Source organism: Fundulus heteroclitus, chromosome 22 (genome assembly GCF_011125445.2).
Source record: "Fundulus heteroclitus isolate FHET01 chromosome 22, MU-UCD_Fhet_4.1, whole genome shotgun sequence".
Taxonomy (NCBI): Eukaryota; Metazoa; Chordata; class Actinopteri; order Cyprinodontiformes; family Fundulidae; genus Fundulus; species Fundulus heteroclitus.
This window is the reverse complement of record NC_046382.1, coordinates 34,120,550-34,186,057: the sequence shown is the minus strand read 5'-3', so window position 1 is coordinate 34,186,057 and position 65,508 is coordinate 34,120,550. Positions and strand designations below refer to the sequence as shown.

Genomic DNA, 65,508 nt, shown 5'->3' with positions numbered 1-65,508 from the left:
CAGAAAATGACAATATTTTTGTGCAGAAAGAGCACCACATGGACTTCATTTATAAGTAGAGGTAAGACAGCGATAATTATTCATGTTTTGTTTTTGTAATGAAATGTGCGTAATGTGTGTTATATTTTTTCAATGTGTTACAAATGCAGAAATCTATCATAACTTATAAACTGTTACCAATCAAATGACAAATAATTTAGTTGTATTTATTTTCATCAAAGAATCAATATTTTTCCATGTATCTTGGTGAATTGATTTGGCTCAATCGGTCTCCTTTAGCACTTTACAATGAGTCTACTCTGTAGAGTGTATATATCTGTAAATCTGACTCTGATGACGTCAGTGCCTCACCAGCTATGAACCCTACCGCATGTTACTGGGCAAGAGTGTGTCATTTTATGCACATTTTGGCCAAAAACAATTTATTCTAGGATAGTATTAAAGGCTACATTAAGGTTATCACATTCAGTGATAACATGAATATTAAAATCCCCCACTATAATAACCTTGTCAGTGTTTAACACTAACCTGATCTAAAAACTGAGAGTAAGGGCCTGGTGGACGATACAAAACAAACAAACAGTTTTTTATTGCTTTGCAGTATGGATGAAGGAAACTGGGGGTTAAATGTTCAAAAGAATTGTAGTAATTAATTGGCTGGGACTAATTAATAAATCAGACTGAAAGATGGTTGCTGCACCTCCTCCTCTTCCCGCAGTTCTGGGAATGTGGAAATTTAAATAATTGGAGGGAGTTGACTCATTTATACTAACGTAGTCCTCTTGCAGCCAGGTTTCTTTGAGACAAAGTAAATCAATCTGATTATCAGAAATCAACTCATTAACAGAGTGTTTGGAGGGAGAGACCATATATTTATTAAACCACATTTAGTTGTTTTATTTTTTGGTTCAAGTTGAGTCTTATTGATTTTTATGATTTGCTCCATTCAGATCAGGTTTTAATCTATTTAGTTTTGGTCGTGGGAAAGACACTGTCTCAATAGGGTAGTGGGTGGGTAACAGTACAGAAGCTGCAGAGAGGTGTGTTAAACTACGGCTCTGCTTCCTGGTCTGGACCCTGGGTTGTCAGCATTTAGGAGAACTAATAAATCCGGCCAGATTCCTAGAAAGAAGAGCTGCACCATCCAAAGTGGGATGGATGCCATCTCTCCAGATCAGACCAGGTTTGTCCCAGAAAGTTTGTTAGTTATCAAATTAGTCCACGTCATTTTTAGGACACCACCTAGACAACCAGTGGTTGATTGATGACATGTGGCTAAACATGTCATCACTGGTCAGATAAGGCAGGGGACCAGAGAAAATGATGGAGTCTGACATTGTTCTAGCAAACTTACACCCTGAAGCAACTCTAACTTTAGTGACCTCCGACTGAAGTAACCGTGTGTCATTACCACCAGCGTGAATAACAGTTACTGGATCTTTGTCAGCATATATCATTGTAAGACATTTATTTAATATCATGTCTTTAGTAAAGGGCCATAACAGGGGCCAGAACCAGTTCTACAGGGGCACTGGCCTCTGCTGGCCCTTGGCTAGAACCGCCCCTGGGTGAAACTCTGCCCGCAACTGTGTGTAATGTTTTGCACTGACGTCTGCAGGGTTTAGCCTTGTTGGGAGGGTTGCAGAGAAGATCGGCTTTACAAACAATGCTTCCGGCCAGCATGTGTTTGTATTTGCAGGAGGCCAGTGGCGAGTGAGGGGCGCTTGGTGCGGACCATAGCAAGGACGCAGGACTATGGAGCCAATCGCGAGACGGCTGCAGGGTGGAAATTAACTTTCTTTCTGGACTCTGCTGGTGTGATTCCAGCCTCTTACGCGTCCTGTAATTTTAAATCAAGGACACAATTATCCTGGACTGGATGCATGCTTTTTTTTTTGTCATTTTATTGTGTTTTAGCTTTTAAAGAAAACATCTATTTTTTAACAAGACTTTATTTGTATTGTGCTCCCAGTGGAAGTAAAATTCTTCATTCAAACCTGAACTTGTCTCTGTTCCCTGGGTTCTGACTCACTGGCTCCCTCTTGTTGCTAAAAAACTTATTGGTGGAGCAATAAAACACACCAGCTTGGTGCTTACACACACACACACACACACACACACACACACACACACACACACACACACACACACACTATATATGTGTATGTATATGTGTGTGTGTGTGTATATATATATATATATATATATATATATATATATATATATATATATATATATACACACACACAAACAATTTTGTGTTTTCCATGAAAATTCACACTTATTCACCACCATACGTTGTGAAATGAATAGAAAATAGAGTCAAGACATTTACAAGGTTAGAAATAATAATTTGTATTTGAAATAAGATTTTTTTTTACATCAAACTTTGCATTCATCAAAGAATCCTCCATTTTCAGCAATTACAGCATTGCAGACCTTTGGCATTCTAGCTGTTAATTTGTTGAGGTAATCTGGAGAAATTGAACCCCACGCTTCCGAAGCAGCTCCCACAAGTTGGATTGGTTGGATGGGCACTTCTTGCGTACCATACGGTCAAGCTGCTCCCACAACAGCTCAATGGGGTTCAGATCTGGTGACTGCGCTGGCCACTCCATTACCGATAGAATACCAGCTGCCTGCTTCTGCTCTAAATAGTTCTTGCACAATTTGGAGGTGTGTTTAGGGTCATTGTCCTGTTGTAGGATGAAATTGGCTCCAATCAAGCGCTGGGTATGGCATGGCGTTGCAAAATGGAGTGATAGCCTTCCTTTTTCAGAATCCCTTTTACCCTGTACAAATCTCCCACCTTACAGCACCAAAGCAACCCCAGACCATCACATTACCTCCACCATGCTTAACAGATGGCGTCAGGCATTCTTCCAGCATCTTTTCATTTGTTCTGCGTCTCACAAGCGTTCTTCTTTGTGATCCAAACACCTCAAACTTGGATTCATCCGTCCACAACACTTTTTTTCCAGTCCCAGAAGCCCAGAATCCTGCAGCCGCCTCTTCACTGTAGATGTTGACACTGGTGTTTTGCGGGTACTATTTAATGAAGATGCTAGTTGGGGACCTGTGAGGCGTCTGTTTCTCAAACTAGAGACTCTAATGTACTTATCTTCTTGCTCAGTTGTGCAACGCGGCCTCCCACTTCTTTTTCTACTCTGGTTAGAACCTATTTGTGCTGTCCTCTGAAGGGAGTAGTACACACTGTTGTAGGAAATCTTCAATTTCTTAGCAATTTCTCGCATGGAATAGCCTTCATTTCTAAGAACAAGAATAGACTGTCAAGTTTTAGATGAAAGTTCTCTTTTTCTGGCCATTTTGAGTGTTTAATTGACCCCACAAATGTGATGCTTCAGAAACTCAATCTGCTCAAAGGAAGGTCAGTTTTGTAGCTTCTGTAACAAGCTAAACTGTTTTCAGATGTGTGAACATGATTGCACAAGGGTTTTCTGATCATCAATTAGCCTTCTGAGCCAATGAGCAAACACATTGTACCATTAGAACACTGGAGTGATAGTTGCTGGAAATGGGCCTCTATACACCTATGTAGATATTGCACCAAAAACCAGACATTTGCAGCTAGAATAGTAATTTACCACATTAGCAATGTATAGAGTGCATTTCTTTAGAGTTAAGACTAGTTTAAAGTTATCTTCATTAAAAAGTACAGTGCTTTTCCTTCAAAAATAAGGTAATTTCAATGTGACCCCAAACTTTTGAACGGTAGTATATATATATATAATATATATATATATATATATATATATATATACACATACACATATGTGCTGATATTACACATATATATGCTGATATTATATATATATATATATATATATATATATATATATATATATAATATATTATATATATATATATATATATATATATATATAATATATATATATATATATGTATATGTGTATATATATATATACATATGGCTCTGCATGCCACCACGTTAGTTTTGAAATGAAGCAACTAAAATATAATTGAAGTGCAGACTTTAAAGTTTAATACAATGAGTTGAACAAAAATATATGATTAAACATGTAGGAATTGTGGCTATTTTTATACTAGCCCTCCTCCTTTCAGGGGCTCCAAAGTAATTGGACAAATAAACATCACCCAAAGTAAAATGTTACATTTCAATATTTTGTTGAGAATCCTTTGCAGCCAATGACTGCCTGAAGTCTAGAACCCATGGACATCACCAAATGCTGGGTTTCCTTGTTTGTCATGCTTTAACAGGCCTTTACTGCAGCTGTCTTCAGTTGGTGCTTGTTTGCGGGTCTTTCTGCCTTAAGTTTTATCTTGAGCAAATGAAATGCATTCTCGAGTGGTTTGAGGTATGGTCATTGACTCGGCCATTGCTATTCCACTTCTTTGCTTAAACAAACTCTTGGGTTGCTTTTGCAGTATGTTTTGGATCATTGTCCATCTGTACCGTGAAGCTCAGAGAAACCCAGAGGTGAACTGCTCCTCTTCATGGCCTTTCCTCGTCTCATTTAGCCTCAAGCCTGTCAGCCTCTGACAGTTAGAGCAGCGGAGCAATTCTAACTGTAGACTTTAAAAAATGGCTGAGAGTCGCAAGAAGCAAACTGCAAACAAGTTTATCAGAAGAGAAAAGCCTCTGGAAAAAAAAATAAGACCAAAGTGGATTTGGGAGATTTTTTAAATGTGACCCCCCTGAGGAGCGGAGAAGCAAGTTAGACGGTGTTGCGCATGTGCAGTTATTCAGAAAGGGACTTTACATCTCTTGTATTTCCAGAAAAATTGCTGACTACCTTTACAGTGGGCTAAATACCCATGCATGCCACACCTTTCAGATTTTTGTTTCTAACATGACATTTTAATGTGACATTATTGAAAACGTGAAGAAAAACGTTTTTAACTCTTAAATTCCAAAAGAAAAAACGATTTTTTTCTTTGTGATTGTCCTCCTTTATCATGCTGGGATTGTTGTTCGACCTTTGCATCTTGACTGGAGGGTGCAGGTTATCTAACGCTCCCTTTGATAGCAAGTCTCTGTCGTAGCTATAACAAAAGGCATGTCCTCGCTGGGTGAAATACAAGTTATTGTCTTTTTATTGGATGCTGTCTCGGGGTTACTTCGGTTCAAATTTTTTGACTGCTCTCGGAGTGCATGGCAGCTTTGAGCAGCACATCACGCGACTGCGGGGAATGAGGCTGACAGCGGACAGCGAGGCTTATAAATAAAGCGCCCACAGCTGTCCGCGGACTAGTGGTAAAAGGCTTCGCTTTTTAATCAAGCGGGGAGTTGCTGCGACGGACGGGACGAAGCCATTCCTATATCTACGTCCGCATTTTAGTCACTGTATTTTGTGTGTGCGCGCGCGCGTCTTTTATTCACACAATACAGAAAACCGGTCGGGGGAGGCGGACGGGTTCGGGCCTCGGCTGGAGAAGAAGCTGTGGTTACGTAGCAGTCCAGCCACACACATTCTTATATGCGTACACGAATACACACACACCGACTACTGCTGCGCTTGCCAGGATCTCAATGAGGGGGAATGACCGCGAGTGACCTCAAAGGACACGCTATGTTGTAGCGAGTGTTCCCACTTTTAAACTCGGACGGCTTTGCGGTAAAACAAACAATGAAGGTAAACATCTTGTTTGGTGTTTTAGCCTAAGAACGGTGTTCGCTGCTCGCGCGGCGGTCTCAGCAGCCTGCCAGCGGGGCTTGTGTTAGCCGGCTAAGCTAAACTAGCTAAAGCCTATACCCTCTGTTGCCTGCAGATGCTAAGCTAAGCTAGGCTAGCGCTGCCATGGATACAGCTAAGTCATTGGTGGACAAGAAGGGAGCGTCGGGACCTTTTCATGTCAACAACGGCCAAAGTCCGAGGGGGTTGAATGGCCTCGTCGTCGTGGCCGCTAACGGCAGCTGCTCCGGCAGCAATGCATTCGGCTCGAGCACGGCACCCAGCAGCAGCAGCGGCGCGCTCGAAATGCATCACCTGCAGCGGGGGGAGGAGAAGGAGTGCAACGGGTCCCCGGCAAAGAGATGCCGCCTGCGGAGGAGGTCGGAGTCGGTGAAACGTAACAGACCCCGTAAGTTACAGAAAATGGAGTCCGTGTCTCAGTCAGTCATTGACAGCCGTTGGCTGTCATTGCTCTGACATAATAGTAAATGTACTGATTGTGTCACACAAGCCGGGTGCAGTGGTCTTTCATCACTGTCTCGTTTTGCAGTCAACGAAGCAACATCTGATCATCTTTGTGTGCTGTTATTACGCTGTTGTTAATCGTGTGATTTTTTTTTTATTATTTTAGAGGATCCATGTTGTACGCTGCCGCTGTGCAGCGCCGTACTGCAGGCAGCCGTCGTCAGGGAGACCTCCTTTTGTGTTTATTAACCCTCAGGTTGCATTTGGAGTATTGCTATTGGTCGGTTTCAGGTGGTGGAAAAAGCTCCTGATAAGTGGGCCTGGCTTGTCTTAGCCAATCAGCGCTCGACTCTTGTCTACAAGGGCAAGACTGAGTGGCTGGGATCCGCCCCTATGATCACCAAGTGTTTCGGAAGATGTGAGGACCGTCCTAGTAAAGTTCACCGGTCTAGCAGAAAATGCCCAGAGCAGTTGTTTTCTTCGCTCTGTGAAGTCTTCACAATCATTTAGAACAGACGGTTGCGTTTAAGTTCTTCCTTTAATAAGATCCCTTTACATAGTATTCAGAAAGTCTTTTGTGTGCCTCCTAGGGCATTTATTTTGCCTAACAATGAAGCTTTTAACTGGGAAGAAACCTGGTAAGTGTGAGTTAGATTCTGCTTCATTATAGTGAAAAAGCTATTGACTGGTTTTCAGTGAAGTTAAGCTTTCGCATAACTTGTTTTTGATGTGTTGCACATTTTACACATGTTAAAATGTTTTTAAATATCTGCTGTTAAATAGCTGAAAGCATTGTTTGATATGATCAAGATTTTTTTGTTTTGTTACTGCATTTTGCTGTACATTATAGTTGTCTGATCAGGTTTTGTTCCGGTTAAAAGTGGTTCTCCAGGTTAAACTTAATCTTAATCTGTGGAGAGACACTTGCATACTGCAACAATACAGAGATCCTGCTGTAATAGTGTCTTAGTCAGCCACGCTGCATTCCTTACATGTGTAAGTTATTGTGTTGGTCAGGGTTGGAGATAGAAATGCATTGTGCAGTTTTCTGCTTTCAAAGAAATGTTTGTCTCTTTAGAGCAGCCTGTTTCTTGTGAGAATTTTAGCTGTTTTCTCTTGTGATAATGTGTTGTTGCCATACTTATCAAAAGTCAGATTATCAACTTACTTTTTCACCAAGTCTTTCATTATTTTCTGTCGCAAACACACATATATATATATATTCAAGATTGGCTTAAGAAGACGAGTTTTCTGAGAGACGGTTATTTCAAATTTTAAAGTTAGCAAACTGTTAAGCTTTTGGATGATAACTTGTCCTATACATTGTTTTTTTTCCCAGCACGATACCATAACATTTCAGTGATAATTTTATCTATTTTTTTTTAGCTTGATGGACTGTCAGTAAGCAGCAAACTTGTTGTAGAGGTAACACAAAAACAAAAGTGTGAAAGAAAGGAGGGAGCCGCACCTATCAGGGCTTTCCTGGTTATATTTTTACAATGCCATTTCACATAAAAGCAAAAACGAGTACGTCACAAGTTTATTTCATCAAAGCGTATGTCCATACGTTTTATCAGATTTTTATTAAACTCAAAATTACATTAATGGGACGTGCTATTGGTTGATACGTTCACAGAATGGTAATGGGGGGACTTTTCAGTTTTGTTGCATTTATTGAATAACAAAAAAACGTTTTTTTTAAGTATTTGACAGACTGAATATTTCTACAGGGAAAACTGGTAGTTTCTCATCTCTGGACAATTGATTTGTGCATTTCTAAAATAATATATAAAAAAAAAATCTTTACAGACTGAATTCACCACTGTTAATTTACAGGAGTTAATCTGGGACTGAACCTAGATATTTGAATTAAGTGTAACTCACCTCCATGTAAAAGCAGAATCCCATCCCCAGACAAATGTGACAGAATTCCACCAAAGTGGGCGGGGATAAGCGGGAAAGTAGAGCGGGGCTGTGTTGAGGATGGGAGAAAGCCGTAGACATTATATTTTGTCTATGGGTAGGAATATGTGTACGCAGCGGGGCGGAGTGATATTTCAGCCGGTTCTCGGTGTCTTTAGCGCAGCAGCGTGAGCTTGTCTCTTAATAACTCATGTTTAGCGTTACTTACTTTAGAGCCCAAATAAGTGACTTCACTTTTAGAAACGAGCCCAAAAAATTGCAAACCGCAATTCATAGTATTTGCTACTGAACAGGCCCAAGGCCCAAGGCCGCTTATAATGAACCGGCTTAGCAACAGTGTTTTCAGGAAGGCGCAACAGCTGTCCGCCTGCGAGACAGCGCTGAGGGAAGAAGGAAGGGCTCAGGGCAGGACTCGCTGCTGCCTCAAGACGGTAACCCTAACCCTAACAGCAGAGCAGTCTGTGCTTTTATTTAAATTCTCCAATAACACATAAAAGGACACTAGATTTGTTGCTAGTCACTTTAGATGAAAGAAAGTTGCTAGATTGGCCTGAAAAGTGCAGCAGTAGCTGCTACAGTGGTATAAGACTGAGCTGCTTTTTTTTAAAAGATGGTGCTGCTCTTAAATATCCCACAGTGGCAGAGCTCCTGACGTCAGTTTCTCAAAAACGTTTGAACCAATAGTTATACGGATTCGAAATTCAATGCAAGACCACCGTTTAACCCAGGAGTTCGCCACTCAGACGATTTTAGACGCAAAAGCAGGATTTCAACACATGCACTAATTTGTCAAAATAATGACCAGAATATGCAGACAGTACTATAAGACCACCATGTTAACAGTTTATTGGCAAAAAAGTTGATTTGGGGGTGAGTTACCCTTTAAATGAGTATGAAGAAGTCCCAGAACATAGCGAAAAATGCTGCTGAAATTGCTGTATACAAAGCGTTTTTGTTTCTTTTTCTATTTCTGAACCATTTAAGATGGGGGCAGCAGCATAAGACCAGTTGAGTTTCTGATCCACAAGTCATCAGTAGTGCTTGCCATTGTAATGACCTAGACCCCATCTCCTTACAACTTGTTTTTCATTCCTTTTGCAAGGCACGTCTGTTCATTGTTGTGAAAATAACTTGCATCGTTGCATTATATTAATAATATCTTTCAAAAAAAAAAGATTACTATAGAAGCACCTTCTGAAGCGCTTAAATGTGCTTGTTGTGTTTTATTATAATTGATGGGCTAATCAATGGAAATTTGCAATGTTAGGATGTTCTGGTAGAAAATACCGGCATGTTGCTAAGTAGCTAGAGATTATAAAGACTTTACGCAGGGTTATGCCTGATGACGTAAATAAAGTCACATCTCAACTGTAACCATTGAAAGGTCCAGTCAGAGATTCTCTGCTTTATGGCTGACTTATACTTGGAGAGAATCCAGTCATACTGATAAACCCGGATGAAATGTCTAAGCTTTTCCCAACAGAGTGCTGACCCCGGAATGTGTTTCCCTCGGGGATCGGATTTTTCACTTTTGTTTCCTTCTGTATGGCTCAGTTGGTTTAACGCCCGTAACCCACTCTGACGGATCTCTTGTTTGGACCAGGAGCAACTTTACTGCTGTTTGCATTCTGGGATGACAGATCAGGAACGTCCTGGGATTTTAGCACACTGTTTTTATTAAACACTTTTCAACGTCGTTGATGTGAAATGTGTGAATATAAAGTGATTATGAAGTTGTGTTAGAACGTAATGTAACAATCGCAGCTTCTTGCATCTAGGCAGCACATTAATGTTAAATATCAGTTGTTGCTAACACTGGCATATACCTTTCAATGATAAACCTCACCTTTTTCTTTATACTTCAATTAAAAAATGACTTTATTAATCCCACTGGGACATGGACTTGTTGTAGATACTGATGGCTGCAGGCAGGAAGGATCTCATGTAGCGGTCTGTCTTAACAGCAGATCTGGAGAAGCTCCTGACTGAAGACACCATTGTTGCTCAACAGAGTCTGACCAAAAGACTTAAAAACTTAATATTTTACCCTTTGTCATTATTACCAGTGATCTGAACAAGAAATTGTTTGTCACTGTGTTAAAAGTTTGAGGCCCTTTCAGAAATGATTTGTATCCATCATTATACGATGAGAAACCTGGAGCTTCACGTCATTCTAGTCAGCCCTCAATTGGCAGGTTAAATATTGAATTTGTTGCCAGTATTAGGAAAACATAGAGCAAGCGTAGCTTGCATGACTGATAGACATTTTATCTATGTATTTTGGACAGATAACAGTCAGTAGTTTTTGCATGACACACAGGACCAGATTTAGTGAAAACCAAACAAAATTAACACAAGAACTTTGACAACTTTGCGTGTAACGGTCCATTATGCTGAAATGCGCTGGTGAGAACCCCGGAGCCTATTAGACTGACCGAAATCCAGAGTTCAGTCTGATGGGAAGCTGCAGTGGGCTCTGGCAACATCCAAATCCAAACTTTGATCAACTGAAGCAATATTGTAAAGAAGAGTAACCAAGGTTCATCTAAAACAAAATGAGACTGATGAGGTCATAAGCCCAGGGTTTTGGACTCATTTTGTGGGTCTTTGTTGCAACTTTGTTGTAACTACACATACAATACGGCATTTGTAAGGTGAAAGTTGTGGAAATAGACTCTGGTTGTCCTCCTGGTTGTCCTCCCAGTGAAAGGATGGATTCCATAAATGGCCGTAAGTGCAAGTGTGATTGGCAGGAGCTTATGTAAAACAGAAGGGAAGTCTCTGATGCAGTTCAGCTGTTGTTGGTCAAAAGGCTCATGTTTTAAAAAGGAGGCACAATTGAAACTCCATTAATAGGGGTGGGTTTATGCTGCAGTTGGATTTCATTGTTAAAAGAACAGCGGCTTGTCATTATTTGTTGCGGCACAACCCGTTTCTAGCTAACTTTACAGTTTTGCATGTTTTTTGGAACGTTAATGTTTCACTACTGCTATAGGTGGATCGTAGACCTAATTTCTTAGCAAGTTTCAGGTGGGTTGTGGTCAGATTTGGAGATTGCGTCTGAGATCACGGAAATCAGAACGAAGGAAGGAGATCCATCTTTGACACCCCGGAAAATCAACCCAAACTACAATGAAACCTACATCTGTGTGGTCCCTTCTGAATAAGAAACACATTGTCATTTTCTCAGGTTATTTCAGGTTAGGTCTGATGTAATTTCAGCAAAGGTACAAAGTAGACCTGATAACGGTCATGCGATTTGGCTATTAGATAAAAATATATGATATCCCAATGTGTTTATATGCACCTGCTGAGGTCTGTCGACTGTAATACATACAGAATAAATAATTAATAATTTCTGAGCTGAATAATAGCAGTAGTTGCAATATAAGCATCAATAAATGTAAAATAGTCGTATTTTAGTATTCAGGTCACTTGGTGTAGCAGGCTAGGTCTGTGTCTTTCATACGGGGAACCCAGATTTTGAAACCAGATTGCAACAGGAAGAGCATGCAGCATTAAAAACTCTGCCAAGTCTGTGTATATGCCACTTGCTGTGGCGACCGTTAAACAAAGGAGAAGTCAGAAGGACTTGCATATATCAGTGTTCAAGTATGGTATCGGCGCTCATTAATGGCTTCAAACAAGCAATGGTGCTGAACGTTTTTCATGGTAGCACTGTCACAAAAATCTGAATGATACTTAGTCACGTAAAAGTGACACTAGAACAGGCAATAACGTTACTAGATAAAAACAATACTGTTAATATTTGAAAACAAAACTTCTTGTTAAGTTGAGAAAATGTTTTATCAGTGTGCCCACTGTATCAGTGCAATCTTTAGCAGCACTCTTGCGTATGTTCTTGTCTTATCACAGTCTTGGGACAGAACAGGACAAGATCAACTAAACAGGACAATTAAAGTTTAACAAATAAAAGCAACACGGGTGTTGCTCCCCTGCTGGCATGGGAATACTTTATTCCACCATGTGGACTTGCTGTGCAAAGCAGGTGTGTGTGTTAGGTTAGGTTAAAGGCCTTTCACCTACATGGAAGCAAATCACTCAATGGCCCTTCTCCTCATTGCAGTGACCTTTGGCTGTGCACACCCAGCACGGCGTGTGTTTGTGGGCATTTTAAATAGAATTCCTGGGCAGGAGGTCCACCAGGTTCACTCCAGGACATTTGAGAGGAAATTAGTAGGTTTTGATCAAATTGTTTAGCATTTTTTGAAGAAGGGTTCTCTTTGTTTTGTTTATACAATTTGGGTTGCGGGTGCACCTCCCTATAGCAATTTTAAATATCTTGGCTTTCATTGTCCTGTCAACTCTGGGTAGGCTCGCCATCCTGCACAAATAGATGGATTCGTCACATTCCTTTGAATGCTGCTCCTTTACACAGCAATACATGCTTAAGTCGTCTTGGATTCCCAGGTGGTTTACGTTGTTCAGAAACTTGGCTGCGATTTGGGGAAAGGCTATCGGTTCTGTCAGATTTCAGGTGCTACTACATTACAGCACAACTGTAGTACAATGCTAATGTTGAAAGGTGTTAGGAATGGTCAATGGCCCTCTATTATTTGGCCTGTAGTAACCTTAAGTGGGTCATCCTGACTGTTATGAAACCATCTTTCCAGAACTTTGGTATTTGTTGAACAGTCTGTACAAACAAGAAGGGGGGGGGGGGTATGGGCAGTGATGGTATCTGCTAAAAATAGAGGGAGATGCGCCACCAGAAATACATTTTTATTAAAGAGTATCTAATTGTCTGTTTTACTTTTTTTGTGATAAAGTTTTGTGAAAAGTTTTTGTTCTTTTTTAAGCTAACACTTTTTTTTTTTTTTGCTTGTAGTGTTTTGGCATCTTATTGATTTTAAAAATCTGTATGTTTATAAAATTCTTCATTAAATGTTATTTCCTTTTAAAGGATTTCTAGTCAGTTGTTTAGGCTGAAATGAAAAAGGAAAACTACAATATAAAAAAAGTTCAAACACAAAATGTTCGTACTGTTGCTAATTTAACAAAAAATATATTGATGGTTACGAATCTAAGGACGTCATCTTTGCAACAAAGTTACCATTTCTGACAAACAGAAGCAGAAATATAAAATTGGCTGAAATGAGTGGAGGAAGTGCTTATTGCAGAGTCAAACCTCTGTTTGCCCTGCAGCCAGCTGACCAGCAGTGTGCAGCAACAGGTGAGTGCTGCACTGCATTACTTTAAGCTCCATACTAACAGGCAACAACTCCGGTCACTATGGCACTTTCTCAAGAATCCACCCACTTATTGGGGCAAATTTTCTCTTATTTCACTGATGAAATATAGTTAATGGGTTATTTATTGATTAATTAAAAATAGCTTGTTTTGTCTAATCATCTGCAAGTGATTATGAATGTAAATCAATATAAAAAATTTAAAACATCTGACAGAAATGGTACTTATTTATTGTTGAAAATCAAAATAGTAACGAAGAGAAAAGTGATTAAAAATTATTGTAGCTTCGTTGGGGGTTTGGACATGTCCTGCAGTGTCGCACCTCTTCTTGTGGCTGTGCCAACGGCACCTTACTTTAATTGTGAGAGTCAAGTGGGGGGCAGAAGATGGATGGTATGCATTAAATTACACGAGACTTTGAGAGGAAGCTAAGTGGCAGAGAAAATAGAAAGCTGAAAGATGGTGGGGGAAGGGGGGTTACTTGTTTCCATGGGAACATTGGCTCTTGGTGAGCTGTGGCAATGTGCTTTATTTATTTATTTTCAGTAGCCTGTCGTTCTGAAAGATTGTATCTTCTTCCTGTCAGACTCAATCTTCTGCTAAATTTACCACAGAACGAAAATGCTGTTGTCTCTCTAGAGCAGGGGGCGCCGACCTTTTTGAAACTGAGAGCTACTTCACTGGTAGCGTCATACGAAGGGCTACCTGTACGGACCGTTGAACTAGAAGAGTCAGAGTTCACCTTAACCTTATGTAAAATAAACACATTTTTCATGCTCAATTGTAGATATTGTCATTTTTAAATCTATAGAAGTGCGAGTGTGAATAAACAGGAAGAGTAATGGAATAAAATAAAGTATGAGATGCAGCTCACTGGTGGATTGTGCACCACATGTGGTCCTCAGGGGCTACTTCCTGCCCGCGGGCACCATGTTGGTGACCCCTGCTCTAGATGCTGTCAGTGCTGTTTGCTGCTTTCATGCAGCCACAGTCTGACGCCACGCTAATATATGATTTACCCTTTGTCCTTTGTTCTCCCATTGTAATGACATTTATGGTGATAATGGTCAAAATTTGGGCATTTCCTTAGAGCAATAATTTAAAAACTTGACACATATTTATTTATTTATTTATTTATTTATTTATTTTTTTTTTTTTTTCTCTCAAAGAACCTAAAGTTTAGCCAGCGCTGTCTCTCCTAGCATCACAGGAAAAAGATCTGTATGGTAAAAATCCTCCAGGTTTCCATACAAATAAAACCAAGCTAAAGAAAATTACAAGATGAATAATTGAGTCTTTTACATTTATTTCAAAATGAAGAAAACTGCTGTGTCCAGCCTCATACCCCTGGAAAAACAATCTTACTGTTAAAACATTAATTTATTTTTTAAAACTATGGAGAGCCATAGATTGAAAGCTGTTTGTGTTACAAAGCTCTACGGTTAAACAGTATTTCTTATTCCTAAAAAAAAAAAAAAAAAAAAAAAAAAAAAAAAAAAAAAAAAAAAAAAAAAAAAAAAGATTACTAAGTTTAACCTGCGTTTTTAAATGTTGACTTGGTGTTTGGTTAACATTGTTTACCCTGTACAGTTAGCAGACCCTCAGGTTTACCCTGAGATTTCCTAAAGGCTATGGCCACAGTAGACATTGCCACTGCACAATAAAACGTGACCCACCATACTGATGATGGCTCCTTTTTATTTATCATAACCCTTGAAGTATTTTGTTCTATAGGTGCCTTGGACACCATCGATTCTTTGTTAACCTCTTAAGACTCGATAATTTTAGTCTCAACATAATAGGTTTTTGATGCATGTTGTCAGTTTCACTTCAAACATATATTTATTCTCCCTCACAGATCTTCCTTCAAGTTTCTAAAGCATATGTTTGGACTAAAGCTCCCAGGTCTTAGGAGGTTAAAGATTAAAATAACAATTTTGTTAAACATTCCCCCCCCCCCAATATTTTATTCCATTATTAACTTTAGTCTTCACCTTACACAACGGGTATTTATGAATGTTCTCAAATCTTTACAACATAAATATTACGTGTCTTATTTTTATGCAAAGAGCAAAGAAAAAGAACAAACAAAACAACTTAAAAATTCCAAAAGTAAATTTTGAGTGGTAGTCAACCGGGGAAAAACTGCAGGAGAGACACAGATTTCTCCATTAGGTTTGAAGAAAAAGCTGAAATTTATCCAGAAACAATCTTTTCAAAAATCAGCTATCTTGTATTTTAAATGAATCATTTAAATTCCAGTTGTAATTCTTATGTTAGGTGTGACTCTGTCAAAAACTGATCCTGCCACTTTAACTCTCACTCTGTAAATAAACCCTCAGGTCCATGTCTTCGTAAAAACTCTGTACCAAACTTTCCTTCTTTTTATCCTGAGCTGGAATGTCCTAAGGTGCGTTCTCACTGAATGCCATTTGTTGTGGGAGCTGTTTTTTCTTTTTTTTTTTTTTTAAAGAGCCCATGGTTGCGTTTTCATTCCAACCCCAACAGCACGGCTCATCTTTTCAGCCTCATTGTAAAACTCCTCACACAATAAACTTCATTGCTCTTTTTCTAAACTTGCTGGTTTGTCATTCAGATCTGTGGTGTCTTGTTTAAAAGTAAAGAAGTTCATTTGTTCTCCTCTCCAGCTTTCCCCTGGTTTGGCATGGACATCGGTGGGAGCTTGGTTAAGCTGGTGTACTTCGAGCCAGTCGACATCACTGCAGAAGAAGAACAAGAAGAAGTGGAAAACCTCAAATCTATCCGCCGCTACCTCACCTCAAACGTGGCCTATGGTATGTAAGCTCATGCTAACGGTCATATCTAATAATTTATCTCTTGATACATAAAGTCGGGTCAAGGATGTTCTATCGGAGAGCACGAGTGCTTGTTATAACCATTGTTCAGAAGAGTTAGAATATTTACTTTGCAACTTGGCTCAGAAGATCCATTCAGGAAGACATTTTTTTTCTCTCTCAGGTAAAACAGGTGTCCGTGACGTCCACCTGGAGCTGAGGAACCTGACCATGTGTGGCCGGACAGGAAACCTGCACTTTATCCGCTTCCCCACCCAGGCCATGCCCCGGTTCATTCAGATGGGACGAGACAAGAACTTCTCCAGCCTGCACACAACGCTGTGCGCCACGGGAGGCGGGGCGTACAAGTTTGAGAACGACTTCAGAACAGTAAGTGTGGTATCAAAGAAAAATGATCAGTAGCCGTTTCCTTCTTTTCAACTAGAGCTCCAACTTCTGAAATTGGAAAAAGTTGTCACAAAGGACACGGTTTTGGAAATGTGGTACCTCAAAGTTTAGAAAATCGTTTTTCAAATGACAAAACATTTGGAAAGATTATTATTTTCCTTCCTGTTGTTGGATGGTTCTAATGAGTCCATGTTAACCTCAGCTACATTTTTAATATATCAAATTACATTTTTATAATCTATTATCAGTTTTTTTGCTCTGCGTCTGTAATCATTGCAGATGTAGGTCATGTATATGCAAATGCATATCACCTTTTTTGGATGCGGTATCTGTCTTTCTTTAGCCCTGAAAAAGTTCATTGACCCTGTCTGCAGTTCAGGGATCATGCAGCTGCATGTACTGACCCAAATGGTTTTTCTATGATAAAGAAAGCTTCAGTCTGGAGTTTTAAATTATCCAGTTCTGTTAAAAATTCTTGGACATGGTAGCTCCATCCATCCAGCTATCGTCTTTTGATTATCCAAGATCGGGTCACGTGGGCAACAGGTCCAGGAGAAAAAAAACCCAGACATCCCTCTCCTCGGCGACATCCTCCAGTTCACTCCAGGTGATCCCAAGGCAGACAGGATATAAAGTCCCTCCAGCGAGTTCTGGGTCTTCCCTCGGGTCTCCTTCCAGTGGGATGCACCCACCTCAACGGACTCCTTAGATGTGGAGAAGCATCGAAGGTCTCTGCAGAGTCCAGAAAAGTCAATTAAATTTCAATTAAATTCAGTATTTTTACATGTCGAAAAATTAGATTTTTTTTTTTTATCTTCCCCCAGATCCCATTGCGTACCCATTTTTCTATAGATGGTTTCTGTCCATCCATATTTTCATCCATCTGTTGATGGAAGGATGTTTATCTGATTATCCTTCACTAATTCATACATCCTTTTTGTCAATTTTTCGTTCCTATTTTGTCTTCCTTTCTGCCCCTGGTTTTTCGCAAATTCCATATTAAAGACCTGGCCAGTGTTTTTTTTTTTTTTTTTTTTTTTATACCATAAAGATATAGTGAACCTCTGTATTTATGTTTGTACAAGGTTTTTAAAGTACCATAGGAGGTCTGAGAATTTGTGTCTGGAAAAGTCTTAATTTCTGATATGAAATTAGTCCAGGCACCTACAGCAGTGTTTAAAACAACCAAAACAGTTTGCTTAAGGTGCCTTAAATCACCTTTATCTGTGATGCAGATATCCGACCTGGAGCTGCTGAAGCTGGATGAGCTGGACTGTCTAATCCGTGGCCTGCTGTTTATCGACCGGGTGGGTTTCAACGGGCACCCAGAGTGCTACTACTTCCAGAACCCGTCAGATCCCCACAGCTGTGTGAAAAAGCCCTGCAACCTGGACAACCCCTTCCCAATGCTGCTGGTCAACATCGGCTCTGGGGTCTCCATACTGGCTGTCTACTCAGAGAACGACTACAAACGGGTAACTGGGACAAGGTGAGCAGGACTGGCACCTATTCATTCAAGTCAATGCATGAAAGGAGTTGAGGTGGTATTTAATCATATTAGTAATGTTAACATACAGAAAAATCACCATTTAAAAAGAAAAGTTAAAGCTCAGTGAACAAAGTAATGACTTTAAAGCCCGACACATTAGCCGCAAGAACAGAGAAACGTATCCTTTTACCAGTGGCTGCAAAGACAAAGTTCTGTCTGGTCAGAACATTTCTTGCTTCACAAGAACGTCAAGTGCAGAACTCCTCGGAGGTCTTCAGAGCTTCCTCCACCTGAATTACTCCACCTTCATATTTCTCAGACAGCGCACAAGCAAAAATGGCCTGCCCAAAATTGGCGTCAAGTACAAGCTGCGAGAACTCCCAAGCCGGGGCTGTAAGAACAGAGTGTTGTCACTTAAGCCTTTGTTCTTGCAGAATACATATAGGCCTCAGTACTCAGAAAAAGTTCCACGGACGTCATGCATTTTAAACAGCGACCTGTTTTTCTACATTGTGGTTCTTTTGTAACTGGAACCATCCATCAGCTCCGGTTTCAAAAGGCTTAAATCATACATGTTGAATATCCCCGTTATGACGTCAGAGCGGTCCCGACGTTCTACCGAGCGGACCAGATCACTCTTAGCACACCAAACACGGCAGGAATATCTCTTAAGATAATCTCAGGAGCCATCCCAATAGTCAGGGCTAGTCGGAAGGAGAAGATCGGGGCAAAAATCGGGCTCATCATCCTGCTGTGTGAACCAGCCTTTACTGTTGTTAAATTTGTCATTTGTGGCACTAAAATAAAGTATTTAAAGTATTGGGTCTTTCTTAGTTGGTGTGTACAGCTATTGCTTGAGGCTAATGTCTTTTCTTTTTTTTTTCTTATAGTTTGACTTAATTTAACAGCTATGTCGGGCTTTAAATCCCTTGCATAACAGTCTTCACCTGGTATTTCTTTGTACTTAATAACATAACTAGACTTCATTACCTGTCAGAAGTCAGTGAGACAGTGATGGTGTCCACCAAGACATGCTGTTGATATGTCAAAAGTAACCTTGGTCTTGATCCAGCCTCCTGATAAGCCGTCACATTTTTGTCCAGCTGATAAACTTGCTCCAGAGTTCAGACAGCTAATTTGTCCATGTGCCGTCTCTGCATGCATCACTGATTGTTTTTCAAATGCTCTGTAGGAAAATGGTGCGTCAGGCTCTTTACAGTGATAGCTATGTGCGCTTGACCAGGAGCATCTCAGCAATCGAGAATGTCACCAAAAACTTCACTAATTTCAGTGCTTCAATGTAGAAATGTAAAATTAAATGTTATATAGATTCATCACAAATAGAGTAAAATATTTCAAGTGCTTACTTCTGTTTGAAGCTAAAGATGGATTCAGTTTCACAGAAAGCTACAATGTTACGCTATTAAAGAAAGGATTTGTAACCCAGACGTGTTACGTTGTAGCCATTTTATGGCCCACACAGAAAAAACAGACTTGTCAGTTTTCCAGCAGTCGTTGACATCCTTCAACAAGGATGGTACGCCATAAAAAGTTGATTGCTAAAGAAGCTGAGTGTTCAGAGTGCAGAGTTGCATGAAAGGGAAAAGTATGGCGCAAGAAGTGCAAATGCAACGAGGATAACACGAGCCTGAGAGGACTGGGAGTCAAAGGTCAATACAGAGTTTGGGGGAGGTCCAAGGTGTGGACTGCAGCTGGAGTCAGAACTTCCAGAGCCACCACACTCATGCGCACACAGGACATGCGTGATGTTCCTTGTTTTGAAACTTGTGTAATTTTTGCATTTCATTTACAAATCAAGGTCCCAGTCTGGAGGACGAGCGGAGAGGCACAGAATCCGAGTTGCTTAAAGTCCAGTGGGATGTTTCCGCAATTAGTGATTATTTAAAGAGCATTGCCTTTGCTGGTGTTGGTCCACTTTGTTTTATCGAGTACAACCACAGTCATTAAAACTTTGGAGCCCTTCATGCCTCCATTAAACGTATCTCTGTACGTTTTATGGAGATGCTGATTTCATTTTCTAGCAGGACTTGGCCACGCTACCAAAAGCACCAATGCCTGCTTTAACAACCACTGCATGACTGCACTGCACTGGACAAACAGCTCTGACGTAATCTCTGCAGAGAATCTATAGAGTTTTGTCTAGAGCAAACTTTTTAGTCTGCGAACCCCAAAATAAGAGTGCCAGAGACTGGCAACACCCGTTTGGCAGGTGGGATATTTTTGGGCGGAAATTATAAGAGTAACGTCCTAATATCGTGAAAATAAAGTTACAACATTAAAGTAGTATTTTTATAAGAACTCTTATGAAAAAGGGAAGTTTTCCCGCTGCATTAAAAAGTTATACCTAGATATCAGTTTCACAAATAAGGAATTAGCAAATCTTTTTAGTAGATCAGCATCAAATCATCTCGCGACCCCCCGGGGGTCACGACTCCCACTTTGGGAACCTCTGGTCCAGAGTAAGATGAGAGAAGACGGTACAACAATGATCACCTCCATGCCACACTGCATGATGCAGTGACACATGCAAACTGAGCCCCAAACTAGTTTTGGGTGCATATCCTGAACCACATGACCATTGTGGACATACTTGTTGTGGGTCTTCATCTTTTATATTAAAGTAAAAAAAAAAAAAAATCTGTGCACTGTCAAATTAACCTTTTTTATAATAAGTTTTAATTAAATTACTAAAAAAAACTAGAGTGACATTCTAATAAATTGAAATGGACATGTTGTACAGATGTCTCCTTATAGATCTCTTTGTGTTTTGCTCGGTCAGAATGAGGACAATTTTGAGAAAGTATCACGTTCTGTTCAGTGTTGGCTTACTTGCACTCTTCAAAATGATGTTCAGATGCAAGACTAGAACTGAAAGGATTTTTTTAAATGATCTTTGACTGCAGGTACATTAGGCACTCATTTCAAACCACTTGCTCCTTAACACAACTCTCACAACAGGAAGCTGTTTTGGGTTAAGTTTGATCACCGATACCAAGTGATTAGGTCAGAGTAACACTCCTGTATAAACGTTGTAGAGCAGAAAACAGAAGGGAAGACAATTTTATTTTTTTCCATAACTCTAACAAAATCGTTCTGTCTCCGGTTTTTACCTTCCTGTTTCGCCTTCTCTCATCTGACTTGTATTTTTCCTTCCCTTTGTGTAACTCATCTCCTCTCTCACGTTTTCAGTCTGGGAGGTGGAACCTTCCTCGGCCTTTGCTGTCTTCTGACGGGCTGCGAGACGTTCGAGGAGGCGTTGGAAATGGCCAGCAAGGGCGACTCCACAAACGTGGACAAACTTGTGAAGGACATATACGGGGGGGACTATGAACGCTTTGGCCTCCAGGGCTCTGCCGTCGCCTCCAGGTGAGTCTGACGTTGGCGTCACAGATGTTGTCAGACGGCAGCTGCTGAGCTGTGCTTTCTCTGGCAGGAATTTACACAACAGGTCTGCCAGGTTCCAGACAGCCCAAACAGGTTGCTATCGCTTTCCTCATCGATCAAATAGTTTCTAATTCCTGTGATTCTAAAAATAGCTTCTCGCTGTATTAAATAAGAAATATCTTAAAGAATTTCGTAGCACTGTTTAGATCAGGCTGTTCCTGGCCAATGGCAATTGCTGAAAATTAGCAAATTAGAAGCTTAATCTTGTTTATGGACCGAAGCACAGGGTTAGGTCCCCGCCATTTATTGGATTTGAATTAAACCCAAAGATGCGTAATGCTGTGCATAGTTGCATTTCTAGACTGAAAGTTGTGATTAGCGCATCTTTACCTTTACAGGGACTTTATGCTCTGGAGACTCATTGATAGAACATTGCGTACGAACTTTACTAAAAGTTTGCGTATGCCCACAAGCCAGAAATGGTGTACGCCACAAATAAAAAAATCCTGATGTATAAAACCATGCGCAAACACAAGCAAGCCGTTTTGCTTTTTAGATCACAGCTGGTCCTGAACGTTTGCGTACAGGTTCTGCCCTCTACACGCCCACATTCACCCAGAAATGGCCAATGCAAAGGACCCCTGGAGGCAAAAGTTGCCCACATTAAAATAACTTAAAAAGGGAATCGTATTACTGTCTTAAATGTCCGATGACGCTTCAACACATGATCCATGTTGAAATTCGTCTTGTCTTGGAGCATCCGCTGTGTGCCTGGATCATCGACTAGGACGGAGGCCAGGAGGGATGAGGGTTTCCCTCTCCAACGATGACGAGCCCCTCCACCCCGATGCATCAAACACTGCCACAGGCGAATTTTAGGAAGCCAATAGCACGCTACGCAGTTGAGCGCGCATGGGTGTGTGAGCAGTATTAACCTCATAAGACCCAAACTCTTGTATGTCATGCATTTTTAATTTCCTGTGCTATTTGGGCTGAATTCTGAGAATGCGTTCCTAATTCTTCCTTTCCAAAGTAAGGCAGGGTGATATGGGCTCAAATCAATATAGAGATATATTGAGCAGTTCACCTCCATAACGATAAATAGACGACAATAGCAACCCCCAGGCTATTTCACAGCCAGTTATAGTGATGGTATAATTCCCTGAACAATCACCAAATTATCTTAATATATGGAAATCCCAACTACACATTATTCCCCCAGCAGGGCATATAGATTAGAGATTAAATGATAATAATTACGCTATGGAGTAAAGAATCAGATGGTAAAAAACTGTTGTGCTGACTTTGATTCAAGTTGGCTTATGGGCCTTTTTTAACGATTTAACAAGTCCTTGTGCTGTTACCAGTGCAGGCATAAATAACACTCTGATTTTGAATGATGCTGATGACATCGATTTAGTCTGAAATGGAGTGAAATTGAACGTCTGAGATGAGTCCTGACGCAGTGTGGTTGCAGTTCGCTACTTCACCATTGGCGTTGTCTCTAAAAACAGCGTACGCATGGGTCAGAGTTTATACATCAAGATTTAGTCCCTGTTTTGTGCGTACGCCAGCTTTATACATGAGACCACTGCTGCTTGCTCTGGTTGCACTGTTAAATACACTTTTAATGGGCTGTGAATTTATGTAAACATAGAGGACAAGCAAACATGCACACGCAATTTAGAGAGGTCAGTTAACCAAACCATGATGTTTTTGGACTGTTGGAGGAAGCCAGAGTACCTGGACAGAACCCACGTATGCAAAGGGAGAACATGCAGAAAGCACGGATTTGAACCCTGGACCTTCTTTCTGCAAGGCAGCAGTGCTAACTGCGCCACTGTGCAGCCCTTGTTAAAATGTTAATAAACTTAAACGAGTCACTTCACAGCTAGTTATTTGACTAATTAAGTCAGTTGATCTGCATAATTACCCTGATTGGGTAAACTGGTGTAACTTTTTCAAATGACATAACTGGATAATCGTTGGTGTCCAATTAAATCAAATTATTGTTGCAAATAACAACGTAAAGTGTGTAAAATAATATCTGGCAACCATCCCATAAACACAACAGTTTACTCTGAGTTTGGCGAGTGAATTATAAACTTGCAATTCAGTACAAAGGTTAATCCATAAAGCAAAGAAAAAAAAACTGATTATATCACAACAATCACGCTATAATCAGTGTGTGCTGTCATGACGTCCCCCTCTGTCATTTATTGAAACAAAGAACCGTGATAAGCTGCACGTGTTGATTTATGCAATCCAAGGTTATTTTCTGGCCGTGTCTGGTTCTCTTATAGGGACTTTACTTAGTTTGACCTGCTATATATGTACTTTGGTGGTTGTCTTACATATGTGGTTTAATTCAGCTTTTTATTTATTTATTTTCTACAGTTTTGGTCACATGATGAGCAAAGAGAAGCGGGACAGCATCAGCAAGGAAGACCTGGCCAGAGCCACACTAATCACCATCACCAATAACATAGGATCTATAGCACGCATGTGTGCTGTCAATGAGGTGAATACGTGCACACAAACACTCACATAAGTCTTTTTAAGCAAATTATTGAAAATCTTGAATCGGCTTCTGTAAAAATGTTCTTTTGCCACAGCTACATCTGCTGGTGTCATGTACAGTGTGCAAGGTTGGCTTTTTGCCATGGTGAATAATTTTTTCTTTACTACAACTTCTGAAAATGGTGCTATTGATTTTTAATTTTTTTTTAATTTAATCAGGCACACCGGATTATAAGGCTCGGTAAATATTCTTCCTAAGTGTGTAATATCACTCCTGCTCTTCCCGTCCATAGCTCTCTATCCGTCTCTGTTGGGAGGATGTTTCTAACATAAAGCCAAAATAAACATAACTTTTATATTGAATTAACTTAGTTTATTGGTGCTAGTGCGTCCTCCGGGCGTGAGCTGCCTAAAAGCTCCCACATACTCGGGCGTACTGTGCACATGCTGTGAGCTGCACAGACTCCGCACTGACTTTCTGTGCACGTTTTACCCTTCATAGTCGAGCGTTTTGTTTTCTACATTTCTTGTGGTAAATTCCTACAATTCCCATACTTTCTGCCAGCGGGACGAAGCAGCAGAACAGATGGTAAAATGTGTGATTAGCTAGCTGAGCACCTAGAGCCGTTTCTTTCCCAGCAGGCTCCCACCTGTCAGGGAGAACAGAGAGGGACTGTGGAGCTGCGTCCTGGAGACCTCCTGCTTGGAGGAGCTCAGTGCATCAAGGTGTCGGATATAAAACAGTTAGATGTGAAGACTTCTGGCCTCCGATAAGTTTATAGTGTGACACCACATGCGCGGTCGTAAAAATTGTTCTCCACGTACCTGTACGCACAGAGTACGCCTAGAGTACACGCAGACCTCCCCGGAGTGAACTACAGCAGAGTTTGTGGGTGCCTTTACATGAATGCACTTCTAGTTTAGATATTACAGTCAGGCAGTCTTGTAGACAGCTCAGGGGTCCTATCAGGTAGTGACACAGTGTACCGTAATGCTCCGAATATCCATTGAGCGGAGCGGCTTCGTTGCTAACCAAAGTCATACTTACACCATTTTAACAGATTTTTGAGCGCATTGTACCACATAAAATCAGTCAGTAAGCACAAAAAGTACTCATATATATAAGGCACACCGGATTATAAGGCGAACCATACATTTTTGAGAAGAGTTAAGGATGTTAAGTGTGCCTTATAGTTGAAAAATACAGTACCTAAATATATTCCCTTAAATACTCAAATATCTCTTTATTTGTATGTTTAGAGTAACTGGCATCCCAGGTGTAATTCTCTGCTCCAAACTACTCTCTGCCAGTGATACAATGCATTGTTCTTTCGCATCGGACCCTCTTCCCCTTAGAGAACAAACCCCACAGCAAGAGATTGCCACCATCTTAGTTCCCTGTGGTAAAGTACGTTTTCAAGCAAGGGTTTAAAAAAATAGACTTTATTTCTTTTTTTATCCCCCATAAGTAGTTGTAGTCAGATCTGACTAAAGTTTATTCTTGTGTGTTACTCATAATGTTTTGGTGAACTCTTAGACTTCGATTAGGACATTTTCTCTGAATCTTTTTTTTAAACAGTGTTCTTTTTGTTTGTAAACATAATTTTTCTATTAATGTCATCAACTCAACATATTTTGCTCACAGATGGTAATGAGAACTTGCACGTGGGGGAATAATGTGAAAATGAAGCAATTATGTTTAATAGTGATATTAACATAATAAAGTCAGTGGGTTATGAGTCTCTAATAAAGGCAGGTGGAAGGTGCATCTCAAAGGCTCATGTGCAGCAGACATTTCTGTGGAGTGAGCCATCAGATGTCTTTCTGCGTGCTGTGAGCTTCTTTACAGTGTTGCCTTGTGGCATGGCGATCAAGCAGCATTGTACAGGGCTATCACTGCATGCAGATCTGCAGCAAGGACAGATTTAAAAAAAGGGCCTAATTAAAAAACAGGCAGTCATTTTTTTTTATTATTTTTGATTGGTACTTTGAAATAGATTAAGATTTTAATAAAGGTAAGCATAATAATATTGCCTTTCATTATCAGGAATGCATTAACTGTTATGGTATTATTGTCATATTTGTGTACCATTACGCAAAGTATAATTAAGTTTGAATAACTTTTTTCTGTCTTTAGACAAAATAACTGTTTCTCACTTTGTAATCCATTTAATGATTTTAAACTATTCAACATATTGATTTCTGATTATTTGAAGCAGACTTGTATGTTGCTAGATTATCAGTTCTTCAGCACCACCTTGTGGTGAAAAGGAGTTGTTGCAAATGTTGAAATATTGAAGTACTCCCAGCAGACCGTGGAATGGGGGTTGCATGTCAGATGGGCGTGGTCAGTCTGTGGGTGAGGCAGCTTCACCCTCTGAAAACAATGGAGGAACCACTACATAACTAAGGCAGATGAAATGTATAGTTTTTACATTATATATTCATTATGATATCTATCTATCTATCTATCTCTATATATATATATATATATATATATATATATATATATATATATATATATATATATATATATATATATATATATATATATATATATATATATATATATATATAATATATATATATATATATATATATATAATGAGATGCAATGTGGAATTTCAGAAAGCAAACTTTGAATGTTACTTCATTTACAGTTTGGATAAGGACAGGCATATAGGAGAAGATATAGTTTGACATCTCTCCAAAATCTTGTCCTATTAATACTTACAGCAAGGGAAAGTTTTCACCACCATCTCCTTAACTGCCCTATATCTGACTGTAAAAAGTAAAACCATATTTAAAATCACAGGTAAAACATAAATGCAGTCAGTTGGACTTGAATTTAGTTCTTCACACCCCTATAGTCAGCTAACGTAACTTTTATGAGATGACATCATTAACTAAGTACAAAAAGTAGAAAATAAATAAATAGAAATTGATGTTTTTTTTTGTTCTTCTTGAGTAGCAGAGTTCTGTATATGGGTTGTGCCAATGAAAAACTTACTGAGTCTTCTCTTGATGCCAAACAGCTGATTCTACTATACAAACAAAATTAACAGATTTTTTTTTTAAGGATGACCACATTTGAATGAATAAAATAATATCTCTGTATTGTGCCTCACTGACATCAAAGGGGGACTCTATGACAGAGTTCAGTGAATACTGTCCAGAGAAGAGAAAACAGACATTATCATCGTAGTCATTTCATTTTCAAACCTGTAATGGAAGAATGAATGACTTTCTTAAAATACCACGAGCACCAACACCCCACAGTTATTGGACACCCCTTGTTTTGGTAAGCCATATTACACAAAAGAGACAGATTGACATTTCTGTTCGCTTACACATAACCAAAAATAAGAATATGAGTTTGTGTTTCATAATTACTAACATGAATGTCATTGGCTTGGAATTGCCTCCAGGGTGCAGGTGATACCAGCTGAGCAACATGTCTAAACAACAGATAACTGATCTGAATGTAGTTGGCGTTCTATGTAAAGTGCCCTAACATAGTTTTTGTAGTGACATGGTTTTCTATACAATGCATTTATTGGCTTTTACCTTTATATTTCACTGTTGAATGATTCTTTATGTGGTTCGTTAAAGAACGGCTTTCTGCTGACTTGTATGAGCCGAATGGACATGAACAGAATGGACTGTTCTTTTTTGTAAAAAGAACAGGACATATGAGAACCTAAGAGGCAGAGGTTCCTCACCGTTGTTTACAATGGAATGGTGTCCGTGGAAAACAAAAACTAAATTAGTCAGAGCATCATGAATTTATCATGATCCTTTATCAAAGAATTTAAAAAATATAATTTCTATTACTGAATCTTAAATGGGGAGCGTCAAGAAGTTGAAGTCGCATAGCAGCTTGGTGCCATGACATTACTTCTGTAAACATGTAAAGTCATACTCTGTGCAACAATCACAACAAGAGCAACACTTGATCATGGCTCTGGGACAACCTTTTGGGTACTAGTAATGTAAAGCAACACAAAGAGTCCATTTTATACTAGTTTATAGTACATTCGCTCCTGATCCAAATTCCGTTATTCTTGGCTACTTGCAGCAAATGCTTCTACAGTTAGCATTTTAGCATCCCCCTTCCTTCCTCCTTCTTCTTCTTGGTGTATTTTTATGGCGGTTAGCAAACACATTAAGGTGCATTACCGCCAACTTCTAGATTGAAGTATGGACCAGATGTTCCATACTATATTCTGCCTAACAAGCCTGCTTTTCTTAGTAAACTAAAAATGCTGCTAAAAATTACATCCCCAGATGATCTTTGAAGTAATTCCCTCTTTTCTAACTTACTTTTATTCCCCTTCCCTTCAAAGGGATAGTCCAGTCAAAATAGCTTGAGGGTGAAGTCGGACATCCAACCCAGGCATATTCCACGGTCTGCAGCCGGGACCTTCTCGACATATTTGCAACAAATGCAAATATCTATATTTTTTTATTAATTTATATAATTTTTTGGGCGGACTATATTTTGGTTTATGTTCATATTAATCTTAATTCAAGGATGTGACGCCACTGATTTGTTTTCACTATTTTTGACAGGTTTAACAAGGCAGGGTTTTTTCCACGTCTATCTTTCTTTCAGAAAATCGAGCGTGTGGTGTTTGTCGGGAACTTCCTTCGGATCAACACGTTGTCCACAAAGCTGCTAGCCTATGCCATGGACTTCTGGTCCAAAGGTCAGCTGAGAGCCCTCTTTCTGGAACATGAGGTGAGCACTCCCCCACAAAATCTTACAGCTGAATCAAACTAAACGCAATCCTGTGTGTTAAATCTGTGATTTCTGCAGATCTTTAAATAAAATCTTATTTATTTAAAAAAGTACCACATAGCATAAGGTGCATTTTAAATGTAGTGGTTGAGGTTTTGGGCAATCACATTGGATCTGTACTGTTTTTCTATAGCAGTTGGAAACACATCAGTTCTAACAATAGTTATTAAAGTTATTTAAAACCCTTAAAGTCATGGTTAAAACTGATTTAAAGCAGTGTTTAAAAGGCTCACTTTTGTCTGCCCTAGAGGTTTCACTCTGGTCAAAATGGGATTTAAGCAAACACCCCTCCACCATAAGCACTAAAGCCTACAACAACACGGAAACAGCAACACCTGCACAGGAGACGTGGTGAAGAATTATACTTTAGTTATGCCCTGCGTTGATGCCGAAGAGCAAATTATCTTTATCACCTGGTTTGGTTTGGCCATTTTCTTCACTAAAAGGCCTCTGTGAGGGACCAGACTCAAACAAGGACGAAAAAATGTTCAAAGTAGGAAAGAATTCAATTTAATTCTTCCAAAAATAGCAAACAAAACAAAGACTTAACGTAAGAATAAATCAAAGGATAAGTAACAAATTTGGGCCCAAGTTAACTGAGGTCAACTGAACTCTAACTCAACACAAACAAAACTGACCTTACAACAAAAGGCTGCTTAAATAGGGATGGAGTAACCCAAGTCTACCACATGAGGGAGGCACAACATAACAAAAGAACAAATAAATACAAAATTAACTAAAACATTCTATGAAACAAATAAAGCAAAACTAACTCTTACTTAGCAGAAACAATAATAGATGAATATTTAAGTGACAAAATTAACTAATTAACAACTTGAAACAAGTCTCCCCCATCAGTCTTTCAAACAAACAAATGGTACGCTCCAGGTTTCCTCCTCCAGCTGGTTTGTATCAGCAGCACCTCAAACAAAAAACAAGTGTAAATAAACCATTCAGACAGTCATTAACCAAAGTGTGCACCCATTAGAAAATACCTGTCTAAATGAAATAACTCAAACTGTAATATAATATAAAGAAAGAAAGAAAGAAAGAAAGAATACTAACACAATGTGGTGGTGGGAGGATCATCCACCACAGCCTCACTGTGGAATTTTACAAGGACACGTGTGTTTTTATGTTTAAAGGTCTAAAATGTAGCTTAGGAACAAATAACTGAAGGTGTTTGTCTGATATTGAGTGAAAGCGAGTCTTAAGACAAGGGGTCACAGTTCACAGAACATGGATCAGCTGAGAATTTATACCAACGTTTCAAAGTTTACATATTTGTTCTAATAAAGGTATGTGTAATGTAGCAGTAGTTCAGAGTTAAAAGGTGTTTTCATCTTGATGATGGGTGAGAATAATGAGTTCTTGACCGTAATCAAGAACTTGTTCTAATTGCTGACTGGTTTTTGCATGTTGCCACTGGTGTTTTGAACTCCTCGTCTCTTGAAGTGAATGCCAACTTTTGCATTCACCCCAATCTTTAGCGCCCTCTACAGATTCCCTTTCAGCTTCAGGTCTGGACTCTTTGTATGTTTACAATCTCACACTTTCAGTGTGAGATTGTAAACATACAAAGAGTCCTAAAACTATTCAATCTCCTGGCAGATTTAGGTTAAAGTAATCTTTGAATTTAACCAACATGCATATTCTGACTGCAAGTAATAATGTTTTCGAGTGACCCGGCCACTTTCCTTCTTGAATCTGATGGAGAATCTGTTCAGGAAGCTAAAGATTTAGGGTGAGGGGAAGGAGGCCCTTGTTTTTTTTTTAAGATATCCGTCTCATTTCTTATCAGAAGCAAACTTCTTTGTTGAATTGTATATGTTTTAAGTCTATGTCTGCAAGGGGCATGAGTAATTTTGATCTTAACGGCAAATAAAATCTGCATGTTTCTTAGTGACTGGCTTTACAGAAAAGCTTTAAAAAGCCTAAAATTGTCCAGTTTGCTCTAACTTGCTGAATCTTTCTACACACATTTTGATTCGCCAAGTATGAGAACTGTAACGACGTGTCCGCCATTTTGCTCCAGGGTTACTTTGGAGCTGTCGGCGCGCTGATGGAGCTGCTGAAGACATCAGAGGACCTGTGAAGGAAGTTCTGCTGCGCCAGCCGGCGCTTGTGAAAAACCGATGTCAGCCTCTCCCGTTAAGGCCACCTCTACATGCTGTGACGTCATTACCCGACACTACTGAAAGATCCTAATCAGAGACCTCTACAGGAACACTAAGAGAGACTCAGATGCTGAGAAAAGCCATTTTAATAATTTAACTCTTGTAAATAATGATAGCTTCTAACAATTGTTCCCAGAGTTCCTTCTATAATAGAGTTTTAATATTGTGATCTTTAATTTATGGTTTCCTGTTGGTCCCACAGAGTATTTTAGTAATCTGGTGTTTTACCGGGAGGGGTGGGGATTGTGTTTGTGTGTATAGCTACTGTAGCATTACATCCTGGGGACAGAAGTACACCAGGTGACTATTTTTGCAGCCTCTGCTCAGAAGAGGATGTCTGTACACAAAAGGCGTCACTCTCTACCGAGCAACCTTTTTGTTTTTACCGCATTTGGCTCAAGGAGTCAGGTTTGCTAACCGGCTTGCTGCTCAAAGAGTCGCCCACCATGCCACTGTCTTCGAAGGAGTGCACTGATGCCAAATCCTGTTGACATTCATCTGCAACCTTCTCAAATGGAAAGCAGATAAGCTGTTTTTACTTCTGTATTGCTCTACTGCACCATAGCCTTTTGCTTTTTTTTTTGTTTTTCCTTTCTTCATCTGCCTCCTTGTGAGCAACGCTAACTCTGCCGTCTGCCAAGCACGCGTACCGAGCCTCGTGAGTTCAGTCTTAGGCGGCAGGACCAAGACATTGTTTTCCAGCAGATCCGAGTGCATTACTGATTTCCCTCATCTTCCTCACCCTCCATCTACTCTACCACTTTTTTTCTTTTCTTTTCTTTTTTTTTTTGTTCAAATGCTGAATTTTAGTGCAGAGGGGTGTTCCTGATGTTTAGATGTGCTCATTTTAAATGCATCACTTCAGTTGTTGATGCTGATGCAACAGAATAGAAATATTGAGGATCAGTTTGCTTTCTGACTAAAGTCACCCCTTAATGTAAAAAAAAAACGAGGGGTGCAAGTAAATGGCCATAGACGGTTTTATTTAATTAGGTGAAATTTTGTCCTTCCCCACTCAACTAGTTTCAGGAAAATATAAATATTGTCTGAGGTTTTGAACATTCAGCTCTTGATTATTACGGTTGTGATAATGTTAATGTTAAAACATCGATGTATGTTATTTGAATTTAGACAAACTTTTTGAATACCCTGTTAACTTTAGTAGTGAGTTTTAGGTGTGGACTAGCATATTATCACTTTATGTCCTTCTGCTCATAGTGGGGTCTAACAAACTGATGTTAGCTGAGCCATCTGCTCAGGTAGCAGCCTGCTGTCAGGTGCGCTCATCAGAGAAGCCATTCTGTAGCTTGTCAGCTGCAGTTTTACCTTAATCATTTTTAGCTTTAGTTTCCACACCTTGTCCATTTTTATTTCTGTTTTTTGCAGCCAGAGATATTTTCCAAGCAGAATCTTTTTTGTGAGCACGTAAAAGTGCTGTAGCCTCTCAGCCAGCTGACTGCCAGTGCACAGCAAGAATTGGGTGACTGCCTCTGGCATCTCATTAAAAAAAAAAGTTTAAATCGTAGGCGCACAATGACAGGAGACCTTAGAGGTTTTTAACATTTACTTTTCTAAACTGTATTATACTTTGATACCCATCACTGGTCCAGGCCTACTTAATACTGTCGTGTGAAATAAGGGCCTGCTTTAAAAAGCTTGAATGGTAAAACTGTCGATCATTGAGCCACATCAACACTAAAATAGTCCATTTTCTTTCTCATACAGGAGTCAGAGCTGCATTAGTCTGCAGATTTAGGCTGTGCTTTATAGATGCACGATGGGTTCATCCTTTTCTATTGACCACTAGTTGACAGAAAGTCGTTTCTTCTTCCACAAGTTGCACCTTTTACGTTCTTAGCTTGGACCTTTACAGCCTGTAAAACTTTTTAATTTTTTTTTTTTTTCTTTTTAATCTTTTGTTCTGTCAAACCTAACTGTTTACATACATTTACTCTACCCAGGTTGATTTTTTTTTTTTTTGTATTAGTGCTTTTTGATTTGTGCAATTCATCACTACTTGCATATTCTGTTGACAGTTGCATCTGCTCTACCTGATTTATCAATTAACTCCTAAGTGGGTTGTCTCCTGTTAGCCAGGCGCGTATTCTGAAGGTCCTATTGACAGAAATGAGTGATAGCTGTTATCTGTCACAGACTTGGACTACACTTCGACCCCCCCCCCTCCCCCCCACATTTCACCACAACCACACACACACACACACAATCTGAATTACATGTTTGCTGCTATGCTGTCCTCCTTTTTCCCCACACGCTCTGTTGCTTTCAGCTGTTTTTGCCCACAACAGCTCAAATACCCATAGTGTACGATATGAGAAAGGGAAACAGGCTTCATTGGAGACCTGTTGCATTCAAAACTATAAGCGCCTTCACTTGTTCATGGAGAGACTGCTGTGAAATAGCTAAAAACTCTAAATCTTTAAGTGGTACTTTTGTTCACCTGCCACTGAACCATCCGTGTGTTCAGTCCCGCTGTGATGACGCTACAAACTGACATTACCCTGTTTTGTTCCTCCTTTTGTTTGCCTTGTTCTAACTCATGTTTGGATGATGATGATGATGATGATGGTGACCTCAGTCCATCAGATGCCAGCCTGCTTTCACATCAAGCGGCCGTTGGTCATCATGTGCCATCTCTTTGTTTTATTTGTTTTTGTTTTTTTACCTGAAAATCCATCTATATTGCCTTTCCTATGCGTTAGCCTGGTTTTGCCAAGTTTGTGCTCTTCAGCTTCTTTCCTTTTTGAAGTTCAGATGAGTGTTTTTGTTCTGCCTACAGTCTTTTCTTTTTTTTGTTGTCTTTATGTAGAGTGCAGTTGTTCACATTCAGAGCACTGCTGGTCATTTTGCCCCTTTGCCTTTTCTTACCTTTTCATTGTGTCATACCAGACTACTCTGAGTATGACATAAATCCGTCTTTTACAGGACATTTCATACCAACCATGATTCAGTTTATACCTGCCAGGTACTCACTTTGACCAACCAAACGACTTAAAGTGACTTGCTATACTCCCCTCATAAACCCCTCTCAGATCATTGCTTAATATATTAGCAACCGGTCAGCTGCAATATTCTTTAAACACAAAAGATGTTTGAGAAAAATATGAATCATGGGATAAATGGAAAGTTTTTGGGAACATTGTACACGATGTGGACTTTTAATTCTTTTTGTCCTTTTTTTTGTAAGAGTTGTTTGATTTTTACACTTTTAATTAAAAAAAGTGTTTTGTTTTTTTTATTCGTTTTGGTTGGCATAACAGAACCAGTGTGATTGTTTCGAACCCCTATGGTTAGTGTACAGAAATGTAATAACAAACACCCTCTGATCTGCAGTAACGTTTGCTGGACGATGTCTCGTTTGAACACATATCTTTTTCCTGCTGAGCATGATGGCTCTGAACCAATCGCCCTGAATGGTTAATTGTGGGATATCTTTACTCCTCCTCATTTGCCTTGGCCTTGATGTCACACTGCAACATGTCGCTTTTGAGAAGAAAGGCTCTATATGACAAAGATGTTATTTTTACTTCCAGTCTCTAATGATTGTACAAATGTTTTGATTTTTATACCAATCTAAACTGTTCTAAAGCCTGTGTGTAAAAGATGTTGAGAAGCCCTGAAGCTTGTAGTATTTTTGGACGTGGCTGTAGTAATGCATCTTGAACAATGTCCGTGGGTATTAAGGTTCCTTGTTTGAACATCGCAGAGCTTTGGGTCCATTTCCCACTGGGACCATACGCACCATTTCTTGGTACCATAAGGAGCTTGAAACGTCAGCTGAACTGCAAATGTTCAGCGATGGTAAAAAAAAACTAACTAAAAAGCTATGCAGTAACTCATCTTTGTTCAGTCTCTACTTTAGATTAGAGTTGACTTGCTTGTAAATACTTTTTTTTTTTTTTTTCCTTAAAATATGCAACCCAGTTGGTGTTTTCCCTTCTGTGAAATCCCGTGTCAAACTTGGTAGTTAATGTCCTGCTCATTTTGCGCTCGTCTTCAACTCATCAGATGCTTGTGGCAGGAGGTTGTGGACCCAGTTATGCATGAAAGAAAGATGCTTTTTCAGTGGGATGTTTGTCATGTAAACGGATAGGATTCAATTATTTTTGAATGTTCAAGTCATGATAAAAGGTGCATCTTTGTAGATAACTGAGCTGAACTAGATGTTGATTAAAGTGGTGGTGGTGGGAGGAGATCTTGAAATCAGGTTGGACCATTTGATCGTGCTTTTTTTTTTTTTTTTTGTTTTTACTCGCCTGGTGTGATGTTTCGCCTCTCATTTTCTTTGGCGTTTTTCTGAAAAGTTCCTAATCTGGTCAAACATCCTGTTGCTTTAGCATATCCAGCCTTTAAACTGTCCTTTTGAATGCTTAACTGGCAGGACAGAGATGATCACCTTTCTGTATTTGATTGTACAGAGATTTGTAAATAAAAAAATATTAAAAGTGATAATATGACGTATTATAACACCAGCAATCTGTCTGTTGATAAAGTGGTTTTAACTGTTCAGAGCCTGATTTTTTTTTTCCAAGCGCAACTCGGCACTGTGTGTAAAACCTAAACGCAGACAGAAGATGTATCGAACAAAGTGTTTTAAAGAGCTGTGAGAAAATTCAGCAGCTGATAGATTTACTACCTATTTTTACCTACATACTATATTAGGTGATAAGATACTGCTTGTTTGGTATTCTGTGTGTTTATGCCAGTTATTGTATTCATGTTCAAAGGTTCTCAACGTCCAGAGCGAATAAGAACAGTTTGCAAAGTTAGAACCGTAACTGGGCTGTAATGTTTAACCGGACTTTTCCATCAAGGTGTTTGGGTTTTTAGCTGCGTTGCTTTCTGTCTGCTGGATTTCAGTGCAAGTTGTTCACCTCGGGCCACTTGAGCCTGGAAGAGGTTGGAAAATCCAGTGCTGGTTGTTGGAGTCAGTTCTGCTGCTGCTGCTTTTACATTTGGTATTAAAAAAACAAAACAAAAAACAACCCGAAGGATTTGGTTGGTGGGGATAAACGACAGTTTAAAAGATGAGGCTCCTTGCCTTTGTGCAATGTGTATGTACTGATGTGAAGAATTTTTTTTAACAAAGAATTAAACTAAATTTGGATTGGAAAGACTTGTGTTTTTTAAATTGATTTTTTTATCATATTTTTTATGTATTTCTTGTTCCTTGTAAAAATAGGAGTTGGATTAAAAGCAAAATGGCAAAAAGAGCCACCCATCTTTCTCTGTGCCCACTTATCCCAATTTTTTACCAGAGTAATCCTGTGGAAAAACAGCCAAAGCGTGCAGAGAACATGCAGACTCCGCACCCATAAGTACCGACGTGATTGGGATTTGAACCCAGGATCATTTTACTCTCAGTCAGCTGGTCTAAAACTGTGCTGCAAAGGTGACTAACTATAATCTCGGCCAAAAGCAGCAGAAAGCCACTCTATTATGGTGCCAAAAATTGTATGAACATTAAAGATGTCATTCCTACTGGCATTTAAAAATCAAATTTCAACATTCAAAACCTAGTATTTTCCAGAAATATGTCATTCAAATATGATTTTAAAAGAAAATCTCAGGAACTAAAAACAAAAGTTAAATGTATTTAAAGTCTATGATTGACATATAATTCAACTCAGTTTGGTTAACCCTCTCTAAAATTTTTGAACAATGGACAAACATGATGTGAAGGCTTTAAATTCTCCAAGCATCAAAAATATTAATTTAACATATCTTGAATACACACTTTCTGCAACAAAGCCAAAACCTTTAGTATTTCTGATTATGAAGAGCAAAACCTGTCATAATATTTGCAACAATATTGCATGTAATATTTAGTCTAAAGATTTGGATGACGGAAAGTTTCAGTTAGTTTCTGTGTCAGCCGTTCATCGTAGCTCTGCTGCTCTCACTCTATATTTTGAAAATGGCCGCAAGAAGCAAACTGTCTTTGAAGTTTATTAGAAGAAGAGGAAGGCAGACTAAAGAAGGAAGACCAGACTGTATTTGGGAGATGTTTTTTTTTTTTTTCCCGCGATCCCCCTGAGGTGCAGAACAGCAGGTAGGATTATCTTGTACATTCTTACCTACATTTCCAGAAAAATCGTTCACTCAACCTTTTAATAGTACTGGATGTAAAACCTCTACCTTCTTAATTCTGCCTAAGTGCTACACTATAGCCCATCATACACAATAATTGATCAACTGGAAAGATGGGTGGGATTTTCTGGACTGTACTAAAGTGGTTCAGATATTTTTTGACGAAATGGTTCATTTGGTCAGTCTAAATCGGGGCAAGCAAAAACAAAATGTTGGGTTCCCCAAGGGTTCGTTTTCAGGCCACTTTTATTCAACATCTATGTGATACCTTAGACTAGACTTCTAAGGCCTCTCTTACCATAGGTATGCTGACAAGACAAAATTTTATCTGTGTCACCCACAGTTCACTACAGTGTCTTAATAAAAGCAGTGAGCAGATCTCCAGCTTACGGCAAATAAGACAGATGATTGTTTTTTGGTCCCATAAATGTAAGGATGGAGATTAGCCTTCAACCTGGACTCAATGGGGCTAAAGCCCACACACGCATCATCAGCTAGTCTGATATAGGAAAGATATGCTGGTCTGAGCATCCTCTGGACTGGATCCTGGATTAAAAAATGTCAAACATGGAAAAACAAAGTCATGCAAGTCACTGTGGTGTTGTTTTGGACTCTTGGGTCTAAATTATAGCAAATATATAAAATATGTTACTGAATTCGCTTACTATCAGCTTGAAGACCTTGCCAGAATAAAGAGTTTTATGCTCCTCACCTGAGATGTATGGAAACTGTTGGTTCCTTTAAATCAGGATTGAAAACATTTTGTTTACTGCAGCTTTCACCTAAAGAATCGAACAAAACCTTTTCCTGGTCACTGATGAGCGATTAATGCTGGAAGTTGAAGATTATGCTTGGATTTTAATTTGGTATGGAACGTGTAAGTATTTAAATCTGCATTTTAACATTTGTTTTGTTTTTTTTGCCATAAATTTAAATGTTTGACATATTAAGCTCTCTTTTAATGCAAAGCTGAAAGATTTTTGCTATTTTCTTTTTGTCTTTCCTTTGCTGTCCTGTAATCGTCTTCAGCATTCCTTTACCTTGATTTGCCTCCTCCTGCTCAAATATTTTATTAACACTGCACAAATAAAAGAGGAGTACCTCAAGAAAACAAGCCCGCCTCCACTGTCACAGGGAGCTGTATGTTGGATGAGGACCAAGAGTAGATGGCAGCCTAACTACTACTTCTGTAAAAGCGCAGTTTAAAGATTAGATCATCTATTGCGTTCATGAACAACTTTCAACCTTTTGAATTTGTTTTTTGGGTTTTTTTTTACTTTTGTAAAATATCCTGATTGTCATTGTACTGGGCAAGAATTCAGTTTCATTTTTCCTTTAATTTGTTTCATACATTGCAGTTCTGAATGCTGAAGTAGACAAAATTGCCAAAAAAACAACCACAATGAAAACCGATATGAAGAAACCCTCCTCTTGCTCCTCCTCCTCCTCCTCTGTCCTACCCTTAAATGTCAGTTTTGCAGACTTGTTTGTCTTGCTAAACACCTTTGGGGTGTTAGTAGGACATGCTAAGGCAGGAACGCCTTCACTTAAGGGCATTGAGGGCACAGGGCTGTAATTAACTGCAGAAGATGGCAGCAGTCTGAGGTAAGTACAAGTCACTTACTTTTTGTTACATGTTGTACTCCTTTTTTGCACTGCACTGTTTATTTCCGCAGTTTACTCCGTTTACTTTTTTTAAATGTAATTTTTTGGTTTAACAGTTTGTCAAAACAGCATGTTCTAGTGTGTTTTTTAAAAAGAATGTAATCTTCCTAATATGCTCCTCTTAACTGGTCTCACAATAAAGTAGGGATTTACTTGCAGAAGAAAAAGCAGGTTTTTTTTGTTTTTTTGTTTTTTTGTTTTTTTTCCCCCTCCAAACGCAATTATAAGCTCTCTCTCTCTGCAAGACAACATAAATCCACATGTAACTAAAATCCTTGCTTTTAGTCTCCAAACTACTGTATATTAATAAGCAGTGCAACTTGTCCTGTCTGTCTATAACTTTAGATAAATTGCAGTAAAATGTGATATACACATGGCTTGGTGCCAGTTTAACTTATGGACAGAGGAAAAAACATCAGGTTGGTGGACACATGCAGTCTGTCAACACACACTAACCTCACAGTCCATCTCTTCACAGAGATAAGCATTCTGGGAAATAAATGACAAAGCAGTAGAATGTGCACCGAAACCTTTGGACAGAAAGGAACATTTGAACATGAGAAATGATTTACTTTGTTCCGATTTACTATGTGTTGCTTGCTTGTTGATCTCAGGGTTTTAACTGCGTAAGCTTTTTGTTGAGTGTTGCAATAAACACTCAACACATCATTAAAATTTTGATTCATTTGCTCTTATCTTTTGACAATAAAAATCAGACTTAAGTATCTAGTTTTTTTATTTTTTTAAGTATTAAACATATTTTTCTGCGTTCGGATGTAGCCACAAAAGTCCTGCAACAAGTAAAAGAAGATATATTTATTTATTATTGCAACTCATGGATTGAAACTTACTTTTAAGAAAATTCCTCTGGCTTATCCTTGATCAAGATATCACTTGCTGTCGTTCATGGCATTTGAGTCATTGTTTGAAATGTAAATAAGGAAACATCTAAAACAATAATGGTAATGTGAGACAAAAAGTTTAAACTAATCCTTTTTATGATGGAAAAGGAGTGTGTTTGAGCAAATATGTTTGTCTGAAACGTCCAAGTTGTCTTCTGTGACCCAACAGCACTGTCTTACTTGGTTTTAAAAGAAGAAATCTTTATTTATTTGTAATTGCAATTGTACATTCCAGTGAAATGTGTCCTCTGCATTTAACCCATCCCTGTGGGAGCAGTGGGCAGCACCCAGGGAGCAATCTTGGGTTAAGGGTCTTGCTCAAGGACCCATGGTGGCAGTCTGCAGGGGTCGAGCCTCTGAACTTACATTTTGTCACGTAATAAGTACTATGCATTATATTGGGATTTTATATGACAGACGAAAGCAAATTTGCACATATAGTAATGATAAAGCAGAATGTATGACGCTCCACACACAGCTTACTGTTTTTAAGCCCTTTGATTCAGTTTAGTGTTGTTCTTCATGTGTTGGTTTACATTCTTATTTTACTGTTGGTCTTTGTGTGTGTTTTTCCATGATTGTCCAGTCCAAATCAAGATCAGCACCAGCTCTTTAAAGAAAGCTGTTGATCACAGAAACTCTGTCCAACCAGACTGAATTTTAGCAATTTTGCAAAGCAGAATGGCACAAACAATTTTATGTCTCATTCACATCCATCCTGGATTGAAACATTAATTTTCTACAATGTCCTTTATACAATGTAAAGTTTAATATTGCTGTCTGTGGTTTCTCTGCTGCCCCTTTCTTTTAGTGGCTCCCAAAGTCAAAATGGTGGGAAGAGCACAGAGAGAGGCAGGAAGTACATGAAGATCTTTCTACAAGCGACTTCCATTTCAACACAACAAATCCAGCCAGTAAAAAGGCGATTCACCTTCATAAGCAGAAGAACACCAGTTGTGAATCTTTGCAGTAATGGCAGTGATCAGGGGAGAGAGGCTTGAGGGACGCAAGAGGGCGTCTGGGGTCACAGACCCACCAGAGGGTGGCTGGGGCTGGATGGTCGTCGTTGGCTGTTTCCTCGCCACCATCTGCATTCGAGCAGTGACTAGGTAAAGCACGTTTATCACAAATATCTAATCCTGTATATTTCTAATGTGAAAAGCCAGAATGCATGAAATCCAGTTAGTATATTTTAATAGTTTATGTTGAAAAAAAAATCTAATACGTGAACACTGTTTCAAGAGTCTTCTGTACAGCACATCACATTACTTAAATGTGTAATGTGCTTTACACCTTATGTGAAAATTTACAAAAAATTTAATTTAACAAAGACCACCATGCATGCTTGATTTAATTTTTAATTTTGCGCACTTCATTTATCATAATGAAAAGACAAAAATATGATCACATTTAAAAAATTTGACATAATATTAAAGTTATCACAAAAAAACTCATGCTTTTTAAGCTCTGACAATATTAGGCTTTTTATTCAAACCTTAGTCTGATTTACAACATTTTAAATGGCCTGGCTCCAGCCTGCTTCATGCACATTGTTTGTCGTCGCTCTGTAGGCTCGATAAGATCTACTAGAGTAGCTTCTCCACACACGTATCATACCCTTTTGCTCCTCAACATTTGGTCAGTCTGCATTCTCAGTAAAGGCCACGGCACAGTGCTATCAAAACCTGTGCTTTTATAAGGAACTTTTAAAAACGGACTAAAACAACTACTAAAAAGCTCTTAACACTGTAACCATATTTTTTTCTTCCCACGGTACTGGCTTCGTGTATGTATGAATTATTGTTTTGAATGAACTGATATTGTAAGATTGTTTATGGTTAATGTGTGAATGTCATATTCTGCATGTTCTGTATGTTTGCTTTTTTTATCTGTTGACTGTGCCATGGAATTAAAATGAATAGTGCCCTGCAAAAGGGACTGGAGAGGCATATCATTTATGTTTTGATTGTATATGGTCCCTTTTTAAAATAAAGTAAAAAAAAAAAAGATACGTCTGCCTAGGAAAAGACACCAGAATGGCCTTGTATCAGTTTTTTTATTTAAACATTTTAGAGCCAAGCCAATTGGTTTAGATACATTATATATTCAGAAAGGTTTGACAGCAGAAATATTCCTTACAATGAAGCTTTAATATAAGAATTTTGATTTCTGCATGGATTGACTTTGTTTTTCATGTTTGACATTTTTTAATCCAGGATCCAGTCCACAGGATGCTCAGACCAGCATATCTTTCCTATATCAGACTAGCTGATGATGAAACATCATTGCACAGATGACAGCACAAGTTCCTCAGAAGTGTATTTTTTGTGTTTATGCATGCCTCACATAGACATTTTTTAATGGAAACAAAGCTAAAAATTACAATAGAGACTTTTGCCAAGCACTTTTGTAAACATATTTAATAATGTAATAAATGATCATGCATATCTAAAAGGACATTTATTTTTTACCCTTTGCTGCTACAAATCTCTTAAATTCGCTATTTAAATTGACTGAGGTCAGAAGTGAGCATTTGTGAGCAGCAGTATGGTGTCATGACAAAAAAGTACTACAGATGCAGTATTTGCTTGGAGGATGTTGATGGAGAAGTACCAGGAGGGTCGGAGGAAGCTGCATTGTGTTTTTGTAGATCTGGAGAAAAGATATGTGGTATTGTGTGTGGTGGTCTTGAGTAACAGAGACGTATGTTTGAGATCTGCAGGACATTTATAAGAGCTGTATGACAGTGGCAAGGTGTGGGAAAACATAAATGGAGGTTTTCCCCGGAAAGGAGAGGAATGAAGGTTAGCCATAGCAAGACAGGATACGTGTGTGTGAATGAGAGGGACTCACGTGAAGCCGTGAGGTTATAGGAAGAAGAGATAAAGAAGGTGGATGATTTTAAGGACTTGGGGTCAACAGTCCAGATAAACAGAGAGTGTGAAGAAGAGATGAAGAAATGTGTTCAAGCAGGTTGGAACGGCTAGAGAAAAGTGTTGCGTGTGTTGTGTGATAAATGAGCATCAGTGAGAATTAGAGGAAATGTGTACAAGATATGGTGGTGAGATCATTAATTCTGTATGGTTTAGAGACAGTGGCACCAACAAAGGGATTCTGAGGTTATTTTTAGTGATGAGGATGGATAGGATCAGAAATTAGTACATCAGAGGGACAGATCATGTTGGATGTTTCGAGATGAAGCCAGAGACACCAGACTGAGATGGTTTCGACATGTACAGGGGAGGGCTTATAACTGTATCGGTATAAGGAAGTTGAGGCTGGAACTGTCAGGCAGGAGGTCTAGAGGAAGATCAAAAAGGAGATTTGTGCATGGAGTTAAAGACAACACAAAGGTTGTTGGTGTTAGGGAAAAAAAGATGCAGAAGATAGGGTGATGGAGACAGATAACTCTGTGGCAACCCTTGAAAGGGGAGCCGAAAGAACAACCAATTAAGCTGAACGACTATATTCATAATGTTCTAACTCAAACACAAGCTGCTTACAAATCATCTCAGACACACACAGACCATACAGCTCGTTAAATTTAAACATGTAAATTGTTTTGTACTCTATCACTGTCACATTACCCACTCCCTGCTCTTCTATCAAGTCCTACCACAAGATGGTGTTAATTTCTCATCTATACCCTTTCCAACAGTTCCCAGGGTATGAAAGTCATCAATGTGATGCAACATAGTAACATAGGGATTGAAAGGGTCACACTCCATAGTGTTGACATGACAGTATAAATAGACATTGTGAACAGTTCCCTGTAGAACACAATGGTGAATATCAATCGACGCTAGACGTGTTTAAACAAGGTGAGAGGCCCCGAGTGTCTCTTCAAACAATTCAACACGGCTTATATCAGCTTGAACTGTATGTCAGATGACTTGCAAAGGTGCCTGATCAAACCACCAGGTGCCATCTTGTATAGCATAGGGAGCATTTGTGCAGGACGAGGAACCATTGGATGGGGGCTCTGATGAAAAAATAGATTCCCGCTGAATAGAAATTATGGCTGCAAACACTTTTGGAGATGTAAAGAAGAACGTTATGCATCAGGTAATGTTGTTAGACGATAAGACTTTTAAGGCGGTCTTATAAACTGGGTAGATGGGTCTTGTCAATGCAGAGCTGCCTACATATGCCCACCATATGCTGTTAACATTTGTTTCAATTAACTAAGATGGAAAAATACTATTGCACGTGTTTACTTAAATGCTGTGCTTTTCTTGATCACTGCTGTAGAAACCTCTTACTTTTTCCAACAATTTTACCTGAAAGTTGAACATTCACAAAATTTTTTGAGTGCATGTTCCCTGCGAGTGGGATTTTAGTTAAACTTGCAATTGCCAGGTAATTGTGTCTTCTTAATTGTCTTTATTACTTGTACTTATTATTTCCCCTTTAGTTGATACATGTTCCCTGAAGCTAAAAACATTTCCCCAACCAATACAGAAGATTTTACAGCCAGGTTTTGATGCTATGATTGTTAATGACCAAACCAAAACCATCAATATTAATAATAAAATTGATATGAATGAAACTTTTCTTTTCTCTTTGAACAGATGCATTTCCATGTTCTTTGTGGAATTCCAGATGCACTTTAAAAAGGATTACTCTACCACTGCTTGGATCCACAGTATGATTGACTGCACCACCATGCTGTGTGGTAAGAGATGTATCTGTTCCAGAAATTGCAGACATATACAGAGTTTATACATACAGTGCCTTGCCAAAGTCTTCATACCGCTCCAATTGTTATTTATTTTTAAAATATTTTATGCCAATCAAATTAAACCCTCAAAGGTTTGGGGTTGGAAAAAAACAGAAAGTGAAACAGGTCTTCAAAAGTTCTCTTTTTGCAAGGCACTGTTTATCCGATACATCAGTCTCTCCAGGATGTAGTAATTTTTATTTATTTATTTAATTTAATTTTTTTGTGATTGTTTCGGCTTAAAATTACTGATTTTGCGGAATCTTTTTCAAAAGGTTCCAGTCAAAATTGAGATTTTTTTTCAAACGCACGTTTTGTTTTGCCACAACAAGATCATTACATAAGAAGTTGATGTTGCTGCATGTAGACTTAGACAACTTTATTTGTCATTTTGTATGCACAAATGGCATACAGAACGAAATTTGCATTTGCATACAGCTTGAAAGATCACAGTAAATTGCAGTAATTTTAGGATAAAGATGCAGCAGCGGTTTATGTAAACATAAACCACCAGACTAACCTTCCCAAAAAAGACAGAATTTCAATATGGGTAATATTTGAAGTGCAAATACTATTTTCAAGTACTTTCTTAAAAGAGCACTTCAAAAGGTCCAGAGGAATTGGTGAAATGCCACAAGAGAATTTAAGATTGTTCATTCAAGTTAAGATGAACTGTAGACACAGTGTCAGCAAATCCCTGTGAACATCTCAAATTAGCTTTTTGCAGCAAATTATTTAAACTCAATGGTTGCACTCCTGTTGGAAGACTGTGTCTGCAAGGTAGTTCACATTCCTGCCGGGATCGATCTTTTTTCAGGCAGGCTGTGGGTATGCTTCATGTTTTTTCTTGAAGCTTTTCCATTGATAACATTTTACTTGAATAATCCATGAATGGCAAGGAGGGAGGTACGCTGACTTATAAAAATATTACAATATCATGTTCTTTAAAAGTAAATTTTAAACCCAAAATTGTAGCTCAATTAATTCATTTATTATTTTTTTCTCACACATAACAGCAAAACCACTAGCACAGAACACAATTTAAGACAGATAAGTCTGTCCCTTTGACTTTTTGAAAACACATGTATTACATTTTCCAAACACATAGATCCTGCTACCCTGTGTCTTTGAGCACTTGTAACCAACATAGATGTCTGTGTAATGGTAACTTGCCATATCTGTGGTCATTCTCAATTTATTTGTGGTTGAGAAGTTCATAAATAGGTGATTTACATCAATGTTCCACCACGATGTTGTATGTGTTGCAGAACAGCTTTGTACCACGTTAGTGTGACAATTTCATAGTTTGTAATATTTGATGGCAAACGTGATCGTTTAGCATCACATATTTTGCATCTTGCAAATTAAACTTCATAGATTTGAAACTGGAAAAACAGGAAATAAAATATGTTATGGGATAAAGTGATTGGTCAAAATTTGGCTGAGTGTCAGTGATTGATCAGAGAAGAGGGAAAATACAACAAACACCAAGGTGATTTGTCAGATTTGCGAAAAAGTAGCAGTGAATTGTAAAAAATTACCACAAGTCTGCACAACATCTTAAAAATATTGAATTTACATTGACAGTTGCAATCGCAAAATAGCTAACATGCTGGATGGACTGGCAAATGAAACAATGTGAAACGCAAGTAATTTTTCCCAAACATTTCTTCAGCTCCTCTTGGTAGTTTGCTTGGAAACCGACTGTCCTGCAGAACAACAATCTTCCTTGGAGCCCTTCTGTCCTCTGCTGGCCTCGTCCTCAGCTCCTTTGCCTCCAGCCTGGAATTCCTCTATGCCTCTCTGGGTGCCCTCACAGGTACACATAAACACACTGTCATTTATGACACCAAAACATCTTTATTATTAATCTCACTCATGGCACACTACATTAGGCTATCTTTTTAATATCCAACCCCATTTGTATCTTGGAAAAAAGTTTTCAGGCCGGTTTCTGATCTCTGACTTATACCTGTCAATTTTTGCTGATTCTAGTTTCTATTTAAGAACTATAATATATTGTATGACAAAATAGGTCAAGAATCTTTTATTGTCACCATGTTTTACCATGGTGAAATTACCTTTGAGACAGACCCCCCCCCCCCACACACACACACACACACATTTGTGCATGCAAGTTTGTATCAGAGTCCGAGGTCTATGATATGTCCCTTTGCCAATGATATGAGCCATGTTACATGGATTAGTCCGTCCTCCATGAATCTCAAGTAATGAGGTCATTTTTGTGCAGTGATCTTGAGGCTTCATTTACAGAAATGTGCAATTTGATATTCCTGAGAATAAGAGTGTGCAAATAGGCAATAACAGTAATGTGATTGCAACATGATGGACCACAAACTTCTCAGCGGGGAGCAATTGCCCTCGCAGCTCTTGGAAAGATTTCTGAGTTAATTAGTTCTGGACTTGATGATTCTGAAGTGTTTACCTCGTGGGAGAGGAGCAAACAGTGCATTGCCCGGGTGGGTGGGATCAGTGGAGATATGTCTGGCCCTTCTCTGGACTCATGCTGCATAGACTGAGTCCAAATCCCGTAGACGGCATCCCACAATCCCCTGCACTGTTTTCACCACCCGTGTTAAATCCTTCCTCTCCTATAATGTGCAGATCACAATACCATGCTGTTATGCTGAGACATCAAATATTTTCTATGGTAGCTTTGTAGATGTTTTTTTAGCAGTTTAGTGGAACGTCCAGTCCTTTTCAGTTTCCTCAGGAAGAAGAGTCGTTGGGCCCTCTTCACCAGGTGGGAGGAAGAACAGGAAAATAGGAAGAGCATTGAAATCATTTTTCTAACCTTCCTGCTATGAATGTCATTAATTATATGAGAAGCAACCATGAGAGCCAATTACTACTTTAAAAATGTGACATTTTTAAATTAGCAATTACCATGAGTTGCATATTTGGTTTTCCTAACTGTAAACTTTATCTATGCATGTTCCCTTGCAAATGTAGATCCTCATCTTAACTCTCAGTTTTCAAAAAGATTCCCCACATTTCTAAATCAAGCTTGTACCATAACAAAGACAAGCAAAAAGTCCAAAAGGATAAAACACAACATCTTGTTGTATTCCATTTAGCCTTCTTATTCTCTCTCCTTTTTTTAATCATGGATATTTGGTTAATATTTGCTGAGATGTATTTGTAAATAAATCAAGCTCAAATATAAAGTCATAGCATCAGATTGTAACTAATGCTTATAATAAGCAGACTTGCCAGTCGGTCTCAGTGGCAGGATATGAATACTGCTTCTCAGTCTGCCTTTGTCTGTTTGACCCATGTCTTCTTGCCGCCACCCGCTGGATCGGAGTGGTACAGCAGTTTTCCTCACAACTTCCCCATGCTTCATTGGGTTGTTTTACATAAACAGCCCCTAGCAAATGGAAATGTGTCAAGCTTAAAAGCCCCAGGCTTTGGTTTACCCCGGGAAACCAAAGCCTGGGGCTTTAAATCCAGGGGCTCACAATGGAAAAGGGGCTATTGTTCACTTGCAAGGATCTGTTGATCCATGAAACGAGAAATTTATAGGGACCTTCAAGTATTTTAAACTGTCTATTGCATCTTACATTGGCAGTTAGAAGCCCCATTGCAAATATAACTCAAAAAGTAAAACCTTCCACAGGAGCTGATGGTCATCTTCCGCAGCGCCACCATTCAGTCGATTTTACACACATCCATCACTGTGTGGTTTAGCTCATGTACAAACCAAGACAGGTCGAAAATAACACAATCAGGTCAACAGAGAGGATCAAGAGTACTGACATTCCCTCCATCCAAGATCTGTACAAATCAAAGGCCAAATAAAGAGCTGCTAACATCTCTGCAGACACCGAACATCCTGGACAGCAGCTGTTCAAGCTCTTACCTTCAGGGAAGCGCTACAAAGTGCTCATTGCCAAAACAAACTGACACAGAGGTAGTTTCTTTCCCCAGGCTGTCTTTATGTTGTCCTTAATGAACACGTAACAGCCAGAGTATTCAGACACTGGTACTTGTAGAGAAAATACTGCTATTATCATGTTTCTTATCCTGTCTTTACATCCTTTAACCATCCTTTTTTACATAATGTGGTTGTTGTGTATGATATTGATAATGATGTGAGCTAGGGCTGGACGATACATCAATAAGAGCATATATCGATTGATAGACATATATCGATGATAGAAAAAAAGGGTCCGTACAAAGCTCAATAAAATAACACTTTTCCTTCCTTCTGCATCTACCCATGTAGGCTTATATTACATTACATCCTCCCATCTGATCAGAAACACAGACCCAGGAACGCTCCGCCCCCTTCAAAGAGTTCAGAGAGCATGCGTTCTTTTTAAAAACTTTCAGTTTTGGTAAAATGTTGGTTGAATAAAGGGTTGAGTATGAATTCAATGTTAATGTGGTCTTTGTCTCAAAATAGGTTGCTACGCAATAGCATAAAATGGCCAGGGCTGCACTTAAAGTATAGGTTTTCAATTTGTTGATAATTATCATCATCAGTCAATATGATTTCTAATTTATCAATATGATTTTTTTCTAGATCATCCTGCCCTAATGTGAGCAATGGAAAAAAACTCTCAAATTCCTTGTTTGTACTCATAAACCTGGTGATTAATGTTGATTCTGTCATAATTTCAATGTCCACAGGTCTTGGCTTTGCTCTCTGCTATACACCAGCTATAGCAATGGTTGGAAAGTACTTTAACGAGAGGAAAGCTCTGGCTTATGGCATCGCACTTTCTGGTACAGGCTTTACTCAACTTACATCTCATATTTTATTTTAATTTATAGTGCATATCATTCCCCCTCTTTTTCATCTGTATGATTTCCCGAATTCCCTTTTATGTTTCTATAGTCCACATTTAAATGATTCCTGCTCTCTTTCTTTTCGTGTCTTCATCTCCTCAAATCTGATTTGATTTTGTCTCAAGGTAGTGGCATTGGCACCTTTCTTCTGGCTCCTGCAGTTCAGTTGCTTATCGAGCATTACTCGTGGAGAGGAGCTCTGCTCATCCTGGGAGGATTTGTTTCCAACTTATGCGTCTGTGGTGCTCTGATGAGGCCGTTGGAACAGAACCGCGTTGAAAGGTCAGTCTTTCACAACACCACATCCTTTGGTTTCCTGAGTAAATGTTGGTAAAAAGGACAAAATAAATTTTCATTTTTTTTTTACTGTTTGCTACTTGACCTCATTTAATCTTCATACAATCACAACTATAATTTGTGATTAGATTAAATGTGTGTAATATATATATAAAGTCTCCTAACATGGACACTAATGCCCAAGACACACCAGATCAAATATGGCCTCCTATCCAACAGAAAATCGGATCGTATGACTGCAGGTGGAGACTGCTTGTGGTTCTCTGCAACTGTGTCTAAATAGTTCTGAGGAATTGTGCAGCAATTTGAAAGGAAACTCCTGAGTCAGAAAGAATGAGAGACGCTTTGGCCAAGTAAAATATATCGTCTGACCTGATCTAACTCACCAACACTGTGAGATCATGCATTATTTTTTTTAAGACATGTGTGCAGACCAAGACTTTTTGCACATATAAAACAACAAAGCATGGTTTACTCCACATCTGAAGGTGCACCACCAGACTGAGCTTGAAAAACAGTTTCATTCACACCTCCCACCCAGTCACACCTCGAACCTAAACACAAAAGGACTACCTGCATCCACCACCTTTAACTCTGCATCTGGCCTAAGCCACCCCCCTCTCTTCTGACTCCCTGCCTGCAATAAAGATCTGTTAGAAGTATGTGTGTTGGCTTTTTCAGCTCCAGAAGATCAGGAACCTTAGGACCTGTCGGTACTCGATGGTGAAAGTAGTGGATTATAAAATACTGTTGCTGATGAGACATGACACTGGAGATGATGGTAGGGTAGCTCTGAAAATTCTTAGGGTACATTTTTCTGGCAGAATCAAGGTATGGATAATAAATCTAGATACATCGATAATGATGCCGCATAAGACTTGTACTTGGATAGCGTTTTATCGAGTCCAACAACCCCAAAGTGCTTTGCACTACAATCATTCACCCATTCACACCCTGACGATGGTGAGCTATGTTAATAGCCACAGGTGCCCTGGGGCGGACTGACAGAGGCAAGGCTGCCAAACATCGGCACCACCCGGGGTCTCTGACCACCAGCAGGCAATTCCAGTCTGTAATAAGAGCAGAGAACTTCATTATATCTCTGTGAACCACAGGTGAGATCATGAGTGATGGACTGATAGTGGCCATCGGGTTAAACGGAAACCAGAATTTTTCAAGTCACTTGCTGTCCATATAACATAAGATGAAGATGATGATTTGCAGAAATTTCAGTCTAAGATACTGAAAGCATGAAAACAGCCCCGTCGGCTGCCAATGTAATGAAAACATATGCAAAGAAAAAATAGAGGTTACACTAAGTCACACTCCTTCTTTTGTACCCACATGGCATCTTCTCAGTAGCAAGAGCAACAAATGGAGGGCCTATCGTCACTTTCAAAAAAGAAGAAAGCCACATGACCACCAAAGATAATAGCAGGTTTGAAATTAAAAGGAAAGTCGTCAGCTAGACATTAAACTTTAAGTTCACAGATGCTGTCGATCTAATCTGTCTGAACGTAAGCCATTCTACAAAGGCAAGGCAAATCAAATTTATTTATATAGCACAATTCAGTACACAGACAATGCAAAGTGCTTTACATGATTAAAATACAGGAAATAAAGCAGAAAAAACAAGTAGGAAAAAGCAGTTGGATTATATATATATATATATATATATATATATATATATATATATATATATATATATATATATATATATATATATATATATATAATTAAAAAATTGGCATTCGACTGTTTAACTAGTGCAGTCGAATGCAGTCCTAAATAAATGTGTTTTTAGTCTTGATTTAAAGGAATTTAGGCTTTCAGCATTTTTACAGTTTTCTGGAAGTTTGTTCCAGATAAGTGGAGCATAGGAACTAAATGCTGCTTCTCCGTGTTTAGTTCTGGTTCTAGGTATGCAGAGCAGGCTGGAGCCAGAAGACCTGAGTGGTCTGGAGGGTTGATACACTGGTAACAAGTCTGTGATGTATTTAGGTCCTAAGCCATTCAGGGATTTATAGACTAACAGAAGGATTTTAAAGTATATTCTCTGAGATACAGGGAGCCAGTGTAAGGACTTTAGAACTGGGGTTATGTGCTCTACTTTCTTAGTCTTAGTGAGGACGCGGGCAGCAGCGTTCTGGATCAGCTGCAGCTGTGTGATCCACTTTTTAGGCAGACCTGTGAAAACACCGTTGCAGTAATCAATTCGACTAAAAATAAATGCATGGATTAGCTTTTCCAGATCATGATGAGACATTAGTCCTTTAATCCTGGAAATGTTCTTCAGGTGATGGAAAGCCGACCTTGTAACTGTCTTTAGATGCTTTTGGAGGTTCAGGTCTGAGTCCATCACTACACCCAGATTTCGGGCCTGATCAGTGGTTACTAGCTGAAGCAGCTGAAGCTGTGTGCTAACTTTTGATCTCTTCTCTATTGGTCCAAATATTATTGCTTCTGTTTTGTTTTTGTTCAATTGAAGAAAATTTTGGCACATCCACGCATTGATTTCTTCAAGACATTTACTCATTGCTTGAACTGGTCCATAGTCACCTGATGACATGGTGATGTAAAGCTGTGTGTCGTCTGCATAGTGATGGTAGCTGATGTTGTTGTTTTTTATTATCTGAGCTAGAGGGAGCATGTAGATATTGACGAGGAGGGGACCCAGGATGGACCCTTGGGGAACCCCACATGTGATTTTTGTCATCTCTGATGTAAAGGGACCTACTGACACAAAAAATTCCCTGTCCTTTAAGTAGGATTTAAACCAGTTGAGAGCTGTACCAGAGAGGCCGACCCAGTTCTCCAGGCGTTCTAACAGAATGGAGTGATCAACAGTATCAAATGCTGCACTGAGGTCCAATAGTACCAGCACGGTGGTTCTTCCACAGTCTGTATTTATATGGATGTCATTAAACACCTTGATAAGGGCAGTCTCTGTACTGTGGTGAGCACGGAAGCCAGACTGGAAAACGTCAAAGCGGCTGGTCATTGTTAAGAAGGAGTTTAATTATTGAAACACAGCTTTTTCAATAATCTTACTGATAAAGGGGAGGTTTGAGATGGGCCTGTAGTTCTGGAGTAGTAGTTTGTCTAAATTGTTCTTTTTCAGCAGTGGTTTGATAATTGCTGTTTTTAGGGACTGGGGGAAAACACCTGACAGAAGGGACGTGTTTATTATCTGAGTCAACTCAGCCGCTATGACAGGCAAAACAATCTTAAAGAAAGCTGTGGGGAGAACATCAAGGCAGCAGGAGGAGGAACTTAGCTGCTGAATGATCTTCTCTAAGCTTTTGTAGTTTATTTGGCTGAATTGGGACATTTGGTCAAGATCAATTCTAGTTGGAGACAACTTTGGTACTGAACTTGGTATGGATGTACAACCTGATCCTCTAATCTTTTGGATTTTCTCAGTAAAGAAGTTAGCAAATTCTTTGCAGGCCCTGGTGGAGTGGAGTTCAGAAGCCACAGATACAGGAGGATTTATTAACCTGTCGACTGTGGCAAATAAGACACAAGCATTATTAATGTTCTTGTTTATGATCTCAGAGAAGAAATATTCTCTTGCATTTTTCAGTTGTAAGTTATATCTGTAAAGTCTCTCTTTATAGATGTCATAGTGAACCTGAAGTCTGTTCTTTCTCCACCTGCGTTCAGCTTTTCGACACTCCCTTTTTCCACTTCTAACTGCTGGAGCACTTCTCCAAGGAGATTTTTTCTTCCCGGAAAAAAACCTTCACTTTAACTGGAGCAACGCAGTCAATGATGTCTGAGACTTTAGAATGAAAGTTATCTACTAGCTCATCTACTGAGTTGCAGCCCAAGGTTGAAGTAGCAGAGTAAGCTTGAATAAAAGTTTCTGTGGCAATGTCCTTAAAGGTGCATTTTCTTACGATGTCCCTTTGGCTAAATGAGTCACTGGAAATTATGCTTTCACAGGTAACAGAAAAGTGATCAGATAGGGCAACATCAGTTACATTGACCTGTGAAATCTTTAGACCTTTAGTGATGATCAAGTCTAAAATATGTCCCTGTTTGTGTGTTGGTTGGTTAACATGTTGAGTTAAACCAAAGTTTCTAAGTGTGTCACACAGTTCTTTTGCACTTCTGTCTTCAGGGTTGTCAACGTGAAAGTTGAAGTCTCCCACAATAATCAAACAGTCACAGTCAACGCATATCACAGACAGGAGGTCACTAAAATCATTAAAAAAGTTTGATGTGGACTTAGGAGGCCTGTAAACATCCAGGAACATAGTTCATACCAGGCTCTTTACCTGGAGAGACAAATATTCAAGAGAGTCAAATTTTCCCAAAAACACCTTTTTACACTCTAGTGAATCATTAAACAATGTTGCCACTCCTCCACCTTTCCTTCGATGTCTGCTCTCACAAAGAAAATTGTAGTTGGGAGGAGTCGACTCCAACAGAATAACTTCTTCATTAGATTCATGTAACCATGTTTCTGTTAAAAACATTACATCAAGATTATTGTCAATAATGAAGTCATTAATTAAAAGGGATTTCCCCGACAGAGATCTAATGTTTAATAAACCCAGTATATATGACTTAGTGGTTGATGATGTCTCTGTAGCAGGTTGCATCTGACAGTTTATGACTTTTAAGTGTTTGGTCCTGTTTGTTATGTTATTGTTTTTCTTATTTCTGCCACGTATCATCACAGATATTCCATATTCTCCGACAAGAGGCCCAGGCTGATGCTGGAAACTGTCATGTCTGATAAACGTGCGGCCAGGGCCCAGTGTGTATCTGAAGGTCTTGAGGACAGGCATGTTCCGTGATATGTAGAGGAGGATCTTGGGCTCTGCGGCCTTTGGAAGATGCTGGTTTAGTCACAGAGCTGTGGCTATGAGGAGAGGATGTCAGCTGTAGACCAATCTTAAAGACTTTGTTCATGTTGTGAGAAAAATCCAGAAAAAGGAACATCTGGGCTTTGTGGAGAGGAGGGGGAGGTTGTTGCAGTCTGGACCGGTGTGTGTAGGTATGGAGGTTCTTGGTCCTCTCTTTGTCCTGCTGAGATGTGGGGTGAATCCTCCTGTAGTTCTGATATAGCCTTTTTCTGTGTCATCTTTCTGGCCATCTTTATCTTGGCTTGTTCGGGCTGTACTGGGCTTATCCTTTGTTTTGGCACTGGTTGAGCTTTGTTTTGGGACAAAGCTGATGGTGCATGGTTCACAGAATAGAAGATGTTTGAAATCAACCGTTTTGCACCTGACCTATTTAGAGAGAAACCATCTCTGTTGATCAGATGTCTCCTCTCCCAAAAGATGTTAAAGTTGTCTATGAAGGTTACAGTTGTTTGTTTGCATGTTTTTTTCAGCCATTTGTTAAGCATCAGAACTCTGGAAAAAATCTCATCTCCACAATTAACGGGCGCTTGAGGGCCGCCGAGAAACACCTTGACATTAAGGCCATCAACTAAGTTCAACAGGCGAATGTAATCCTCTTTCAATACTTCTGATTTTCTTATCCAGGTGGCGTCGCCCAGGGCAGTGTATTATGAGTTTTTACAGGGTCGGGCGTTTTTTCAAGACCCTTGAAAGGATGTGTGATACATCAGACACCAGGGTATTGTTCAAAGGGCTATAAATCAACACCTCTGTGTTTTTCTTGTTACAGAAATGTTTAATCCCATTTACAGAACTATTGCATAGTATCAGGGTCCTTGGCCCTGTGGCGTGTTTTTTTCTCTGGTATCTTAGAGCGAAGATTGTTGACATACCTTTGATTGATGCCATGATCCTGGGTCACATTTTGGAGTGGAGCGAATCTGTTTAGTAATGGAATTCCAGCATTTCCAGCAGGTTTACTCCTATCATTTGTTTTGAGAACAGCCCGTTGTTGTTTCACTTGTCTTGGGACATCTCTCTGTAGTCTCGGCCAGTTTTCTTTGTCTAGGTGTGGGGTTCGTTGATCCTTTGGTCTTGCACCCAGAGTGGTCCAGGGATTCTCGTTTTCCTTACGGAACTGTTTGTTCGCTGAGTTGCTGGGCTGGTGGTCACCGTTCGGAATCACAGGCAGGGTTGTTTCATTTCCATATGCGGTGTTTACATCATAATTCATTTCCAGTCAACAGATTTTCAGTTCCATAACAGCTATCTTCTGAAGAAGCGTGTAAAAGTCCTCTGTGGTTAAAGTAGGCATCTTTTTAAAATCAAAAACAAAAATAAATAAAAGAAAATATATAAAATAACTAAGTCCAACTTTTTGAAGTTTTGGCTAAGAGATAAAAAGGAGATAAAAAGTAAAAAGCAGGAAAATGCAGGCAAGCAGGGAGCAGAGAAAAAAACTTAGGGAGTCATCCATCGCCTGTGCCACCTGCGTCATCGGGCAGACATTTCAGTCTCTAAATGTGCAAAGCTGCTCCAAAAGACTTCCACCATAATGCTGTTTTACACAATATTGAGCCGGTGTAACTTAATACAAATAACTCACACCTTTGTTAAACTGTTATTTGGAAAATAAAAATCTTTGATTTAGTTTCCACATTTTGCGATCATATGCTACTTTTTGCTTTTGTGTATCAAATAAAATACACTAAAATTTGTGGTATAATCTGATAACAAAAATTATTCAAGTGTGGTGAGTAGTCCTGGAAGGTGCTGTATCTAACTATTATTTTTTTGTTGGTTTATTTTGTTCTATTTGAAGGATCTGGAAGAACAACATGGCTAATGTGGAGAAAGCCTATATGACGGCTGTGCTCCAAACTAAAATCGCTGAACAAACAACCCCTGACTGGAGCCAAGCGGAGGCAAAGCCGTATCAAATCCAGAGCCTTGTCATTACCAATGACACCTTTGAAAACTTTCAACTTGAAAAAGACAAGCTTCAGCAGAGTATCACACTGCTACCAAGCCCAAAGCTGACTGTTACCAGGAGGGTCATAGATAACAAACTGGCAGATTGCCTCTCATTAAGCAACAAGCTGGAGACAATGCTTGAGGAGACGAGTGTACCAGGTCCAAAACTTTCACAAAGCAGCGTAAGAGATGAAGAGATGAACTCAAACAATGCATGGATGAATCCTAATGAAAAAAGAGAAAATTCGATATCCAGTGAAGTGATATCAACAGAAGGCTTTGATGAAACTGTTTCGACTGAACCGTTGGTATACTCACAACCGTTATCCAGAGGTCAATCTTTCTTTTTCAAAGCAAAGGACGAGTTTAGCTTCCTGTGGGTTCCAAGATTCTTGGTCCTGTCCGTATCCTTTGTTTTCATGGCGTTTGGCTGTAGTGTTCCAGTAGTTTACCTCGTTCCGTATGCTCTGAGCGTTGGGGTGGAGCCTCAGCATGCCGCCTTCCTCATGTCAATATTTGGTGTCAGTGGAATTGTGGGCAACATCACCTTTGGATGGATCACAGACAGGACGTAAGTGGGGAACGGAGGTCTTGTTTGTTATGTAATATTCAGCCATTGAATCACGGCTCCATAATAAATTAATCTTCTTTAGGTGTCTTAAGAGGTACCGATTGCTGAGCTACATGGGGGCTGTCAGCATGGAGGGCCTTTGTTGCATGTTCCTGCCCTTCCTCCATTCCTTTCCACTCCTGGTGCCATTTTCCATTCTCTATGGATATTTTGATGGAGCATATGTGGCACTGATACCGGTTGTGACTTCTGACATTGTGGGCCCCACACGTCTTACCTCGGCCTTGGGTGTGGTGTACTTCCTGCATGCCATCCCATACCTCCTCAGCCCACCTATAGGGGGTAAGAGTTACTGAATAACTGTTGTAATATTTAAGGGTATTTTGATTTTGAATTCTTTAAATAATTTATATAAAAGAATTTTTAAGCTCTCAAAATCTAAACTTAACAGGTTTACATATTTGTATATTTTTGGAGATTGTTATATACATTTTTTCACATATTTGCAGATAAAACAGCTTTACATAAATGTTTTTTGAAACATAAATTAATCTTAGTTTTGTTTGTGTCCCTTGGTGACACCTGTGTTTTGAACGCATCCATAGATCATGATGTGGCTCCTTTTTTCTTCCTCCTTCCCTAGGTTGGTTGGTCGACCAGACGAGTAACTATGCATCAACCTTCTTCGTCAGTGGTGCTTCATTCTTCCTCAGCTCTTTGGTCCTTCTGGCTAACTCTTTAGCTACACGTCTGATGCCGCTGTGTGAAACAGCTCTAGGTCAAAGAAAGCGCTCAAGGGAAACAAATCACTCATAGATTGTTCCTTTTTTGTCAGGAATTGAAAGTTGTGATGCAATCTAATACACAGTGTTTGCTGAAGTATTAACAACCCTTGAACATTTTCACATTTTGTCAGGTTACAACTGTTTTATTATTGAGATTTTATGAGTTAGACCAAAACTAAGAAGCAAAGTTGTGAAGTGGTAGGGGGGGAAATCATGGTTTCAAACATTTTTACCAGATCTGCAAAGGATACCATGCAATTGTATTTAACCCCTAAAAACCATCGCAACCAACTTCCTTTAGAAATCACTCTTTTTCTGTGTAGCTTAATCCAATAAATCTCATTGTTAAGAGAAAACTCTAGCTGTCTATCCGTGGAGGCCTCAGAGCTTTGTTAGATAATATTTATGAAAAAGACAGCATAATAAAGACTAAGGGATGTGTTGCCACATTCGCTTATTTTCAGTGACTTTGTGCCTTATTTGTTTATAATGTTTTTAAGGAAGAGGCAATAGAGTTCTGTCTGTATTCACAAATATTCTCAGAGTCCACTCAGAGAGCTCCTATCTTAGCATAAAGATTCCTACCAATGAGTCTTAGTTTGAGAGTGATTCAGAAAGCAGCTGAGGGGGACTCTGAGTAAAAAGATGACAGAAATGTTTATCTTAGGGAGGAGGTGTGGTTGACCCCGTTGGTAGGTGTGATGCTATCTTTTAAAAGCTGTGATTGGTTGATAGTACAAGAAACAAACAACAACAAAAAAGACAGAAAGAAAACACAATGGAGAGAAGTTAACCGATTATACTGGATTAAGAAAACTGTACCTTATTTACATCCTCATCATTATTTTGATTTGGTTATTGATATGTTTACTTGCCATACTGGTCATTTTACTACTTCATCTATTTGATAATAAAGGTATAGTGCTGTAGGTGAGAAATGCCCAAGCCATTTTTTTTAAATAACTGTGTATGTGCAAAACAATCCTACCTGCTCTTCCGCTCCTCAGGAGGATCACATGAAAAAATCTCCCAAATCCACTCTGGTCTTATTTCTTTCTACTGAGGCCTTCCTCTTCTTCTCGTACACTTGTAAGACAGTTTACTTCTTGCGACTCTCAGCCATTTTCAAAGTATACAGTGAGAGCAGTGGAGATACAATAAATGGTTAACACTGAAGCTAACTGGATACATAAACACTTGAAGTGCGCATGCGCAGCAGAAAGCAGAAACTGACAAGGAATGTGCTCACACATCGGCGTTACGTGAGCACATCACAAAGATTGCAATGTGGAACAACCAATAGATAAGGTGATCCCCCGGGACTCAAAACCGAATGGATTGTCCTCTATAACTTTAATGTGCACTCACCTGTCAACATTTTCATGGGAATACCTGCTTGTATAAAGCGGTTATATTTGGTAAAACGACCAACATAAAATGGAGAAAAAAATGTGGAGAAAACCAAACTGAACAGAGGAGCAGTGCCTCTGTCCGCTCAGCGCTAGGATGAGAATAGAGGAGTGTTGAAAGGTAAACTGTTACCTGGATCACTGCGCAAATAGGGGGACTTTGAAGCGCATTGCCATAGATCAATGCATCCTTTTCTCTGTGTGTCTTGGGGCTTTTACGCACCAGCCTGAATAGTGAGAAGCGCTCCTTTCAGCAATTAAAATGAGGAGATGACATCACACAAGCAAACTTCTAGATGACCATTTTGCCAACAGTTGTGCCATATTAAAGCCATGATGAAATGATTGATGTCAGATTGAATTCTGGCCATCTAGCCGGAGGACAACTCAGAAGGGGGTTGTGAGAAAGAGTTTCAGGCTGGTACGGCCTCTCTCGGCAGGGTGCCTGCTGTAAACCCAAACCACCCCCCCAGACAAAAGGTCAGAGCACTTCTGACCAGTCTCTCAGTCTTCTTTTCCCATGGTGCTCCAGAAGGGGGTTTAGCAAGCTACCCCTGCAAGCTACAAGAGATCCAGTCTTCACCTTCTGTTTCTACCTGGGACTCTAAAGGAGAGGCCCCCCTGCAGGAGCCATGCATGGGGCCTGAAAGAGGCCACGAGCTGAGTAAAAATGAGCCTCTCTGAAACTCAGTTCCTCCCTTGCATCGGGAGAAACCACCATCCAATTCAAAGATAAGTCTGTCCCTTCTGCTTAAAAACAGATGCCGAGGTGAACGAACCCGTCTATGCCAGCTTTATTTTGCTTCCTCAGCCGACTCCAGATGGAGCTGGTTCCAGACAACGCAGAGCTGAAAAGCCAGCACAGGAGTCACTTCCCCGAGCTGAGGGCAAAATCTGATGAAATCGCTTGCTGAATGCCGGGGACTTGATTGCAACCCGGTCAGAGAACATGGCAACATGTCTGCTGCCGCTAGGCCACAGAGCCGCAGGCTAGCCCGCTGCTGAAAGAAACAATGTTTTCCCTTTTCAATGCTCCCTTCCTTGGATGGCCAAAGTGAACCGAACTTGCACAAGACACCGACAGGTCTGGCAGGATTAAGGCAGGGAAAGATTACACGGCCATTTGGAAATGTTTGTGTAATGCGTTTACATGGTGTTTAAACACAAAGAGCTAACGGAGGTAGCTCATTGCTAGCATTCGGTACCATGTCATTGCCGATGTGATACGAGTGTGTTTTTATGGTTGTAACAAACGTTATCTCCATAGGGGTTTCATACACTAATGGTATATTAGTGTTTATGTTAACTGGCTCACTCATTATGGCTAAAAATAAAGGTAAAGTCTTTAAAGTTAGCACCGAAAGTCCGCTAGCCAAACGGCTATTAGCTTCTGGTAACTTCCGGTTCCGGACATTCAAAAAGGGCTTGTTTTAAAGCATAAGGCTTGTTCCTTTCACTCCGCCATCTTTTGATAGTGCTATGAGCCTTATTCCCGCATTAATATGGAATATTATTGTTGATTTAAAAGCGTTTGTTTAACTTTAGGAGTAACCGACTTAACCGACCGATCGCTGCAGCAACCCTGACCTCCCGGAGGTATAATCGCATTGATCAAATCGAGCATCCCTAAAGTAAATGATTTTACTGAGCAAATCATTCTTTAAAATGTTATTTCCTCAAATAATGTTTTGTGTAACTCGGGATTTGCATTGTGAATGGGTTGAAACACATAGCAAATGTTGTTTTGAATTAGTGAAGCTAATTTAACTCCATTCCATGTTTTTCTTAAGTCAGATCTGCAGTGAACCAGGATTCACTGAACTACTCTGATTATGATCAACTACTTTTGTTTTGTTTTTTATGTAAATAGTTTCTTAGCTTTCTTTTTATCTTAATTTTTCTTAGTAATTTAGTTAAGTTTCAGTAGCCCAGTAGAGAGGATTTATTGATTGAAATATGGTGTTAATTCAGATAAACAGCATTATATGGTGATGTTCATTTTATTTCTGTTATTAAATTCTTGAAGAGAAGTTGTCACTCCTTTATTCTATGTGTGTGCAGAGTTTGCTGTTAAAAGATCATTAGTGCTTGAATTCATCCCTTTCAACCATTGTCCTGATATCAGTTTTATCCTCCAGACAATACTTAACAGAGTGTTATTTATGAAACATTAAATAACTTTAAAGAGTGTATAATTGCACAACACTACTGACATCATCATGCAATACAGAAAATACTTTATCATCTCTTTTATCTTGTCTAGAGTTTATTTATGTATATATTTTTCTGCAACTTTTTCCAGTTCTTCTAAAATGTTTATTATTGAGGGTATTTTCTCAACAATTTCTGTTACTAGACCCTGATGCTGAAACCAATTAGTTTCTCTTTATGAGACGACAAAGTTGATCTTATCTAGACATTAATAATTGTGTGATAATCATCTTCATGTAGGAAAGGCAAATGGCATTATGTAAAAATCAGAAATAACACTGGTTTGATCATTGTTGATGGAGCTAGAAAATCCCTGAAGGGTTTTGCAGTTGGTATACACAATCACACATACACAGAGTTTTTTTTTTTTTCTGTGATTCGGTGGTTGCAATATATACACGTAGGAGTGAGGACTCCGTGTTCTCTTCTTCTCTGCTGCCTGCAAGCTTGTGGGTATCTGTCTTTTGAGAGTACCCACCACCTCACAGGGAGCCCTGTTTTGTTCTGCTGCTTGTGTGTTTCCTCCCCATCCTCAGTGATGTCTGTGTGCATGTGAGTCAGTGCATATGTGTGCGTGTCTGTGCCCGATCACACAATGTATGTTAGCAACTATGAATATATCTGAATTTATCCTTCATGGTCTATAGATTCCTTTGAAGATTGTCGGCTGACTTACATTTGAAATATGACAATAAGTTTACTTCAATGTTAATTTATTCAAACGATAGCTTTGTGTAGTAAAAATGTAACTTCAAGATTGTCATTTTAAATTGTAACAACAAAACAGAATTATCAGCGTAGTATCAGTCGCGGAAAATGAGTGTTCAAATATTTTGCTCATGCCGACATCAAAGTCTGCGTAGATTTGTCACAAACGTTCTTGTGATCCTAGCGTCGACTTGAAAGCATGCTATGACATGCTGTAAGCAAGGTTTTGTAGCACCACTTGTAGAGAAGGCAAGATGCTCTACAAAGCTCTTTGTGGTCTGTTGATGCTTTCAGTGCTGTTTTTTGTAATTGTTAGAAATCTGATAAGGTAGTTTCCAGCGAACAGTCGTTCAGCTAAAAATCTGAACGACGAACTGCGGAAGCTTTGTGAGGGGGCATCCTTAAAAGAAACCAAATGCACATGTAGCTAAAAGATTGACTTAAATTTACTTTCTCTGGTGGTTTCTCAGGCTGAAATTTGTCAGAACACATCTTGTCACCGGTTACTTTTTTTTTTTTTTTTTTACGTTTTCCACAAGCTTAACATGTCTACCATGGTTTGTATATAATTCACCTCAACAAGGCTCCAATATTGGCCTTTTGATGAAACACTTTGCGGCCTGTGTGTGTGTTTCAGACAGAAGTTTCCACTGTGTAGGTGGATGCGTGGGAGGCAGATAGAGGAGGGGTTTCCTCTGAACCTGGCATCCCCAAAGACTGAAAAGAAAAGGACTTCCCGTTGTAATTACACACATGCAAAAGAGGATGTTTTTTTTTTCTTCTGCCTAATAGTCATGTGTGAACTGTGTTATCCGGCCAACTGTGATACATTACTCTCTCTAGATTTTACTTTTAACATTAAAACACCATTTTAAATAGCATCCTGTTGTGGTTAACTCCTGCTAATATTGAGGGTCTTTTTAGTCCGTTTTGCTATTGCTCACAGTTTCAGTTTTTATATTTATAAATGAAAGCGTTTCATCGAGAGAATTACAGGCAACCGTCTTCTTTGGTCTATTTTGAGCTTGAGAAATGTTCATCTATGGGTAGAGCGAGAGCTAATGTGAAATATTAAAATGAGTGCTGCATTTGAACAGGATTTTTTCTACTTTTTAAACTAGTCAAAATCCTACGAATCATAATTTCTTTGCTTTTTCTTGAACAAACTCATGAAACACTTAAATGGGCTATTTAGTGTTTATTAGTCCCAAGAAAATAAACTTTAGTGGTTATTACACTTTTATCTCCCTACAGTTTTCTGCTGACTTTCACCTTGTTGCCTTCCTGTAAAATCTAAATAGTTTCTTGTGATTTAGATGCACCATTTCGATCCAATTCAACCACAAACGCTGCTGAGCATCACAACAGCAATGCTGATGTCAGCCGGGAGAACTTGCCTCACACACACACACGCACACACACCACACACACACACACACACACACACACACACACAAACACACACACGCACGCAAACACAACACCTGCGCTGTTGGTTTCCACAAGATTGACTTTCTGATAAACTTTTGTCAAGCTGCAGCCAGGTGCATGGTGTTGCCGTGTGTGTGTGTGTGTGTGTTTGTGTGTGTATTTCACCACATGACTTAGACACACACTCTGTGGGTAGAGAAACACTGCTTAAAACAAAAGATGCTCCAGAGGAAGCACAGGTGAAAAGTAGACACTTCCACATCTACCCAGAGAGTTTAGGTTACCTCCTGTTGTGCTCATTTTATTATCTAATCAGCTGTGATGTCAACTCCAAATCAAATATATAATACATGGCTTTCAATGTCTAATAGAAGAAACAATCACATACGTGATTGCTGTTTTCTTTAATTATTATTGTTTTTGCTGAAGTTTTACAGATTTTACTTGCAAGTTTTTTTAAGTCGTTAATTTGATGACACTTGAAATATTTTTCCAGGACCCCAAAAGGCATTTATACTATGTTAGTTCATTCCATCTTTGCATATCAAACCCAAGAGTTTGCTTAAATGATGTAAAAATTATTATTGCAGACATCTCTATAATTATCATTCAAATAGGGGTTGCACTTTGGCTGCCAGAAAAAGGCAAGATCTTAAATTGCTCAAGTTGTCATCAAGTGACATGAGGAATGGAATGGTGGGTTACTGCTAATTGTCTCATGAATGCATTTCTTTACCTTAAAGGGGCGCTATTGGCTCAGGTTAGTTGATGTCTGCTGCCATACCTGGAGACACTTAGCTTCATGTGTTGTCACATTTTGTGTTGTCACATTTTATAACTTGTGAGAATCCATCTATAATTTCAAATAGCTGCTGACTAACCTCACATGGTTTTAAATAGGCCATAACCAATGTCATTGAATCTCTGCACCCTGTTGAAATTACACAAACAAGATACACTAATGGCATCCTAATTCGGACTTTTCCCATACAAATGTTTTACCGAAGATGTTTTTTTATCACATTGTCAAATTGTTTTGTTAGATCAGGGAGATTTACACACTTTAAAATGGATCTTCTGTGGTGAGGGAATTCCCGGGACTTCAGGTTGCCAACATCCGCTCTAATTTGGGAATCAGCTTGTTGGAATATCTTATGATTTACTGTGACATTGTCAGCTGCTAATGTGCTTAGATAGAACTTATTCATAATTTAAACTGGAAAAACTGGAGTATGTTCTCAAGACAGTGTCCTAGGATTATTCTGCATCTTCTCCAATGTTTGGGTTTTCTTCGGGTTCCCTGGCATCACCCCACAGTCCAAAAATATGAATGTTAGGTAATTTGGTTTCCCTAGAATGTCCCTTAGGTATGTGTTTGATTTTTTTGGTGTACCTTTTATGTTGCCCTGTGATGAATTGGCAACCTATTTGGGGTGTACCCACCTCTTGCACAATGACTGCTGGAGATAGGCACCGGCGACCTTGCAAGGACCAGCGGTCATAGACAATGAATGGATGGATGTCCAATTACAGTCACAAACCTCAAAGTATTTGATTTAGATTTTATGTGATGGGTGTACACAAAAGTGCAAAACTCAGATGGAAGGAAACAATGTTTATGGTTGCTGATTGTGCCCCGTGAAAAGTTCCTTTCAGGCTGAAAAAGGACTAAGTAAAAACTATCAGGACGAACGCTTGGCGTATATTGTAATATTTGAAGATTAATATATATTTTCTTCTGTGTTTTCTTTTTATGGTGAAAGCACGTTACTAGGCCCCTGTAGGAGGCATGAATAGTTGTTCGGGCTACTATAGATTGCAGCGTCATATTGTTATCACAAATGGGCCGGTTGCACCTTCTAATTTTCACAGAAAAGCTTCTGTGCAGGTGGAAATGTCCGCTTCATCCAACCTGTACTTTTTTGAATCATATAAAGAAAACATTAGGAGTAAGAATGTAAAACTAAATGAATCAGAAGTGAGCGTGACTTAACATGACCTCTTGCCTGTAGCCTGTTTTGTGCACATTTAGTACTTCAACGTCTGTTTTAGGGGTTGCATTAATGTAAGCAGAAATCTCATTTTTTGGATTAGGATTAGAAAACAAACACAAACGTTCACACCTTCAAGACCTTAACCTTTTCTGTTCTTTTCAATATCCTCCCACACACCCACAGACACGTGCAT

At 39.2% G+C, this 65,508-nt stretch overlaps 2 protein-coding genes across 5 annotated transcripts; both read left to right on the top strand.

Annotated features, from left to right (window-relative positions):
• Positions 1-5,003: 5,003 nt before the first annotated feature.
• On the top strand, positions 5,004-33,055 carry pank1a (pantothenate kinase 1a). 3 transcript variants are annotated; one of them, XM_012878402.3, is made up of 9 exons: positions 5,004-5,636; positions 5,773-6,084; positions 15,923-16,069; positions 16,254-16,459; positions 17,713-17,966; positions 21,177-21,353; positions 23,769-23,892; positions 28,507-28,632; positions 30,728-33,055. In XM_012878402.3, exons 2-9 carry the CDS (start codon positions 5,802-5,804, stop codon positions 30,785-30,787), a joined length of 1,377 nt encoding a protein of 458 aa, XP_012733856.2. In that variant the 5' UTR covers positions 5,004-5,636; positions 5,773-5,801; the 3' UTR covers positions 30,788-33,055. The 3 variants fall into 3 exon arrangements, with proteins under 3 accessions (XP_012733856.2, XP_021180154.2, XP_035981759.1); XM_021324479.2 differs by having other exon boundaries at positions 5,004-6,084; XM_036125866.1 differs by lacking the exons at positions 5,004-5,636; positions 5,773-6,084 and adding an exon at positions 6,538-6,778.
• Positions 33,056-38,480: 5,425 nt separating this feature from the next.
• LOC105937207 (monocarboxylate transporter 12-B) lies at positions 38,481-57,729 on the top strand. Of its 2 annotated transcripts, XM_036126631.1 has the most exons (9): positions 38,481-38,582; positions 40,356-40,653; positions 44,116-44,219; positions 45,940-46,083; positions 48,921-49,016; positions 49,205-49,361; positions 56,055-56,777; positions 56,860-57,119; positions 57,421-57,729. In XM_036126631.1, the coding sequence occupies exons 2-9, from the start codon at positions 40,517-40,519 to the stop codon at positions 57,591-57,593; spliced, it is 1,794 nt and encodes a 597-aa protein (XP_035982524.1). In that variant the 5' UTR covers positions 38,481-38,582; positions 40,356-40,516; the 3' UTR covers positions 57,594-57,729. The 2 variants fall into 2 exon arrangements, with proteins under 2 accessions (XP_035982524.1, XP_035982525.1); XM_036126632.1 differs by lacking the exon at positions 38,481-38,582 and having other exon boundaries at positions 40,566-40,653; positions 41,761-44,219.
• Positions 57,730-65,508: the final 7,779 nt, after the last annotated feature.

Excerpts from the sequence above, each read along its gene's own strand:
- pank1a (XM_012878402.3), top strand. The coding sequence starts at position 5,802 with ATGGATACAGCTAAGTCATTGGTGGACAAGAAGGGAGCGTCGGGACCT. Across the intron at positions 16,460-17,712 it reads TTGAGAACGACTTCAGAACA|ATATCCGACCTGGAGCTGCT; the intron begins GTAAGTGTGGTA and ends TCTGTGATGCAG. Across the intron at positions 23,893-28,506 it reads GCATGTGTGCTGTCAATGAG|AAAATCGAGCGTGTGGTGTT; the intron begins GTGAATACGTGC and ends TCTTTCTTTCAG.
- LOC105937207 (XM_036126631.1), top strand. The coding sequence starts at position 40,517 with ATGGCAGTGATCAGGGGAGAGAGGCTTGAGGGACGCAAGAGGGCGTCT. Across the intron at positions 40,654-44,115 it reads TGCATTCGAGCAGTGACTAG|ATGCATTTCCATGTTCTTTG; the intron begins GTAAAGCACGTT and ends CTCTTTGAACAG. Across the intron at positions 44,220-45,939 it reads CTGCACCACCATGCTGTGTG|CTCCTCTTGGTAGTTTGCTT; the intron begins GTAAGAGATGTA and ends ACATTTCTTCAG.